Raw genomic sequence first — 72089 nt, forward strand, 5'->3', positions numbered from 1 at the left:
TTACTGTAATTGTATCATCGTTAATGTAAATTAATATGATGATATTGTGTAAAAGCAAAATATTAAAGAAATTAAAAAACAATGACAAAATATATAATAAATAATATTATTTTATTTAAAACTAATAAATAATGTAATATAAGAGACATATACATGAATAAAGCATGATAATACAAATTTTAAATAAAAACAAAATCTGAGTCGTTACTATATAAACTTAGACTCTTTACTTACAATTCAAAATGGTGTGTAATTTGGTAGTTATTAGCCTGGTATTTATGAAGATTCGGAGGTGGTCATCCTAGTGGTGGTGGTGCTACTAGCCGAGGTGGTGACGGTGGTGGCAAAGGTGATGACGGTGTTGATGACGGAGGTAACGCAATTGGTTGTGGTGGTGTTGGTAGCAAAGGTGATAATGGTGTTGTTGGAGGTGGTTTGGGAAGTAGAGGTGGCAGGCGTGGTGGTTGTGAAGCTAGTGGCAGTGGAGGATCAAACGTGGTGGTGCTCGTGGTGGCGGTGGAGGAACGAGGGTTGTCGTAGTGACGGTAGTGGTAGTGGTGGTGGCCATAGATATACATGCAACGAAGGTGGTATGGTGGTGGTAGTGCCGACGTTGGTAGTTGTAGTGGCAATGATGATAATGGTGGAGGCGAAGGTGGTCAATGGTCGTGTCTATGGTGGTGTTGACTTTGAAGGTGGCGATGGTGATGGCGACGATAATATTGGTGGTGGTGTGGGTAGTGGATTTTGTGTCGCAGGGGAGGGGGGATGCATCAGAGGTAATGATTATAATGGTTAGGGAGGAGGTAGTGGTGGTGATGACGAAGGTAATGCAGGTGATGTTGGTGTTGTTGGCAACCAAGTTGTTGATGGTTATGTCGGAGATGATGGTAATGGTGGAGGTGTCGGAGGTGGTGGTGCTAGTGGCAGTGGATGACCGAAGGTGGTGGTTGTGGTGGAGTTGGTAGTGCTAGTGGTAGTGGTGGCTGTGAAAGTAATGGTGGTGGTGGTGACGATAGAGGCATCAGAGCTCGTGTTGGTGGTGGTGGTGCTGGCAGTAGTGGTGATGAAAGTGGTGGTGGCGGTGGCGACGACGACGATAGTATTGGTGGTGGCAAATGTGGTGGTGCTTGTGGTGGTTATGCCAGTAGTGGTGGACGTCGAGGAGGTAGTGATGGCCATGGTGGTAAAGGAGGTGGTAGTGGTGACATTAGAGGTAGCGCATGTGATGGTGGTGTTGGTGCTGCTGGATGTGGATGACGCTGATGTCGGATAGTAAAATCCGATCTTCAAAAAGTTTAACTAAAAAGAAAAAAATTTGTGCAATTCTATCATAGACTGAAATTTAATCTCTAATACATTGTCCTCCAAAGTCAAAATTGGTAATAGTTTATCCGAAAATGAAAATAATTTGTTTCCTTCTGGATAGTATTTATGAATGGTTCATGAGTTCGATATATGATATTCAACAGTAAATATTAAATAATTAGTCCCGAATAGTAAAATTCAACATTCAATAAGTTTCCATCCATAGGCAAAAGTAATACAATTTTATCAAATACTAAAATTCAGTTTGTATAAAGTTCTCTATAAAAGCAAAACTAGCACAAGTCTATCGGTCTCTAATAAGTTTCTTTCAAAATTTAAAAATTGGTACTAGTCTATCCAAGACTAAAATTTAGTCCCTAATATATTTCCATCCAAATATAAACCGGAGTAAATATACCATACACTGCTCGAACAATCGCTAATAAATCACACATCATAATTAACACATATAGTCGCCAATAAATCACGCATCAGAATCAACCTTACTAGATACTATCCGAGACTAATTCATCAATCCCAAATATATGGTATCTAAGACTGTTTAATCTATTCTATCTATTATAATAAATGAATAAGTTTATTCTCTTATTGACAAATGTCGTTATATTAGAAATCATCATTAATATTATATGTCACCTATTATGTCACATATCAACCTATTAATTCTTCATTTTAAATTTTAAATTTTAAAATTTTCACTATAATTATATTAAATTAATAACTGATTCTTCATTTCAAATTAAAATTTAAATTTCACACTTTAATTACATTAAATTAATAACATTACAATAAAAAATAAAATAAAATTAATATATATTATAAGGTGATATAATTTCATTTATTTATTTAAATCAACGATTATAATTTTATATAATTAAAAAATATCTCTTAATTAATAATTTATTTGAAATAATTGATTAATAATTTTAAGTTTTTATTATGAAAATTTAATTAATTTTAAAAGGGGAAAATACAAATATAGCCATTTTTGTTAATTACTTATCAAAAAATAGCCAAAAAATACCACTTAGCCAAAAAATAGTCCACAAAACCGTAGTCAACTTATGGTTGACTACGGTCAACGTCGTTGACTACTGTTTTAGGCCGAAAAGTACCATTTCGTGGTAATGGCTACTGTTTCACGGGCCCGTTTACTTTTTGGTGGCTCATTAGCCCAAAGTATATAATGAACATTTTTTCAGTTTAGGTCTTTTTTCCTATTGTTTTCTTTGGTTTGACTGCTTTTTTCTCTCTATGGAACACCCGAAGAACAACTAGGTTTGTCTACTTTTCATCAAAATTTTACCGTGTTTGTGATTAGGAGTAGGTTTTGTATATGTGGTTAAATTTTTTTTGAAAAAAATCGAAAAAAAAATATAAAACCGTAGGTTTCATACGAAACCTACGGTGTACAAGTGTCCAATGCACAGATTGTGCAGTGTCGACTTGTACACCTACGGTTTCGTATGAACCGTACGATTTTTTTTTTAAAAATCGATTCAATAGGATCGGAACTTTATGTATTTTGTAGTCGTATAATTTTTTTTATAAAATAAAAAAAAAGGAAACCGTGGGTTATTTGGAAACCTACGGTGTACAAGCATTTACTGCACAGTTTGTGCAGTAAACACTTGTACACCGTAGGTTTCCCAAAAAATAAGGTGTTTTTTTTTTTTTTTTTTTTTTTTTTTTTTTTTTTTTTAAATAAAAAAAAATTATAACTAATAAACATTTGTATCCCCTTATATGTACCTTATGATTTTTTGTTGCAAAGAAAAAATCATAGGTTTCCTAAAACCTATGGTTTTATATATATATTTTTATCATTTTTCTTCAAAAAAAAAAGATTGTTTAAACGTATTTTTAAGGATTGTATCCCCTTGTATGTATGTTATGATTCAATGTTTTCATGATGTTTTCATGATGTTATTCTCTATGTCTCAATTATAGCATACAATAGCAATGTACTATCGATTTGAATAAGTTTTTATGTTTATAATGTGTAGATACTTTGAAGTATACTGTCTTGATAAAATAGCATTGTGTTTTGGTACTTTCGGGTTTGTTATAAAATATGTTATTGTCACACCATTTTCAAAGTACAATGCTAAATTTGGTATACTAGTAGTATAGAAAATACAAAAAAATGTAGTCAATTAATTTCCTTTGGTATTTTATACAAAGTAAATAGAATATATGAAATGATTAAGTGTTATATTGTGTGCGTTTCTCTAATTGTTTATCAGTTTTTTTTTCTTTTATAAAACTTTATTTAACCTTAATGTTTATTTAATTTTGTAGCTTCCAAACAAAACGATGATGCGTCACTTAACTGTCAAAGCTTCATGCCATAAATTGCATGAAGTTTTGAGTCACTTGAACGGACCCGTGCACGATCTTTTTTAAACAACCAGCTTCGGTTACTTGTTGGACCTACCAGCTCAGTCCGAAGATGGACTTCTTATTCATGGGCTGTTACTGCATATGTTGCTAACTACTGCTGAAACGGACGCAACTGAGCGTCTATATTTTACGTTTTCTAGACGTACATTGTCATTTGGGCCGGAAGAGTTTTGTCTTGTGACCGGACTTTACATGGGCCGGTGTCCTACATCAAGGATCGAATTTTCAACCATGTATAAACACGGATATGGTGAAAATACATTTCGGTCCAGAGTCTTCCCATATCGCACAGATACTTCTTTACTTGTAGAAGATTTAGAGCTCCTTATCTTGAATCAACAGTTCAATGACATATCGGCTCAGGATGGTGTCCGTGCCATTTTGCTATATATCCTCAATCATAGTTTTTTGGGAAATGAGCTTAATGATAAAGTCACCAAGGAATTTTTGTGGGTGGTGGAGAACCTGGATCAATGGAATAGGTATTTGTCAATTTAATATTTATAATAAAATACTAATTTTTATACGTTTAACTAATACTTTTTTGTTATAATATAGGTTCTCGTGGGGGGGTTATGTATGGACTAAAACATACCCTAGATTGTTGGGTATGTTTAAGAAATTTGAGGATCATATGTCCACCCATCCAACAAAAGCGATTGTGTACATCCTATCGGGTTTTGTTATTCCTTTGAAGGTATATTTAAGTAATTAAAAAAATATATTTAATAATTTATCGGTTTTTATTTTTTTGAAAATTTTAGTTAGTGCTAACACTTATAAATTAACGTATATTTATTACAAGATATGGATATGGGAGATGTTCCCAGTAATTCGGGGAAATGCTGCGATACGAAGCAATTATTTATATCCTCGTATATTGCGCTGGTTTCAAATTAGGAGGTTAACTTGGGCGAAAGTTTGCGATGTTTTTGATGTTGATCAGGACGAGGCACATCAACCCCAAAAAAAGATGATTGCCTCAGATGCCGAGTCCTCTACTCCACATTATTTGTCATATATTACTAGTCTGAATTGTGAATCGTCAGAAGTCCCTTCTTCTGTACGCTACAACTTTAGAAATGATGTAAGTAAATTTGTAAAAGCAGAATCTAGTATAATAAAAATTTTCAACTATTATTGATACATGAAATAATTTATGTAGGGCAACTTCTTCTGATCCATCCTGTGGAAACAACAAATCTTCCAAGTCTACCGAGGGAACTCATACGGTGGGAATTAACAAAAAAACCGTGCGAGAAATAATGGCAAGACTTCAATATTTGGAGGAAGAAATCTGAGGATTGAAAAATAAAGATGGAACTCGAGACGGTGATGATTTGGAAGAATTTTTTAACGGAGCTTTTGAGGTATTATTATGAATTTCAATATATATGATGTCTTAATTAATTTTTTAACGAAACTTTTTATTAATTATTTTTTCTTTAAATGTAGGGGAATGAGAATGTGGTTGGTAGTCCACAGAAATCAAATCGAGTAAACGATGATGAAGATGTTGATAATCCACCATTGTTTGATTCTAGAAAATAAATACAAATCGTGAAGGAGGTTATAATTTTTTATTTGTATATTAAACTTTTTATTTTATTAAAGTATATTAAAAAAAATTAATATTTTTTTTGTAGAAGAAGAAGAAAAAGAAGGTTGTTGCTAGCGAGATTGTGGATGTGGAAAATCATATACCCGGGCCTCCTGTTGTGAAAGAAAGTCGCCCGGTTAGGCAATTGAAACCTTCTCAATATCTAAGCTCCCCATATGTTTCGGTAAGTAGGTTAAAAATCATATTTACTATAATTTTATTACTATATGGATAGTTATTGACTACGTATATAATGTAGGTTCAAAATGCCCCCAGATGATATCGTACAGGTGGGGTAATACACAACGAACCACCACCCCCCCTCCCCCCCGGTATTTGTCAGCGATCCCCTGACACTTTTATTGGAGCCGTATGTGAATCCAGGTTGTAACGCCCCTGCTCTATACATGGGAAACTAACCGGCTGTTTTTTTAAAACATTGGTGATACAATGAAAAAATGGAAGCAAAGTTTTGGGATTTGCTTTTTTATGCAAGTGAATTGGGATTTTTAGATGAATCGGTATGAAGACATTCCTTTATATTTAAAATTTAAATAATTTAATAAGCTACTTATGTTTAAATTAAATTTAAATGCAGCATGTTGACATATGGGGAAAGCTTTTGAATGAGCGGAGACCGAACGATGGTCGATGGACAATCATGCCATCGTCATTTTTTGGTGCATTTGAGATGTTCCGGTGGGCAGGAAGTGCAATGAGAAATCCGTTTGACCCATTGGATGAATGTAAATATTGGCTAGAAGTTGATCGTGTAAGTAAAGAAATAAAATATATATTATCAGTCACTTTAATTGTCATATTACACTAATTAAACGTTGTAATTAATTGCAACGGTTGTCTGTTAAAACAGGTTTGTTTTCCAATATGAATCAACCCACATCATTGGGTACTTGGCGAGTTATGGATGGACACACTGTCGTTGAATTTGTACGACAGCTTCCGATTATTTGGCAGCGTAATGATTATTGATTTTGTGCGGTTTGAAGGGCTTATGGACCGCATTCTGCTGGAAATCGGCTATTGGAACCACATGGGTTTGCCTGTTCAGAAAGCATCCATCACTGTTACGGATGTTACGGACGTGCCCCAACAAGAAGGGTTGTTTGGAGAGTGCGGTGTATTTATGCTGATGTTCATGGAGCAGCTTGTTTCAGGTCGACCGATTGGTATACCGATGGCACCTTTGTTGCCGCTACTCAGTTTCGCTATAGGATGGCCATGATATATTATGGATCTTCTACACAGGCGATTTTTAGTTAGTCCGAGTTGTATGTTTTAAGTGACATTCAATGTGTATTGTTTCATGACGATTGGTTAAGAAAATGTCCCCTAATTATTAAACATAAACAAACTATCAAGAGAATAGTACATATTATATAGATTAATCATATCAAACAAGCAAATATAAAACTTAATACATAGCTAAACTCATAAATAATGCATAAACTTACTACTTGATTAATCAATAATTATTAAATTCAAACATCTGGAAAATTATTTGGAAATTTTGCTTTTTCTTGAATCACCCAGTCGTAATTTTTTGTATGTTTTTGAGAATCTTTTTCATTTTAACCTCTTCTTTGTTGGCGTAGTCTATTGCATCTCGTACCCAAACCCTTGCAGTTTTTATGTCGCGCTCATTGTCTTGAACAGACCTCATTTTAGACCAAATATCGGCTTGTAAGTTATCCAACTGTTTCCTATCTTCTTCAACGCCTTTAATCTCGTTCTTGATCTCTTCTCATTTTATTAACATTTGCAATCGCTTCTCTTGTGGCATCAACCACCATTTTTCTTGAGAGGTGGACATGATTGTATGTGTATGAGGGTTATAGATTAACCACCAATATATGATTTGTAAATCTCAGACGCATACATTTAAGTCTCTATATATAATTGACAATTTAACTACTTTTTTTATAGGTTTTGACTACTGTCAAATAGCTTTTGACTACTATATTAGGTGTTGTCATATTGTACCAAGACATTATTCTAATTTGACTACATTCTTATAGGATTTGACTACTGTCTACTAGCCATTGGCTACTACCTCATGTGTAGTCTTATCGTACAGTGAAGATTCGACACATGATTGTTATTTGACTACTTTTTTTATAGGTTTTGACTACTATCTATTAGTGTTTGACTACTATTTTATTCGATTGACTATTTTTTATAGGTTTTGACTACTGTCTATTAGTGTTTGACTACTATTTTATTCGATTGACTATTTTTTATAGGTTTTGACTACTATCTTATAGCCATTGACTATTATCTAATGTCATATTTAATGTAAATTTGTTATCAATTCAGAAATCAAAGAAACAATAAAAAAAATTGTAGTGTGAAAATGACAGAAAGATCAAAGGAGATGAAAAGGATCCTGACAAAATTTAATTGGCCATCTACGTCCAACAATAAGGCTCCTTTGGAGTCAAATTCCAATAACGTTTCAACCAACCCCCTCCCCACGTCGATCTTCATATATTAGGGGAGAAGATGGATGAGGAAGTGAAAAAAGTGTTGTTACAAAGAGAAGCTGAAGTGGATAAGGCTTTTGAAGATTATCGTTTCAAACGAAACCTTCAAGACAACTACTGGGATGATATTGACCGTAAAAGGAATTGGATTATAAGTACTAGGCACGAAATCCAATCTGTCGAGAGTTCGATCCGCTTTAGTTCGTGAGTACTATTTGGAGAAAAAAAGGAAGTCCTTGCTATGAAAAAAGAGTATCCTAACGAGTTTCCGATGTGGGAAGAAGATGAGTAGTATTTTAATAATTTGCTTGTTTGTTGAAGTAATTATAAGGTAGAGTATATGTCTATGTATGTCTTTTATTTGTAATTTTTAGGTAATATATCTGTATCTTTGCTTTTTAGTAGTGGTTGGTTAGGAAAAAAATAATCTGTAAGAGTATTTGGTTTACCTATGTTTAGTAATCTAATTATGTTAATGTCAAATAATTGTAGTTGAATGAGTAATGTATTGTAAACTAGATACGTATGATGTGTTTAATATCAATTAATTGTATTTTAATGAGTAATTTATTTCCAACAGTAACCTAGATACCTATGATGTGTATTAATGTCAAATAATTTATTTCACAGAATAGTCTGTACTATATGCACCCTATAAGATTCTTTAATTGTCTATATAACAATTCTGCCATATGACATTAGTTTGTATCATAAAGGATGGATCCTATTTTACCACTAACCAGACCAAAAAAAATGTAAAATTAAAAATGTTACAAGTGAAACGAGATGTGAAACACTTTCATAGAATTCATAGCGAGATCATGTTTGTTTTATCTGAAGAAATAAATATATGATATTCCAGAAATAAATATATGATATTCCAGAAATCATGTTTGTTTTATCTGTTACTCAACGCAATGTTTCTGTCCGGTAAACGAAATCAGAAAAAAGAATAAATTACAACTTGTACAAAACAATATTAAAAGGATAGCACAACAAGTTACCATAGATGGAAACTCAAACCATTACAAATAATAACATACATTACATTATGAAATGAGTCGAGGTTATTACCGGACAAAAAAAGATGTAAAATTAAAAATGTTACAAGTCAAACGACATGTCTGCTAATTTTGACAATATTATTTGTAAACAACATCTGTTCTACAGTTAAACGAAATCAGAAAAAAATATATTACAACTTGTACAAAACAATATGAAAAGGATAGCACAACAAGTTACCGTAGATGGAAACATAAACCATTACAAACAATAATATACATTACATTTTACATTTTACAACTTGTAGACAACAACACAAAAAAAGAAAATCCAACTACAAAGTAACGCTATCTTCTAGTATAGTATTTTATTTTGAAGCTTCTTGTTCGATCGAGCTAAGTTAGAAATTATCAACGAATTATTGTCTTTTGCATCATCCACCCAACAAATAAACCCAGACTGTGGTGGCTGATAAATAAATATAAAAAAAAATTATGTATATTGTGTAAATATTCACTAAAAAATTATAATATAAATACTTATAGGACAACCTAAATACCTCTTTAGGACAATCATAAAATAACCGTCCAGGGTTGTTGGTAGTTCTTGAGGTCCTTATGTAACGCCCGGGTTTCGGGGCTAAGCATTTTTAGACGATATAGTAGTCTAGACCAACTATTGTAACTCTTTTTGATGTAATAAAGATGAAATATTTGAATACTATGTGAATTATGTGTATTTGTGTGCTTATTATTTAATTATAAATGTATAATTAATAAAGAATAAAAATAAGCGTCAAAATTAAAGTGTGAGATAAGCCCAATATCTTTATATAAAGTTGTAGTGGTCGAAACAAGGATTCTGGGGATATAAAGAACGCTGAAATCCGAGTTATAAAGAAGAAGTTATGACCCGTCAAAGTTTCGTGATGGAACCGGCACGACACCGGGAAGCGTAAATAGTGAATTTACGATAGAACGACTTTTAGCCTTATCAATCTAAACAAAAGTTGTAGAAAACGTTAAACCGAGAGCGTCCATAAAACGAACGCCCAAATCTGACTTCGTATGAGGAAGTTATGATTTTTCGAACTTTCGGCTTAGCAGTGTACAGCCCGAAGTTCGAATATTAGATCGAGCGGTTTTTAGCCGACACAACCTAAACGAGAATCGAAGATCTCGTTAATAGTAGCATAATGATGTAAAGACAGAATTAGCGGACGTAGTCTAAACGAAAGTTGTAGAGCGGTTTTTAATGGACCAATCCTATCCCCGCCTGTTAAAAATATAACTTTTAAAATAAATTCAAAATTAGCCGACGTAGTCTAAACGAAAGTTGTAGACTAGGTTCCCGCCTACGCGTGGATATAAAGAACGTCAAAAACAGAGCTCGTATGCGAAAGATACGAATTTTAGAAGTTAAGGAGGCAATTTGCGAAGCTGATGCATGGATCGATGACGTGGCCTAAGTCCCAGCCGTCCGATGAGCTCGCTATAAATAGAGGGCCGAGGCTGCTTTCTTTCTCACACCAAAAATCACTTCTCTCTCTAATTTCTTTCTCTCTCTAAAGCCCCAAACCCCTCCTAAAGCCTAGGTAAACCCCCTAGCTCCCGAAGGAAGCCCCGAGGCTCCCAGAGTCCCGAGAAAAAGGGTCTTTCGGTTCGGAAACGCTGCTCCGAGCAAAGCCCGGTTTTCTTTAAAATCCGCTGTAAGTGAGCTACGCCTACACTATTTTTAATATAGCTTTTAAATAATTTTAGTAATGTTATTAGGTCCCTAAAATAATTATTTGGGCTATTATTATGAGTTATATTGAGTGTTATTTAACGCTTAAATAATAATAATAATAGCTAGACTATTAATTAGTCGCGGTTAACGTTAAAACTAAACCCTAGTGGTATTGATACTAGGTTTTGGTCAAGGAAAAATTGTTTTGAGATAACGAAGCGCTGTCCGAGTATCCAGTCACCACCTTCTCAGATGAGTGCATAGTCCCTTTCATCTTACACACAAATATGAAATATTTATTATAAACTACGTGTTATGTGTGCATATTATCTGAATACTTGCTGTCAATGTTGATGAAAGATTTTTATACATTTTTTAAATGTTTTAAACCGTATATGTATTTTATATCTACAAAATGTTGGGGTAAAACATGGGTAGATGTAATAAGACGATGTGTGATAAAATGATGAGAGGCCTCGATGTTGTTGGTGATCCAGTCATCTAGCGGAGTATAGATGACGACCACGGACTCTTCTAGACAGTCCAGTGGAACGCTAGCAGGCTCGCAACCTGTAGGTGTTTGTGAACGATGTGTTCACCGGTGTACTCCATCCCCCTCATGGTTGCCTTTAGGACATTTATTGCTGAGGAACCCCCTTAGTAATGGTGTCCATCCCGATGATGATCCTTAGTCTAGGTCCCTTATGATAGGTGTTTAGGGACGTAATGTGAGGATAACGGGAACGGGTAATCGGGTTATTGTTGGTTGATGAATTTAATAAATTTATTTATTGTGGGTTGAAAACCCTATGTGCTCACCAGGCTCCCAAGCCCGAGCCACTCAGTTTCATGTATTACAGGTAGTGGCGCTCGAGCATAGATGCGATGTTTTGGATGAGGGATTACGGATATAGGCCTGTAGATATGAAATAATGTAGTAAGGCTTATATTGTACTGTTTATGCATTTAATCCATATCGAACATGACATCCCGAGTCTTTTAATGAAATACATTTCTTTGGAAATGCTTTTGATAAATCTTTATCATATTTTGTTTTTGGGACAAATTCCGCAACACTTTTATTTAAAATGTTACTCTGATTTTCAAACAAGCATAAACAAAATCGGTCTTTTCGGGCCGTGAAAATGGGAATGTCACAGTTTGTATCAGAGCATTAGTTTAAGCGAACTAGGAATTTGTAGGATTTCTAGACTTAAACTTAGAATGCTAAGCGATGATTGTGAGGTGTGAGCACTAGCTTATTTTAGGAATTATGCCTAAAATGCTTTTATGTGCTAAATGCTTTGTGCCTGATATGCTGTTATTTGTTCGGATCTATGTCTGTTGACGACCGGATCTGGAAACCTTATGTGTTTAGGACTCTAAACGTACGACTACGATATTAGAACTAGCATGTAAACGTTTCGGAGTAATAAGGACGGTTTAAATGACTATCCTAAATAAAGATCTAAATTCACCTTATTCAGTGTATAGATCAAAATGGCAAGAATCCACAGTGGAGCCGGAAATGCAAATGGGAACAGAAACCAACCCCCAGTGATTGAGCAAATTCTGGTTGTGGTAGCCGCTGCTGAGCCAATACCGATGGCCGGAGTACAAGCGATGATCCAGGCGATGTTGGATCGTCAAATGGAGGAAACCTGACGTTTACTCCAACAGAATCAAGAGGAAGCTACAATACTGGCCGAACAACCCGATCTGAATGATGGGCCGTCTGAAGGAGGAAACTACAGTGGGACTGTTGGTCAAGTCAACCCACCGATAGTTAGACAAAACAACCAGGATGGAGGAAATGACGGATATGGATGCAAATACAAGGATTTCATGGCATCCAAACCACCGTGTCTATCTGGAAACCCGCCACCGGTGGAAGTCATGAACTGGATCTCCGAGATGGAGATAATGTTTGAGAGTTACGAGTGCAGCAACAGGCAGAAGACCGCTCTTGCGGTTCCTCTGTTAAAATCTGGAGTACTAAGCTGGTGGAAGCTACTAGCTGATTCAATGCCCAAGGGTGAAGCTAGTAAGATGTCTTCGGAGGATTTTCTGGTACAGCTTAAAATGCAATACTGCTCTGAGCAAGATCTACTGGAAATCAACAATGAGTTCCAGAATCTGAAGAAGGGAAGAATGAGTGTTACTGAATACGGTGCAAGCTTTACAGAGAAAATGAAGCTTGTTCCTCACCTCGTCCCAACTGAACTCTCCAAGGTTAACAAGTTTTCCCTCGGATTACCAGCGCACTTCGGTCCAATGGTCAAGCAAACAACCACTCTGAAAGCCGCCATCTAGGCTGCTAAGATTGTGGAGACCCAGATACGAGAGAAGGGTCTAGAGAGAGCAGAGGTGGGAGAGAACAAGAAATTTGATGGGTCGTCGAAATTCAGCAAGAAAAGCAAGTTCTCAAGGTCTGGTACGCAGAAGTCTGGAGGAGGTGAAGCCAAATGGTGCGACATGTGCAAGAAGAAGCACCAGGGGAAATGTGACGGAGGAGTCACCTGTTTCAAGTGTGGAAAGCCCGGACACTATGCCAACGAGTGCACGTTCACTAAGAAGGTCTGTTATGAGTGCAACGAGGAAGGGCACATTTCGAGGGACTGCCCTAAGAAGAAGGAGGCAGGAAGACCCAACATTCCACCAAAGCCGAAGGCGAGATCCTTCCAGATGACGCTCGAGGCTGCGAAAGAGGCAGCAGACGTCGCTTCAGGTACCTTACTTGTAAATGGTTTGCCTGCCAATATACTATTTGATTCCGAAGCCAACTACTCCTTTGTGTCGCATAAATTTGGTGGGAAATTAGCATTGCCTATAGAAAAACTTGATAATGCCCTAATTGTGGAAGTTGCCAGTGGCAAATTCGTACCTGTAAGTAATCGTATTAAGAACATCGTCATCGACCTAAATGGAAACGAATTCCACGAAGAGCTGTTGCCCATAGAGTTGAACGGTTTTGATATCGTTTTGGGAATGGATTGGCTTAGCGCCAACGACGCCGAGATACAATGCCGAAAGAAGATAGTAAGGGTAAACCCACCTGGAAAAGAGTCATTTATGGTGTACAGGGACAAACACATAGTAAATTCTGGAATCATCTCCCAGATGAAAGCCAGGAAATGTTTGTCTAAGGGATGTGCATCGTACTTGGCATTCGTGATCGTTGCAAAGAAGGAGAAAAAGGAGGTGCAGAATATACCGGTCGTGTATGATTATCCTGAAGTCTTTCCCGAAGATCTTCCTGGATTACCACCTGATAGACAAGTGGAGTTTTGGATAGACTTGTTACCAGGTACAACACCGATAGAAAAGGCACCGTATCGATTAGCGCCGACGGAGATGAAGGAGCTCATGACGCAACTTCAGGAGTTGTTGGACAACGGTTTCATTCGACCTAGTTCATCACCTGGGGGAGCTCCGGTGCTATTCGTAAAGAAGAAAGACGGAAGCATGAGAATGTGTATAGAGTACAGAGAGTTGAACAAGGCAACAGTAAAGAACAAGTATCCATTGCCGAGGATTGATGACCTATTCGATCAGCTGCAAGGTTCGAGCTATTTCTCAAAGATCGATCTTAGGTCAGGATATCATCAGCTGAAAGTGAGAGAGCAGGATATCGAGAAGACTGCATTCAAAACAAGATATGGAGACTACGAGTTCTTGGTTATGTCGTTTGGACTAACCAATGCTCTAGCAGCATTCATGGATTTGATGAATAGGGTTTGTAAACCATTCCTCGATAAATCCGTGATAGTGTTCAACGACGACATTCTGATCTACTCAAGAAGCCAGGAGGAGCAAGGCAAGCATCTACGAGAAGTGTTGGAAGTATTAAAGAAGGAGAAGCTTTACGCTAAGTTCTCCAAGTGTGATTTTTGGATCTGAGAAGTCCAATTCTTGGGTCATGTGGTTAACCAGGAGGGAATAATGGTTGACCCAACAAAAATCGAAGTTGTAATGAAGTGGGAACGTCCAAAGAGTCCCACAGAGATTCGAAGCTTCCTAGGATTAGCTGGATATTACCGACGATTTATCCAAGGCTTTTCTTCGATAGCTGCTCCATTAACAACTTTGACCCATAAAGGAGCTACTTATACATGGAGCGAGAAGCACGAAGAAGCATTCGAGAAGCTAAAGAAGAAATTATGTGAAGCACCGATCCTTTCTCTACCCGATGGAGTTGAAGATTTCGCGGTATATAGCGATGCGTCGGGAGTCGGGTTGGGTTGTGTTCTGACTCAAAGAGAAAAGGTGATAGCATACGCGTCTCAACAATTGAAGGAGCATGAAAAGAACTACCCCACTCACGATTTGGAGTTGGCAGTGGTAGTTTTTGCTCTAAAGATATGGAGGCATTACGCCTACGGAACGAAGTGCAAACTTTTCACTGATCATAAGAGTCTCCAGTATCTCTTTAATCAGAAGGAGTTGAACATGAGGCAACGACGCTGGCTAGAGTTACTCAAGGACTACGACTGTGAGATACTTTACCACCCCAGTAAAGCAAATGTTGTTGCTGATGCTCTAAGTCGAAAAGTAAATATTGAAAGAAAAAGGCCAAGATCGTTGAGAATAGAAGTTGTCTCAACCATTGTGGAAAGTATAAAGAAAGCTCAAGAAGAAGCTACAGAGAAGAATGACCGAAAAGAAGAACGTTTGGGAAAAACGTTGGTGTTCGGTACAAACCGTCAAAGACTGAAGGTATTCCAAGATCGGATTTGGGTACCTAAGACGGGAGGAATAAGAGATCTTCTGATGGAAGAAACTCACAAGACCATGTACTCGATTCATCCAGGTAGCACTAAAATGTATAGGGACCTAAAACCCTACTACTGGTGGCCGACGATGAAGCTCGATGTTGCAAAGTATGTGAACGAGGGTGTGACTTGTGCAAGAGTTAAGGCACAACATCAGAAACCCTATGGGAGTTTAGAACCTTTACCTGTACCCATGGGTAAATAGGAAGACATCACCATGGATTTTGTGACTAAACTGCCCAGGACGAAGAATGGTCACGACATGATTTGGGTAGTCGTGGATCGTTTCACTAAGAGTGCACACTTCATAGCAGCCAACGAGAGGTGGTCTATGGATAAGCTTGCAAATTCTTACGTGAAGGAAATTGTGAGACTTCACGGTGTTCCTCTAATGATTGTATCCGATCGTGATAGTCGTTTCACGTCGAGGTTTTGGAGGAGTCTACAAGAGGAACTGGGTACGAAGTTGTGTCTGAGTACAGCTTACCAACCGCAGACTGATGGTCAGAGCGAAAGGACGATTCAAACGCTTAAAGATATGCTGAGAGCATGTACCCTTGAGTTCCAAGGTAACTGGGATGAGCACTTACCTCTTGTAGAATTTTCCTACAACAACAGCTTCCTCTCGAGCATCAAAATGGCACCCTATCAAGCCTTATACGGACAAAAGTGTCGTATGCCGTCTTGTTGGCTTGAGGCCGGAGAAAAGCAATTTATGGGCCCTGAGATAGTCCATGAGACTGCTAAGAAGCTGAAGGTAATTAGGGAAAGAATGTTAGCAGCTCAGGATCATCAGAAGAGCTATGCTGACAAGAAAAGACGACCGATGACCTTCAAAGTTGGGGACTCGGTTTTGCTTAAAGTCTCACCGTGGAAGGGACTTATAAGATTCGGGAAACGAGGAAAGCTAAGTCCAAGGTTTATTGGACCGTTCAAAGTTCTTCAGAAGATTGGGAACCAAGCTTACAAGCTGGAATTGCCTGAAGAACTCGATGGTATTCATAACACCTTCCATGTGTGTTATTTAAGGAAGTTCACAGGAGAAGTTCCCGATATAATTCCAATCTCAGATTTAAGAATGGATGAAAACAAGAGGCTGATTGAAGAGCCCGAGACAATTGTTGACCGTAAGACTAAGAAGTTACGACGCAAGATGGTCGACTTAGTGCTACTCCGATGGAAACATTCGAATGGGCCGAATCTCACTTGGGAAACAGAGAGTGACATGATAAGTCGCTATCCACATCTGTTTGCTGATGCATGATTCCGGGACGGAATCATCCTAAGGGGGAGAGAATTGTAATGCCCGGGTTTCGGGGCTAAGCATTTTTAGACGATATATTAGTCTAGGCCAACTATGGTGACTCTTTTTGATGTAATAAAGATGAAATATTTGAATACTATGTGAATTATGTGTATTTGTGTGCTTATTATTTAATTATAAATGTATAATTAATAAAGAATAAAAATAAGCGTCAAAATTAAAGTGTGCGATAAGCCCAATATCTTTATATAAAGTTGTAGTGGTCGAAACAAGGATTCCGGGGATATAAAGAACGCCGAAATCCGAGTTATAACGAAGAAGTTATGACCCGTCGAAGTTTCGTGATGGAACCGGCACGACACCGGGAAGCGTAAATAGTGAATTTACGATAGAACGACTTTTAGCCTTAGCAATCTAAACAAAAGTTGTAGAAAACGTTAAACCGAGAGCGTCCATAAAAAGAACGCCCAAATCTGACTTCGTATGAGGAAATTATGATTTTTCGAAGTTTCGGCTTAGCAGTGTACAGCCCGAAGTTCGAATATTAGATCGAGCGGTTTTTAGCTGACATAACCTAAACAAGAATCTAAGATCTCGTTAATAGTAGTATAACGATGAAAAGACAGACGAAAACGGACGTCAGATGAATAAGTTATGAATTTTTAACGGACCAATCCTGTCCCGGCCTGTTAAAAATATAACTTTTAAAATAAATTCAAAATTAGCCGACGTAGTCTAAACGAAAGTTGTAGAACACGTTCCCGCCTACGTGTGGATATAAAGAACGTCAAAAACAGAGCTCGTATGCGAAAGATACGGATTTTAGAAGTTAAGGAGGCAATTTTCGATGCTGATGCATGGATCGATGACGTGGCCTAAGTCCCAGCCGTCCGACGAGCTCGCTTCGGATTGCGACACGCCACCCTCGCATTACGCCCCGCGTCCGAAATGAAGTACGCCCAGCGTACTTCGGCCTTGTGTGGTCCGAGGAGTGAACGCGTAGCACCACCGAAACTGCAATACGTGGAGACCTTATCCGAACTTACGCCCAACGTAAGGCTTCGGTACGCCCAGCGTAAGTCCGAAGTCTGGGCTATAAATAGAGGGCCGAGGCTGCTTTCTTTCTCACACCAAAAATCACTTCTCTCTCTAATTTCTTTCTCTCTCTAAAGCCCCAAACCCATCCTAAAGCCTAGGTAAACCCCCTAGCACCCGAAGGAAGCCCCGAGGCTCCCGGAGTCCCGAGAAAAAGGGTCTTTCGGTTCGGAAACGCTGCTCCGAGCAAAGCCCGATTTTCTTTAAAATCCGCTGTAAGTGAGCTACGCCTACACTATTTTTAATATAGCTTTTAAATAATTATAGTAATGTTATTAGGTCCCTAAAATAATTATTTGGGCTATTATTATAAGTTATATTGAGTGTTATTTAACGCTTACATAATAATAATAATAGCTAGACTATTAATTAGTCACGGTTAACGTTAAAACTAAACCCTAGTGGTATTGATACTAGGTTTTGGTCAAGGAAAAATTGTTTTGAGATAACGAAGCGCTGTCTGAGTATCCAGTCACCACCTTCTCAGGTGATTGCATAGTCCCTTTCATCTTACACATAGATATGAAGTATTTATTATAAACTACGTGTTATGTGTGCATATTATCTGAATACTTTCTGTCTATGCTGATGAAAGATTTTTATACATGTTTTAAATGTTTTAAACTGTATATGTATTTTATATCTACAAAATGTTGGGGTAAAACATGGGTAGATGTAATAAGACGATGTGTGATAAAATGATGAGAGGCCTCGATGTTGTTGGTGATCCAGTCATCTAGCGGAGTATAGATGATGACCACAGACTCTTCTAGACAGTCCAGTGGAACGCTAGCAGGCTCACAACCTGTAGGTGTTTGTGAACGATGTGTTCACCGGTGTACTCCATCCCCCTCATGGTTGCCTTTAGGACATTTATTGCTGAGGGACCCCCTTAGCAGTGGTGTCCATCCCGATGATGATCCTTAGTCTAGGTCCCTTATGATAGGTGTTTAGGGACGTAATGTGAGGATAACGGGAACGGGTAATGGGGTTATTGTTGGTTGATGAATTTAATAAATTTATTTATTGTGGGTTGAAAACCCTATGTGCTCACCAGGCTCCCAAGCCTGACCCACAAGTTTCATGTATTACAGGTAGTGGCGCTTGAGCATTGATGTGATGTTTTGGATGAGGGATTACGGATATATGCCTATAGATATGAAATAATGTAGTAAGGCTTATATTGTACTGTTTATGCTTTTGATCTGTATCGAACATGACACCCCAAGTCTTTTAATGAAATACATTTCTTTGGAAATGCTTTTGATAAATCTTTATCATATTTTGTTTTTGGGACAAATTCCGCAACACTTTTATTTAAAATGTTACTCTGATTTTCAAACAAGCATAAACAAAATCGGTCTTTTCTGGCCGTGAAAATGAGGATATCACACCTTATAATACCTTGAGCCCCACAATTGCAAATTGTCATTTCTTTGGTTTATGAGAAGTAAATTTTTATTGGTGTTGATAGGTAAATATATCATCAATTATATACTGCCATTAGACTACTATTTTATAAGTATTGACTATTAGTTTATGTGTTGTCTTATCGTACAGTGAATTTCGGATATATGATTGTAATTTGAGTACTGTGTAATAGGTATTGACTATTGTCTACTAGCATTTGACTACTAGTTTCCGTGTTGTCTTATCGTACAGTGAATTTCAGACACATGATTGTAATTTGACTACTATTTTATAAGTATTGACTACTATGTACTGGCATTTAACATTATTTAACTACTGTTTTACATACTTTGACTACTTTCTACCCTGCATAATGTATTCTTATTTCGAACTAACTACTCTAAAAATGAATAATTACCCCTGCATTCAATTTTAAATTAAATCCATTTATAGTGGACACCTTATTCATTGACATACCAATTGGCAAAATGAGTGGATTCAATGAGGTATACAAAAAAAGTTTTTCGAACCTACCAATATTCTTTCATAATCTGGAAAGAAAAAATCATAAATCTTTCACAATCATTAAGAAAGATTTGAGAGACCAGTTTCAATTTTGTTTTGTCGCATTGGGATGCGTGGTATGTCTTTCTATATACTAAGTAATTATTTATTTCAAGTTCATATTTGCCTAATGTTGGTATCGTTTCTTACAGACTACTACCTTTCTCACATCCATGATACCAACAATATTTGTTGGTCATGTACCCCTTCTTGGGGCCAACATAACGACAATGTATGTTGCTTTTGTTTTGGATGGTAATCATGAACCCATGATCATAGCATTCGCTTTGGGATGCATAGACTGTGGCGAGGCTTGGATTTGGTTCATGACAAGGTTACAAGCATGCTTAGATGACACTATTGAAGTTGGTTTCATAAGCCATATGTGTGATTCCATAGACTATGCCATTCAGTGGGTATACCCAGATTCATATCATGGGTATTGTTGTAAAAATATAGCCGATAAAGTTAGGGCTTCCACAGGAAGTACCGTTGTGGAACAATTGTTCTGGAAGACATGTAAAAGTTATAGTGTGTCTGAATTTTATGTTTGTTTGAACAAATTAACAAATGAGGTTAATGGGAATGATCTTTGCTGGCTTGAAAATATTGCAATTGCAAAATGGGCTCGAGCCTTTTTTTGTAAAGTCTGTTTCAATGTGAAATATATCAGCATTCCGATTGGATTGAATTGGCTAACAACAAACACGCATGAGTTACCAATAACGTCAATCATTGAAGTGGTCCATCAGTCGATACAAACAGTGTACGGCTATCGAGCTGCATTTGGATGTAATAGATATTTGTTATTTAACTTTTACCTTAATATACCCCCTATTTGATTGTAACTCAAATAATTTCACAGAGGGAATGCATGGTCATCTTACCCCTTATGCACAACACGTGCTTGAAAGAAGAATGAACCAGTCTAATGGTTATGAGGTTACACAAATTGGTAGTGACAAATTTGAAGTGAGTTTAAATTTAACCATAGGAACGGTACAAGTTGAACGTGGTATTTGTACTTGCGGCAAATGGCAAAAATGCGGCATACCGTGTGAACATGGTATAGCATCGCTAAAAAGGCTTACAATTGAAGAAATACAACAATTGGTAAATTATAAGTTGACTTCTACGGTGTATCGAAATGCATTCCAAGCTGAGGCGGTTAATCCTATTCCAATCCTTCTGCATTGGGAAATACCAGTTGAAAATATGGTCGTCTTACCACCATTTGCACGTTACTAATATGTTAAGTTATCTTTATTATTAATGTTATGTTTATTTGTAATTCTAATTTCCTTTCAGTTTTTATGTTATCTTTATTATTAATGTTATGTTTATTTGTAATTCAAATTTCCATTCAGTTTTATGTTATGTTTATTAGTAATGTTATGTTTACTGGTAATTCTAATTTCCTTTTAGTTTTATGTTATGTTAATTAGTAACGTTATGTTTATTTGTAATTCTAATTTCTTTTCAAATCCGGATATTTTCTGACGACCAACTATGTACAAAGAACGTAACCAACATATAAAACATGAAAATCAGACTTAAAAACATACTTTTATGGTAAGCTAAAAACGGAAACTTATGTTATTTAATGTCGTAAGCATGATTATAATTTGACTACTGTGTTACAGGCATTGACTACTGTCTACTAGCATTTGACTACTAGTTTATGTCTTGTCTTATCGTACAGTGAATTTCGGACAGATCATTGTAATTTGACTACCGTGTTACAGCCATTAACTACTGTCTACTAGCATTTGACTACCACTACTGTGTTATAGCCATTGACTACTGTTTACTAGCATTTGATTACTACTTTATTCCTTTTAATAGCTTTTGAAGTGATTTATGGAAAGACTTATCACTAAATTAGTGTTTAAGTCGTCAACTTTAAAGATGAGTTTCTCATACAATGACCATGAAGAAAGCTTTACCAACTTGCCTGTTTACCTCCACAACATTCAACGTACAAATCCCCATAGTTACACTTTCATCAAAACCGATGTTTTGAATCGGTTTGAATTATGTTTTGTCGCTATTCGATGTGTGGTAATGTACTTTCGATGTGTTTATTTTTTGTGCTAAAAAGATTTAAATTTGTTTGAAAACTAATAATTGTGTTGTACTAACTATGAAATAGATCAACACATTCTTAGGATGCATGCTTCCGGTCATCTTCATAGGCAGTTTTCGTATTCGAGGAGAGTATCTTAATTCAATGTTCGTAGCAGTTTCTATGGATGGAAACAACAACACTATGCCAATAGCATTTGGTATCGGGGTGGCAAATAATGTTAACTCCTGCACTTGGTTCCTTATGAGGTTGAAGGATGCTATCGGAGAGGGTAGGGAAGTTGCGTTCATAACCAATATGGACGATACCATTTCTTCTTTTGTGGGTCAGGTATTCCCTGAGGCTTATCATGGTTATTCGTCTAAGGGTGTTTTGATTTACTATCACTTAAGAATTGGTCAAAGCACAAATTTAGACTACTTGTTCTTCCGTGCATGCAAAGCATATACCACACAAGATTTTGAAAAATCATTTTCTAAGTTAAGTCATGCTGCACGTGAGGTTCTTGCCAACATCAGAAAAACGAAATGGGCACGGGCCTATTTCCCAAATATACGTTGGAATGTACTAAACATTAATATTCCAGAATTCCTATTGGTGTTATCGGTTAGTCAACGCAATGTACCGATAATAACGCTAATTGATGCAATTGTTCAATACATCCAACAGACGTTTGCAGAACGCAGTGTCGTGGGAGGTAATTTAGAAAGTTTTTATAAACCATTATAATATCCATATTGACTATCCTTTTACTTTTCAGGGATGTTGAACACCGTATTCACCCCTTACACAGAGATGGTCCTTCATAGGAGGATGCAAAAGTCTCTACGATAGAAAGCAACTAAAATTCCACCTGAGATCCCGTCTCCGTTCCCATCTGATATTTTCCAAGTATTTGATCTACAAAGAACGTGTGTTGTAGATCTTAATCGACACACATGTTCTTGTGGGAAATGGCGCAGTCTGGGTATAACATGTGGTCATGCTATTGCTGCAGCATGTTATACAAAAAACACGGAATTAACCGATATGGTTCAAATATATTATCTTGCGGATGTGTTTCGAACTACATACCAGACTAGAAATGTGAACGTTGTTCCCCCTGCATCATCAGAATGGGAAATACCAGAGCCGTTGATGGTCGTTTTAATCCTTATGTAATTCTATTTTACTATTATTTGCTAATAGTTTTCTTTTAAATCGATGTGGAGTAACCTGAGATTGTGGTTTTAATAAATGATGCAAGCGTATAATATTCGATGTGGAGTAACCTAAGATTGTGGTAATGAACATTTCCATTTCACAAAACCATACTGTTTATATTACATTAGGTGGTATAAATGAAAAAATATTTACTAAACATTATGTTGTAAAATTCAAAGAAATTGCATTTGCAACATTTACTCTTCTTTAACAATTAATAGCATCTACAATATATAGTTATTGTAAAATTAAAACAGTATATTTATGTAAGTTATACTACAATTTGACTACTCCTTCACATTATTTCACAACGGTTTCAAAAATTTTGACTACTACTTTCTAGAGTGAATAATGTTTGTCATTTCAAACAGTAAAATTGTCCTTTGAAACAGTACTTCTATGTTGGTCTCACCCTATTAATATGCAACTAACATACATCTTAAACGTGATACATTACAACATTCAAAAATTTAGAGTGAATTCATCTGAGTTCGGTGTTTGGCATTGTGAAGAAGAAGATTGCTATGTTTGTTCCGATAACAACCCAACTCCGGAAGGCCCAGATTTCCCACTCCCAGATAACATGCCTGACGACGTTTTCCAAGCTATGAAGGCCACTGAAGAAGCCAACGAAAGGGACTCTCAAATTAGTCGCACACTCAACCAATGTGCAAACGACGTAGCAGATCAAGTAATTGAAAAAGAAAAATGGATTGCTGAAACTACAAAAAAATAAAAAATAAAAGAGGCTAAGAAATGGATTCGAGAGGCAAATAGGGAGTTTAATATGCTTCAAGCTGAACGGGACCGTCTAACAGATGTTGTTAGAATTAGAGGGGATTTTATCGATCGTGAACAAAATTTGTATCCCAAACAGTTTCCTAATCTGTGGAAACCAATTTAATTATGTTGTGTTTATTATGTCGCAACTTATGTTATTTTATCGTAAGCTAAAAATAGCAACTTATGTTATTTTATGTCGTTTTTAACAGCACCAAACATACTTTGGAGGGTAAAACCAATGATGTAACGATATCGAATTTGAAATCCGGATAATTTTCGATGAAGAACTATGTAAAAACAACGAACCAACATAAAAAACTGAAAATCACACTAAAAAACATACGTTTATCATAAGCTAAAAATGACAACTTATGTTATTTTATGTCGTTTTCAACAGCACGAAGCATACTTTGGAGGGTAAAACCAATGATGTAACGATATCAGATTTGAAATCCGGATATTTTCCGACGAAGAACTATTTAAAAACAACGTAACCAACATATAAAACATGAAAATCACACTAAAAAACATACTTTTATCGTAAGCTAAAAATGTCAACTTATGTTATTTTATGTTGTTTTTAACAGCACAAAACATACTTTGGAGGATAAAACCAATGATGTAACGATATCTGATTTGAAATCCGGATATTTTCCGACGAAGAACTATGTAAAAAACAACGTAACCAACATATAAAACATGAAAATCAAACTAAAAAACATAATTTTATCGTAAGCTAAAAATGACAACTTATGTTATTTTATATCGTTTTTAACAGCACGAAGCATACTTTATAGGGTAAAACCAATGATGTAACGATATCGGATTTGAAATCCGGATATTTTCCGACGAAGAACTATGTAACAAAACGTAACCAACATAAAAAACATGAAACTCAAACTAAAAAACATAATTTTATCGTAAGCTAAAAATGACAACATATGTTATTTTATGTCGTTTTTAACAGCACAGACAAATGGAAAATATATTACAAAGACAATGACAAATACATTACAAACATAATATATTTCAAATATATTACAAAAACAATGTCAAATATATTACAAACATAATATATTAAAAATATATTACAAACAACACAGCAAATATATTACATAGTCAACGACAAATATATTACATGCATCAATATTTAAAGGGAATGAATTTTACATCGGCAATAAAACAACCATCAAAGGGTCTGGTATTTCCCATTCAGATGGTGGGGGAAGTGGGTGAACGGTTTGTGTCTGGTAGACGAGCTGAAATACATCAGCATGGTAATATACTTGAACCAAATTAACTATTTCATGCATGTTTGAATCACGTGCTGCTGCGATGGCATGACCACATGCTATACCGAGACTACTCCATTTTCCACATGAACAAGTACGACCGTTAAGGTCTACAACACAAGTTGTTTTAAAATCAAATACTTCATACATATATGTCGGCATGTGAGACGAGATCTGTTGGGGGATCTGTGTTGCTTGCCAACGAACAGACTTTTGCATCCTTCTTTGAACCACCATTTGAGCATACGGTGTTAGTACACCAGTCAAACTCCCTGAAAAATAAATATGGTTAGAAAAGGTTGTTGTACAACCTATTTAATTCTTTTATATTGCACCAGGAAATATACCTGCCATTATACTTCGTTCAACAAATGTATTTTGCATGTACCCACGAATTCCCTCGATAAGCGCTATTATCGGTACATTACGATGATTGAGTGATACTACTGAAAAATATTGAGGAACTTCCATGTTGAGTACATTCGAACGAATGTTAGGTAAATAGGCTGTTGCCCATTTCGGATGACCAATATTCGTAAGCACTTCACGAGCATCAATATGTAGCCTAGAAAAATTTTGTTCAAAAGTTGACATAGTGTAGGATTTTAATGTTATCCAGAACAAAGTTTCCATTGATCTTCCAGAGCCTACTATTGTGCGTAAATATTTGTGGATGCTCTTACAAGTGTAACCATGATAAGAATCAGTGAAAACATTATCTACGCAAGAGCCAACAACATCGTACATATTGGATATGAACGCTACTTCCTTACCCTCTCCGAGACATTCTTTTAACCTCATTAGGAACCACGTAGAAGTTACCACATTATTTTCAACCGCCGTACCAAATGCTATAGGGAAAGTCAGATTGTTCCCATCTTTCGCAACCACTACAAACATTGTTTTTAGGTAGTCCCCTCTAAGACGGACACTACCTATGTAGAGGACAGGCAAGAAACAATTTACAAATGTATGGACCTGTATTTTTTAAGAGTGCAAAGCAATTAGTTTAAATGTACAAATATTAACAAATGTAAAGCAACAAAAGAAATTTGGAAAACAAATATACCACCCATCCAATATCCAGAAAACAAGATTGGAAACGATCCATCAAATCCGTTTTGATGTGAGTGTGAGTATGCGGGTTGGTTCGCCTTAGGTTATAAAGGTAAATAGGCAAGTTGTTAAAACTTTCTTCATGGTCACTGTCAGAGAAACTCATTTCAAATCACTTGTAAGAGACAATTACCAATTACTTAGTGTGCCTAAGGTTGTGGAGGTAAGGGCCTTACCACATCCGGACACATATGTATGTAGGAGCTGTAATGGTAAGGTCCATAATGTATTGTCTTTTCGAACAATATATTTGTCGCTTCAAACAGCATCTCCGTGTAAGGTATCTGACAATTGGATACTCTTTGACATTATTCGACTACGGTTTCATAGACTTTGACTATTGCTTCGTAGCCTCCATAATGTATTGTCTTTTCGAACAGTATATTTGTCGTTTCAAACAGTATCTCCGTGTAAGGTATCTGACAATTGGACTACTCTTTCATGTTATTTGTCTACGGTTTCATAGACTTTGACTACTGCTTTGTAGCCTGCATAATGTCATGTCTTTTCGAACAATATATTTTTTGTTTCAAACAGTATCTCCGTATAAGGTATCTGACAATTGGATACTGTTTCACATTATTTGACTACGGTTTCATAGACTTTGACTACTGCTTCGTAGCCTGCATAATGTATTGTCTTTTCGAACAATATATTTGCCGTTTCAAACAGTATCTCCGTGTAAGGTATCTGACAATTGGACTACTTTCTTTCATTATTTGACTACGGTTTCATAGACTTTGACTACTGCTTTGTGGCCTGCATAATGTAGTTTCAAACAGTACTTATAGGAATCCACCTAATTGTATGTCAGTATTTTTTCTTATTTAAGTACTATAAAATTAAAACAAACTAACAAACAAATTTAAAAAATGGCCTCCAATCAAGCAACTTCTTCCAACGCAGCTGCTCCGTCCAATACTCCACATCCATGGACGATTTCTTCCATCAGAAGATCTCTGACTCCTCCTGTCTTAGGTATCTAAATCCGATCTTGGAACACCTTCAGTCCATGACTGTTTATACTGAACACCAACGTTTCGCCCAAACGTTCCTCCTTTCGGTCATTCTTTTCAGAAGCTTCTTCTTGAGCTTTCTTTATACTCTCCATAATTGTCGAGACAACTTCTATTCTCAACGCTCTTGGCCTTTTTCTTTCAAGATTGACTTTCCGACTGAGAGCATCAGCAATAACATTGGCTTTACCGGTGTGGTAAAGTATCTCGCAGTCGTAGTCCTTAAGTAATTCTATCCAACGTCTTTTCCTCATATTCAATTCTTTCTGATTAAAGAGATATTGGAGACTCTTATGATCAGTGAAAAGTTTGCACTTCGAGCCATAGAGGTAATGCCTCCATATTTTCAGAGAAAATACTACCGCTGCCAACTCCAAATCATGAGTGGGTTAGTTCTTTTCATGCTCTTTCAGCTGTCGAGACGCATATGCTATCACCTTCTCTCTTTGGGTCAAAACACAACCCAACCCAACACCAGACGTATCGCTATAGACAGCGAAGTCTTCAACTCCATCGGGTAGAGAAAGAATCGGTGCTTCACATAGTTTCTTCTTTAGCAACTCGAATGCCTCTTTGTGTTTATCACTCCAAGCATAAGTAGCTCCTTTGTGAGTCAAAGCTGTTAATGGAGTAGCGATCGAAGAAAAGCCATGGATAAACCTTCGGTAATATCCGGCTAATCCCAAAAAGCTTCGGACCTCCGTGGGACTTTTTGGTTGTTCCTACTTCATCACAGGTTCGATCTTTGCTGGATCAACCATTATTCCTTCTTGGTTGACCACGTGACCCAAGAATTTGACTTCTCAGATCCAAAAATCACATTTGGAGAACTTAGCATACAACTTCTCCTTCTTCAAGACTTCTAACACTTCGCGCAAGTGTCTGCCATGCTCCTCTTGGCTTTTCGAATAAACCAGAATGTCATCTATGAACACTATCACAGATTTATCAAGGAACGGATTACAAAATCTGTTCATTAAATCCATGAACGCTGCTGGAGCATTGGTTAGTCTAAACGACATAACCAAAAACTCGTAGTGTCCATATCGCTTTCTGAATGCAGTCTTCTCGATATCCTGCTCTCTCACCTTCAGCTGATGATATCCTGACCTTAGGTCGATCTTTGAAAAATAACTTGAACCTTGTAGTTGATCGAACAGGTCGTCAATCCTCGGCAACGGATATCTATTCTTTATCGTTGCCTTATTCAGCTCTCTGTAGTCAATGCACATTCTCTTACTCCCATCCTTTTTCTTTACAAATAGCACCGGGGCTCCCCAGGGTGAAGAACTAGGTCTAATGAAACCTTTGTCCAATAACTCCTGAAGTTGTGTCATAAGCTCTTTCATCTCGGTTGGTGCTAATCGGTACGGTGCTTTTGCTATCGGTGTGGTTCCTGGTAACAAGTTAATACAAAATTCTACTTGTCGATCAGGCGGTAGTCCAGGAAGATCTTTGGGAAAAACTTCTGGATACTCACACACGACATGAATGCTCTTCATCTCCTTTTTCTTCTTCTTTGCGTCAATCACGAATGCCAAATATGATGTACATCCTTTGGCCAAACACTTTCTGGCTTTCATTAGAGAAATGATTCCAGAATTTACCCTGCGTTTGTCCCCGTACACCATAAACGACTCTTTCCCTGGCGGGTTTACTTTTACTATCTTCTTTCGGCACAATATCTCAGCGTCATTGGCGCTAAGCCAATCCATTCCCAGCACGATGTCGAAACCATTTAGTTCGATAGGCAATAATTCCTCGTGGAACTTATTCCCATTCAGGTCGATTAAGATGTTTTTCATACGATGGCTAACAGGTACAAACTTGCCACTAGCAACTTCGACTAATAAAGCATTATCTAGTCTATCGACAGACAAAGCTAGTTTTCTACTAAATTTATGCGAAATAAAGGAGTAGTTGGCTCCAGAATCAAATAAAATTTGAGCAGGCAATTCGTTTACGAGAAAGGTACCTGAAGCGACATCGGCTTCTTCTTTAGCAGCTTCCAGTGTCATCTGAAAGGCTCTCACCTTCGGCTTTGGTGGAATGTTGGGTTTTGCTGCTTCCTTCTTTTTCGGACAATCCCTCGAGATGTGCTCCTCCTCACCACAACCATAGCAAACTTTCTTGGTAAGGGTGCATTCATTGGCATAGTGCCCTGACTTTCCATATTTGAAGCATGTGACTTCCCCATCACATTTCCCATTATGCTTCTTCTTGCATTTGTCGCACCACTTCGCTTCGCCTCCTCCTCCTCTCGAACTAGACTTCGAGAATTTCTTTTTCTTGTTGGACCCTGAAGGCCCATCAGAACTTCAGAGCACTCATGAGTGTTGAGGCGATGTCCAACATCTTAGACCTCTACAACCAACTCATGACAGTCTTACTTCATATCTACTTCCAACATATGACCGACTGTGGATAATTTGAATAATATGTAAACACAACATAAATACTCTGGAAGTCAAAACTTGCAGAAGAAATAATAGTAAACGATTGACAAAAGATAGCAACACTTTACTCATAAATAAACACAACTTTTATTCATCATTAAATCTCAATTACACTTTACAAATTTCAAAAATTATCTAACTTAGCTAATATCATCCTTCAGCCCTATGCTCCTTGCATGCTGGAGATGCTTAACCCTACCCAGTCCCTTCGTGAGGGGATCTGCTGGTTTCTCATCCGATGATACCCTCTTTTCCACGAGGAGTCCTTCTATACGATGTCTGATGAAATGGTATTTTCCGTCAATGTGTCTGGATCTCCCGTGATCCTTTGGTTTCTTTGCTAATGCAACTGCATTTTCACTATCACAGAAAATGTCTATGGGCTCCTTTATAGCTGGTACAACTCCAAGGTCTCCAATGAAGTTCTTTAGCCATATAGCCTCCTTTGCTGCCTCGCTTGCCGCTATATACTCTGATTCGCAAGTTGAATCAGCCACTGTCTCCTGCTTGCAACTTTTCCAAGAGATTGCTCCTCCGTTGAAGGTCAAGACCCAGCCCGACTGAGAGCGGAAATTATCCCTATCAGTCTGGAAACTAGCATCACTATACCCTACAAATCTCAAGTCATCACTTCCACCAAGGGTAAGGACCCATCCTTAGTCCTCCGCAGGTACTTGAGAATATTCTTTACCGCTGTCCAGTGAACCTTACCAGGGTTCCCCTGATACCTTCTAACCATGCTCAAAGCAAAGGCTACATCAGGACGAGTGCAGGTCATAGCATACATGATCGAGCCTACTACAGAAGCATAAGGTACTCGACTCATTTCTGCTATCTCAACCTCGGTACTCGGGCTCTGAGTCTTACTCAGTCTAGCGTTACTCTGGATGGGTAACTCTCCTTTCTTGGAATCTTGCATGTTGAACCTCTTCAGCACCTTCTCCAAGTATGTACTCTGACTAAGCCCAATTAGTCTTTTACTCCGATCTCTCAGAATCCTTATCCCTAGAATATAGGCAGCTTCTCCTAGGTCCTTCATAGCAAAACACTTCCCAAGCCAGGACTTCACTTCCTGCAAGGTTGGGATGTCATTTCCTATGAGTAGTATGTCATCCACATACAATACCAAAAAGCTAACTATACTCCCACTAGCCTTGACATATACACACGATTCATCTTCATTCCTCGAAAAGCCAAACTCTTTAACTTTCTCATCAAAGCAAAGATTCCATCTGCGAGGTGCTTGCTTTAATCCATATATGGATTTCTCAAGCTTACACACTCTATTAGGGTACTCTGTGCTGACAAAACCCTCCGGCTGATTCATGTAAACATCCTCAGCCAACTTTCCATTGAGGAAAGCGGTTTTGACATCCATTTGCCATATTTCATAGTCATGAAATGAAGCTATGGCTAACAATACTCTAATAGACTTAATCTTGGCTACTGGTGAAAGGTCTCATCATAATCAACTCCCGGAGTTTGAGAAAAGCCTTTTGCAACCAGTCGCGCCTTGTATGTGTGTACATTACCATCCATGTCGGTCTTCTTCTTGAAGATCCACTTGCACCCAACTGTCTTACGACCTGGTACATAGTCAACCAAGTTCCAAACTTGATTGTCATACATGGACTGTATCTCTCCGTCCATTGCCTCTTTCCATTTAGCAGACTCGGGGCCTGCCATGGCTTCCGCATAGCTGTTAGGTTCATCTAGACTCACCAGTGTCTCATCACTGATAAGTGGCTCACCTTCCGCGGTAATATGGAAACCATAATAGTGCTCATGTGCATTCCTAACCCTTGTGGAACGCCTTAGAGGTATGGATTCGTCAATTGGATCAACATGAGTTACCTCCTCAGGTTGACTGCTAGGGTTTGAGGTTCCTTCACCACTTGACTCTTGAATTTCTTCAAGGTCAATTTGCCTCCCACTGTTTCCTTGTCTTATGAACTCTCTCTCTCTCTCGAAAGACACCCCACCTTGCTACAAAGACCACATTCTCACAAGGTCTGTAGAAGAGGTAACCAAAGGATTTCTGTGGGTAGCCGATGAAAATACACCTCTCGCTTCGAGGTTCGAGCTTCTCGTGAGTCTCGCGTCTCACGAAAGCCTCGCAACCCCAAATCTTGATGTGAGCTAGACTAGGAACTTTTCCAGTCCACATCTCGTGAGGTGTTTTGGCAACCTTCTTTGTAGGGACCAGATTCAGAATATGGGCGACAGTCTCTAAGGCATACCCCCAGAATGAGATTAGTAGCGAAGCTCGACTCATCATGGAACGAACCATGTCCAACAAGGTTCGATTACGCCTCTCAGCTACACCATTCAACTGTGGTGTCCTGGAGGTGTCAATTGTGAGACAACCCCACATTCCCTAAGATAGTCGAGGAACTCCGTACTAAGATACTCACCACCGCGATCGGATCGAAGCATCTTAATGTTCCTGCCCAATTGATTCTCGACTTCCTATTTAAACTCTTTAAACCTTTCGAAAGTCTCTGACTTATGCTTGATTAAGTAGACATATCCATATCTACTATAATCATCTGTAAAACTCACATAATAACGATTAGCATCTCTTGTAGCAGTTTTGAATGGTCCACACACATCCTTGTGCACTAGATCCAACAAACCTTCACCCCTAGCACATGAACCTGTGAAGGGTGACTTTGTCATTTTTCCAAGTAAGCATGATTCACAACTATCATCTGACTTTAGGTCAAATGATTCCAAGACTCCATCCTTTTGGAGTTGGTCTATGCGTTTCTTGCTTACATGTCCAAGACGACAATGCCATAATGATGCTTTATCCAAGTTATTATGATTAGTAGAATCAATACACAACACATTATTCCCTAAATTATCTACAACAGACACAACTTCATACACACCATCACAAGGTAATGCTTTAAAATAAAACACATTATTAAAGAAAGCATTTATTCCACCAATTTCATTATCAAAAGAAAAGGTATACAAAGCATGAAAGGAAATAGCATTTCTTGCCATTTCAGGCGAATAACAACATTTATTCATATCTAAAGTAAACCCACTACTTAGCAACAAAGTATAAACTCCAATCTTGGTGACAGGTGAAACTTTCCTATTCCCCATGATCGAGTTTATCTTTGCATGCTCCACATTCTCACTACTTAGTCCCTGCAAAATCAGAACAAATATGAATACCTCAGTCGGTATCAAGGACCCAAGAGTTAGAATAGGGTGAGTTATTAGATAATATAGTGTAAATAGCTGCATGGTTGGGTTTCACTTTCCCATCCTTCAAATCTTGCTGGTACTTTGGGCAGTTCCGCTTCCAGTGCACCTTTTCGTGGCAATAGAAGCATTCAGCCTCTTTGGGATCAGAAGAAGGTGTAACGAAACTTTTCTTTGTTCCGCTTGAAGAGGAGCCATCAAGGGTCTTACCCTTGGTATCCTTCGAAGGGTTCTTCCTCTTCTTCCCTCTACCTTTCTTTATTGCCAGGACAGGTGCTGAGTTTGGAGTAGTAGTAGAAGTGGTCACAACCGACTCACCTTTGAGACCTGATTCTGCGGTCTTTAGGAGTCCTTGAAGTTTGCTGAGGGTGACTTCTTCCTTGTTCATGCGATATGTCATGCAGAATTGATCATAACACGATGGTAAGGAGGGCAAAATAATATCTATTGCTAACTCCTCTGGGAAGTTCACATTCAGGTTCATCAAACGGTCCACATACCTTTGCATTTTCTGAATGTGGCTTGTGATGGGTTCACCATCCTTCATTCGGGTTGTGATCATCGAGGAGATGATTTCATATCGCTCTTGACGAGCACTCTGATGGTAGCGGTCCATCAAATCCTGGTGCATCTAAAAAGGATAGTAGTCCTCATAGGACTTCTGGAGCTCAGCTATCATAGTGGCCATCATGATGCATGCCACTTTGGTAGCATCCCTTTCATGTGCCTCATATTCAGCAAACTCCTCAGGAGTAGCAGTTGGCTCGGGTACCTTAAGCTCCTTGTCGAGAACATATTCTTTGTTCTCATACCGAGTGACCATCCTGATGTTCCTGATCCAATCTGTAAAGTTGGATCCATCAAAGATGACTCTCCCACAAAGGTTCATGAGAGAGAAGGAGCCGGTAGGGTTTGAGCCAGGAGTAGCATTGTTGGTAGACATCTGAAAAGAACAAAAGACAAGTTTATTTTAGATATAAAGATAGTCCTTAATAAAACACCCAAATGTAATATTAAGGCTAGGATCCAATCACAATATATTATAACTTAGAAGAGGGATGCCGTAATCTAAGCTATAACATATTTGAAAGGTAGGTGAATGACGATTCACCAATTTCCACCATGAAAACGAAATATAAGTTATTAGGTTTTATTTGGTTTTTTAGAAACTCCTAGATTCTTTTGAGATTCATTGAACTTTTCAATGGCACGTTTCAATCTCGAGTGTGCCCTTCATGTTTTGTGACTGGGATACCGAGGATCACAAAACAAGGTGTGAAGTAACCATGCAAATTACTTGGTACCCTTAATGTTTTTCACTTAATCGATGTGCCGGTTAACCACACGCGCTCCACCGACCTATGAAAAACCTTAAGTCACCCTTTGCCTACCTTGTTATGTCCAAGTTAGTGTGCCGGTTAACCACACACGCTCCACCAACGACTTAATCAAAGTGCAAAGTGTAATTTCATGGATTAGCACCTTATTCACATTTTTCCTAAAGTAACTAAGATTGGGAATTTATAAAAAAATTAGTTACTTTATAATAATCATTATACTTTTTAATGAGAATTTTAAGCCACTGTCCTACCCGTTCGGCTAACGACCCACCACCAGTCAAGGAAGCGGTGGGTGAGAATGGACACCTATTAAGCTGTCATTTTATAGGCAACAACCTTATACCCCCTTATAGACCGGCTTCGTGAATGAGGCCTACTAACGGTAAAACGACTTGATCTTATACATATATATATATTAAACTTATAATATTATAAAGTATAAGGGTTGAATTTTACCTTTTAAAATTCTAGGGGTTGGAACTAAAGTTTATTAGATGACTTTACATGTTCCAAAACTTGAGGGCAAGTTTTGTAACTTTACAAAACCTTTCAATTCATAACTTATGAGTTATTAAAAATGAAGACTCTTCATTTTTTTAACTTATGTGTTCTTTTAATGGTTTTAAAACAAAGAGGCTTTTGGTTATCCATAACTTGAGGACAAATGAACACATATGATCTATCAAGAACTCATAAGAACATGAATAATCATATCAAAATTTCAAGAACATATGAACACATATAATCATGAAAATTTGATATTAGCCGTTGTAAATGGATTAGAACAACCATTACACCCTCTAAAATAAGTTTTATAACACCAAAACAGTTTAGGGTAATGTTTCTAGTCCATTTCCAGCAGCAAAAATCGAAAATCTGCACTCTGCATGGCCAACTCGTCGAGTGCACGAACTGACTCGCCGAGTTGGTTGCATTTTCACTTGGACTCATCGAGTCCCCCCATGGACTCGGCGAGTCCCCTGTACAGACAACAAGATATTCGACTTTTTTCACTATTTTGCATCAAGTATCAACAAACAAGCCTAGGCTCTGATACCACTGAAGGGTTTTGAGCATTTCTAACACCCCTAAGTGTACATGCAACCCTAGAAAACCTTGGATCTATGTTTGTCTAAAATACATGCAAAAATACTTTTTCCAAGGTTCATAAACCTATCTAGCATGCATGGGGAACTTTAATCATAAAACATAGCTAGAATTACATACCTTGTAGTTGTTATGATTCCTTGAAAACCTTGAGAGCCTAGCACCCCAAGTGTGATGCCTCAAATGTTTCACACAACACCAAATGCCTTGGAATAAACCTTGAGAATGTATAACACTTGTAAAAATCGGTTTTCCCTCTCTTATTCTTAGTGTAGCCGATTTTGGAGTGTATCATGTTCATTATATAGTGTGTCACATCTAGGGTTACACCATGTAAACCCTAATGTGACATGACTCTTCATTTCCATGACCCATGGGTTTGTAAGTCCCATGGAGCCTCCATTGAGCATCCAATGGGTTTAACCCATCTTGATAATCCATGGAGCCTTTTAGCCCACTATACAAGTTATGGATGATTTACATAATCAACCCATATATTTAATTAGTCTCTTTTTGATCACTTAATTAATCCTAGATTAATTCTTGATCAATACTAATTTAAATAATACTATTAATAGATTACAACTTATAATATATTAATAAACCACAAGTGTTATTTCTCTCATTTATTCTATCCAAATGCGTGATGCCATGCAACCCAAATGGACCATGCCGGGTCGGGTCAAGTACATACTAGAAATAGTTATGGACTTAGACACCTTATCCAAGAACTTGTGAATCTTATTTACTTGGAAAGATGATTAAGTCACCCTTCACTGGTACTTGTGAAAGGGCGGAGGGTTTGTTGGATCTCATACATACTGATGTGTGTGGGCCCTTCAGATCTGTCACAAGAGATGCTAGCCGCTTCTATGTGACTTTTACTGATGATTATAGTAGGTATGGTGATATCTACTTAATAAAGCATAAGTCAGAAACCTTTGAAAAATTCATAGAGTTTAAGGCAGAAGTGGAGAATCAATTGGGCAGGAAGATAAAGGTACTCCGATCCGATCGAGGAGGAGAATATCTTAGTATCGAGTTCCACGACTATCTTCAGGAATGCGGAATTGTTTCACAATTGACATCTCCTAGGACACCACAGCTGAATGGTGTGACTGTGAGGCGCAATCGAACCTTGTTGGACATGGTTCGTTCCATGATGAGTCGAGCTTCGTTACCAATCTCATTTTGGGGGTATGCCTTAAAGACTGTCCCCCATATTCTTAATCTGGTCCCTACCAAAAAGGTTGCCAAAACACCTCACGAGATGTGGAATGGGAAGGTTCCTACTTTACACCACATCTAAGTTTGGGTTTGTGAGGCTTTTGTGAGGCGCGAGACTCACGAAAAGCTCGAACCTCAGAGTGAGAGATGTATTTTCATCGGCTACCCACATAAATCCTTTGGATATCTCTTCTATCGACCTAGTGACAATGTTGTTTTCATCGCGAGAAGAGGGGTCTTTCGTGTGAGAGAGCTAATATGCCAAGGGGACAATGGGAGGCAAATTGACCTTGAAGAGCTTCAAGAGTCAAGCGGTGAAGGAACCTCCAACACTAACAATCAACCCGATGAGGAAACTCATGTTGAACCTATTGACGAATCTGTATCTCTGAGGTGTTCCACCAGAGTTAGGACTGCACCTGAGTTTAATTATGGTTTCCATATTACTACAGAAGGTGATACATTTACCAGTGATAGTACATTCGTAAATTTGGATGAGCCTAATAACTACGCGGAAGCCATGGTAGGCTCTGAGTCTGCTAAATAGAAAGAGGCTATGGATAGCAAAATTCAGTCCATGTATGACAATCAAGTTTGGAACTTGGTTGACAATGAACCGGGTCGAAAGACAGTCGAATGCAAATGGTTCTTCAAGAAGAAGACCGACATGGATGGAAAAGTACACACATATAAGGCGCGACTAGTTGCAAAGGGCTTTACTCAAAGTCAGGGAGTTGACTATGATGAGACTATCTCACCAGTAGCGAAGATTGAATCTATAAAGATATGTTGGCCATAGCTGCATTTCATGATTATTAAATATGGCAAATGGATTTCAAAACCGCTTTCCTTAATGGAAAGTTGGATTAAGATGTTTACATGAGTCAGCCAGAGGGTTTTGTCAATGCAAGATACCCTAATAGAGAGTGTAAGCTGGAGAGATCCATATATGGATTGAAACAAGCATCTCACAGTTGGAATCTTTGTTTCGATGAGAATGTCAAGGAGTTTGGATTTTCAAGAAGCGAGGATGAGTCCTGTGTGTATGTCAAGGCTAGTGGGAGTATAGTTAGTTTTCTCGTGTTCTATGTGGATGACATACTACTCATAGGAAATGACATCCTGACCTTGTAGGAGGTTAAGTCCTGGCTTGGGAAGTGTTTTGCTATGAAGGACCTTCGAGAAGCTACCTATATCCTAGGGATAAGGATTTTGAGAGACAGGAGTAAGAGACTAATAGGACTTAGTTAAAGTGCCTATTTGGACAAGGTGCTGAAGCGTTTCAGCATGAACAACTCCAAGAAAGGCGACTTGCCTATCCAGTGCAATACCAAACTGAGTAAGACTCAGAGTCCGAGTACAGAAGCTAAGATTGCAGAGATGAGCCGTATACCATATGCTTCTGCAGTTGGCTCAATCATGTATGCTATGACTTGTACTCGCCCTGATGTGGCTTTTTCTTTGTGCATGGTCAGTAGATATCAAGGGAACCCGGGTGAAGCTCACTGGACCGCAGTTAAGAACATTCTTAAGTACCTACAAAGGACTAAGGATTGGATCCTTACCCTTGGTTGGAGTGATGACTTAAGAATATTAGGGTATTGTGACGCCGGGTTTCAGACTGACAGAGACAATATGCGTTCTCAGTCGGGTTGGGTGTTTACCCTAAATGGAGGAGCAATAACATGGAAAAGTTCCAAACAGGAGACTGTGGCTGATTCAACGTGCAAATCAGAGTACATTGCAGCAAGTGAAGCATCGAAAGAGGCGATATGGTTGAAGAACTTCATTGGAGACCTTGGAGTTATGCCATCCAAAAAGGACCCCATAGAAGTTTTCTACGATAATTAAGGGGTGGTTGCTTTAACCTAGGAACCGAGAGATCATGGTAGATCAAGGCATATCGACAGAAAGTACCACTTCATAAGACATCCGGTAGAAGAAGGACACCTTGTGGTGAAGAGGATATTAATACAACACAACCCAGCAGATCCCTTTACAAAGGGACTGAATAGGGTTAAGCTCTTGCAGTATGCAAGAGGCATTGGGCTAAGAGACGATATTAGTTTTGGTAATTAGATAAACTAGAAACTTGTAATAGCTAAATTGTAATTGACATTTTGATGATTGAATAAAAGGAGTTTTATTTATAAGTAAAGTTACTGTCTTGTGTCAATTATTTACTATTGTTTCATTTTGCATGTTTTGACTTCCTGAATAATATAATTATTCGAACCATCCACAGTCGATCATACATTGGAAGTAGGTATGAGGCTAGACTGTCATGAATTGGTAGTAGATGTCTAAGGAGTTAGACATGGCAAGAGTTTGCTATGCCATTCATGAGTGCTTGTTAAATAAGAATTTGAGCATTGGATCAACCCGCACTCATCAGAATCACTTCACGCAATTTATCACGAGTGATTGTGAGATGATAATATCATATAATCTTCAAACCAAGATATATGAGTTGTTGACTAGAAATTGGTTTTGCATTGATGATGCGTAAACGCATCAGTAACTTGATGTCATAAAACGTATCGTTGTGCATGATTCAATGAGTAGTTAGTTCAAGCATATAGAGTCAAAGTCTATCTGTTACTTTTATCCTAAGAAGGATTAAAAGCGATATTTGGGCCCCTCGATGATTTGTTTTGGCCTATGTACCGGTCCCGGTCATAACAAAATTGATGTGTTCAATTATGTTCTATGTCAAACTAATCGGAAATCAGGAAACTAATTACAGGACAATAAGTATGACTATGTTCCATGTATTTGTCCGCTGATATCTTGTAGAACAGAGGAATATATGATCACTTAGCTAAGGACAGTCACTTACTGGATCAGAGTTCGATAGCGTCTTATGGAAGCTACGATTACTACTCGGATCTTGAGTTAAATTGGCAGTTATAGTATTAGACTTATCCAAGTGGGAGACTATTGGATTTGGTGTCTAAGCCCATAACTATATCTGGTATGTACTTGGCCCGTTTGTAGCATGGTCCTTTTGGGGTTGCCTTCACCAGTGCAATTTGATAGGATGGACTTTTTGAGAATAAGATTATTGGTGATTTATTAATATATTATAAGTATACTGTATTAATTGAGAAATCATATTATTTAATTAGTGTTGGTTAAGAATTAATTTGGAATTAATTTTGTGATCAAAAGTGACTAATTAAATCTAGGGGGTTGATTATATAAATCATCCATTCTTATAGTGTGGGCCAAAGATCCATTAGGGTGGGCTAAGTGGTTCATGGATAGTCCATGGAGCTTTAACCCATGGATCCTAAGAGATATGGAAGATCATGGTGCATTATGGTTTTATGGATGAAACCCTAGCCTTAAGAAACACTATAAAAGCCTCCCCTTGGTGTTAAAATCGGCTAGAGATGTACACAAGAGCATATAACCGATTTTGAAACTACAAGTGTTATTCTCTTAAGCCTCCTGTGCATATTGGTGTTTGTGACACATTAGAGGCACAACGTTTGAGTTTCTCAAGCTTCCAAGATCAAGAACTACTCAAAAGGTAAGATATCTAACTAGTTGTTACTTTGGATTATATGCTAGTTAAGTTATATGCTTTGGAAATTTAGAAAAATGCATGTACAATTAGAGAAAACATAGTTCCAAAGCATGTAGGGTAGCATGTGCACCATAGGAGTGTTATAGTGCTTATAACCCAACAATTTTAACTCCAGAACAAGCGAAACTTCCCATTCCGGTGCCATCTCACCAGTCTCCTCCGCAATATCCTCCTTTTCCGCAGCAATCTCCATCTCGTCAAGAAACCCCTCCGTAATTTCGAAACCTCGAGCCAACCATGTTAGATGATAACTCCAATGACTCTTCCGCAACTTAGCAACGCAAAGCAGACTGGGGAGCCGCGAAATTTGCCAAACAAATATGGAGAGATCATGGCTTCGAAACGACAATGGATGAAACCCTCATCAACTCTTGGGTCAATCCTACAAGAAGATTACTCGATAAAGACTACATGCCAGTCTTGACGTATGTCGAACCTCCTAAAGATGGTTACTGGGACATTCCCATCTCACCAAACGCTAAATTATTCATGGTCTTTGAACCCTTTGACCGTAGTCTCCCAGATGACAAGAGGCTTCCACTTGAGTTTGAAAGGTTGACCAAGTTTCATGTCAAGCACGGGTCAGTCTTTGAAAACATATGGTCCAAGACAAAACTTCCGGAGTCAAGAACTACAAAATAAGGAAATTCATGAAGTCCAAATTCACCCCGTACACTCTGACAAGAAGAGGCTGTGATTATGTCAGAACTCCGGCTGACTTTCCGTGTATGAATCCGGAAGAGGTGTTCATAATTGCAAGCTGTGTTTCAGCTCAAGTCGGAAAAACATCCCAAAATGAAGATTGCTTATGTAAAAACTTGTGAGTACCTGAGATGCGCAGTATGCGATTTTGCCAAAATAGATGCTGATATTCATCCGGCCCTCGTTCAAAAATTCAACCTTCATCCATTTGAACCTGCAGCTGTTTATACTGAAGGATATCAAGAGCGATCCTTGGGTGCAACCAACTTTCTAAAACTGGGAGTTGTGTTCAAAAGAGTTAACAGCAATGTGAAATACTTCATCCCCATCACAGCCATGCACCGCTTTACCCGCAAACAACTGGAAGTCACCCTGACTTCGGTGGAGAGGTCGAAGCACACTACTGATGAAGTGAAATTGAAGATCACAAGAAGGATCACTTGGCTGGTGAAGTGAGAAAATTTTGGTGGATGATGATCAAGTTTCTGAAGCTTAACAAGTGAAAAGGTTAAAGAGGTCACTTAGGAGGAAATTGTTGAATCAAGAAAGTGACCGTCTTGAACCTTAATCCGAAGTCCTCTTCTCTACCGCAATGCTGGTTCTGCTACCGCAACATGAAGCCATCCGTCACCACCTTGTCTGGAACAAAGACGTAGTTTTTTAACTTTTCCTTTTACAATGTATTGTCCAGTGTACCTTGCATGGACACTTCCTTTGAAATTTTAGTCTTTGTAATGTTCTCGGACCTCTATAAATAGAGTCTTCTGCCTCTAATGAAAAACACATCTCTTATCTTACACATCTCTTATCTCTTACATCTCATCTTACTACTCTCTCATTCTCAAGGATCTTATAGAACTTAAATTCTTACCTTAAGATCAAAATCTCTCCTTCGGAGCAAGCCATTCTTGACTTAATCACTTTAAGCTGGTCACACTTACTAACTTGGTTTGAAAGTAATCCTTGTTAAGAATCAGCTTAGTGTTTACTTGATATAATACTTGTTGTCATTTATATTTCCTTACATTTTCTTCATTATATTCCACATCTAATTATCTAACTTTCTAACTCTAACTTTTTATTATTGTTGAGCTTTAGGATCCTTTGAGTTAAACTTATTCCGCATTATAACTTGTTCTAATGTTTGTTCAAGTGTGTTTCTCAAAAGTTTTTCTCTCAACAACAACCATGAGGGGGATGGAGTACACCGGTGAACACATCGTTCATAAACACATACATGTTGCGAGCCTGCTAGAAAGGTCTGTGGTCGTCATCTATACTCCGCTAGATGACTGGAACATCAACAACTTCGAGGCCTCTCATCATTTTTATTTCATCACAGATCAACTATTTCATCTACCCATGTTTTACCCACCATATTTGTAGATAAAAATACATATACAATTTAAATCATTCTAAACATGTATAAAACATTCATTCAACATCCATCTCAAATAAAAAACAATATATATACACATAGCACGTATTTTATATAACATACTTCATATCTATGTGTAAAATCAAAGTGACTATACACTCACTTGATAAGATTGTGATTGGACAGCACTGTTGGGTTTTAAGCATTCTAACACTCCTATGGTGTACATGCAACCCTATAAACCTTGGATCTATGTTTTCTCTATTATACATGCAAATATTAACTATTCCAAGGTTTCATCCTAACTAGCATATTATGAAGCACCTATACTACAAAGTTCTAGTTAGATAACATACCTTTTGATGTAGCTTGATGTCTTCAAGCTTTAAGAGCTTAGCCCCAATAGTGTGGAAGCCTCAAATGGAATCACAAATCACCAAAACACCTTGGAAGAACTTGAGAGAATATGTATGCACACTAAAATCGGCCCACCCTTATTTTCACACACTTGTGCCAATTTTGTGAGCCAAGGACCCCTTTATATATTATGGAGGATTAGGGTTACATCCATGTAACCCCTAATACCCATGACCTTTCATTTACATAGGATCCATGGGTTAAAAGCTCCATGGACCATCCATGAAATCTTAGCCCAACCTAAATGAACTTGGCCCATTCCATATATATAAGAGTCCATATTTAATTAGTTCTTTTTGATCACTTAATTAATTCTAAATTAATTCTTGATCAATATTAATTAAATAATATGATTCCATATTAATATATTAGAACTTAAAATATATGAATATAAATCATAAATACACTATTCTCAAAAAGACTATCCATATAAATTGTGCCGGTGAAGTGCAACCCAAATGGACCATGCCGGGTCGGGTCAAGTACATACCAAATATAGTTATGGACTAAGACATTAATCCAACAGTCTCCCACTTGGATAAGTCTAAAACTATTATTGAGTATGACTTCAAAACCTAACTGGCAATCGTAGCTCTTAAAGTCGCTGTCGAACTCTGACCTTGTCAATGACTTGTCCATTAGATAAGGGATCATATATTCCTCCGTTCTAGATATCATATGGATTGAGACATGGATTATAATCATTCTCTCTGTCCATTTGTTGTTTCCCGATTTTCGATTTATGATGACTGACTGGTTGAATAAATCAAATCAGTCCTGGCTTGGCCAAGCACTCACATGTGTCATCGCTAAATCATCGAGGGGCCCACAGATATCGCTTTTATCCCGAAGGTAAAAGGAATGGATAAACTTCGACTCATATGGCTTGTTCTACTACTTGTTGAATCATACACAAAGGCACGTTTTATAACATCGAGTTACCAAATGCGTTTTCGTGCAATCAATGTATAACCAACTCATAGTAACAACTCATATCTCTAGGTTTGAAGAATATAAGATATTATCGTTTCATGATCACTCGTGATAAAATCCATGAAGTGATTCAAATGAGCGCGGGTTGAATCCAATACTCAGAACTTATGAGCACTCATGAGTGTTGTAGCACCACTTTGTCCACCAACTTGGACCTCTACAAACCAACCCATGACAGTCTTGATTCATATCTACTTCCAACATATGATCGACTGTGGATGGTTTGAATAACTTAATCATTCAGGAAGAGCGACTTAGTTATTCTGGAAGTCAAAACATGCAAAGTGAAACACAAGAATAAATGAATCAAATATGTTATCAAACCCTATGAATATAAATAAACACTTTTATTTATCACCATACTGATTACTCATTATTCATTGTTTCGGTTTTATCAACTTTATACTTGAATTAAAAACACTAGTTGTCCCATGCTCCAAGCATGTCCACTATGTTTTTCTTAAACAATAGCTTTGCCATACACCAAGTATGCACTCTATGTTTGTCTATGATCCTTACTTTGTGAAATAAACCAATTGAACATAATTTCAATGATTCTAATTTCACACTCCCGAATCCTTATCGAAAAATGTGAGAATTTCAAATTCCTATCACTTATCGAAATCTGTTTAGATTTTAAACTTATATGCACTGACCCTCCTGTAATGAATATGTACAAAGTCACAAAGACTTGTCAACATTCATTATAAGGTATTCCAATGGAGATCAACTCCATGGAAACTAAGTCTCATATTCAAAGTACATTGCTTTGGACATGCTTCTTGCATTAAGTTTTCTAATCTTACACAGATAACTTCCACCTATAGAGACAACTCCATATTCTCATTTTGACTATCACTTCTGAATAAGAGATGCCTCTTTTCAGAATATGTCAATATGGTCCTTCCAAAATTAGCACTATACTTCCAACTGTCCCTGAGCAACCAATCTTTGATAAACCTCAGATTGTCCTCGACAATTGCTTAATCATTTTAGTCATATCCAATTCTAGACCTTTTCCCTTCTTAATGCCCCTGGGCATTTGGAAAAATTTAGAAATGACAATTATAGCACATGCAATCGATCCTGTACCCAAAGCAAATGGTACACGATTCATGATGTCTCACATAAAGACATGATTCTAGACCAGTCTTTTGCTACAATATTTTTATTTGCCATGTTTTCAATATTTTTATTCTTGATTAGTTCTTGAAATTCTTTTTAGGATCTTTAAGACTCCCACTATCCTCTTGACATATAAGACTATCTTGCCAAATATTCAAGAGATAGTGCAGATTCTTTATCAAGACAAACACTTCACACAATTGGCCTTAGTTGGTCTTTGTTTTATCCAAAACATCACAACTTACCAATTTCAAATGTACAAGAGTAGGACACTTTTACTCTTACATTTGACAAGTGTTTTAAACCTTTCTTTACGATATGTCACTCAAGTTACAATCTTGGAGTATGACTCTAAGAATTGTTTTGGAACGAAGTATGACTCATCTTCCTGATCTAACCATTTCAACAATTCATGACTCCTCTTCTTAGTCATAAGAATGCACTAAGATGACCTTTAGAGGACTAATTGTGATATGATTTCTAAATCATTAAGATGATCACAAACATGATACTAAAGTACTCTCCCATCTTTTCAGATTTGAGAAACTTTTATCTTTCTGCCTAATTTTATTCTTCCCACTCGTTCTGCCATACATTGAGACTTTTCCAATGTTTCAAAATTATACTTAAACTTGTAAGTATAACCATATTTACTAAAATTTAGTAAATCAAATAGTCTTAACGAGCTTTGTGGTGGACATGACCAGTGCACAAGAATGTGTACTCGATCCCTTTAGTCCTTCACTTGACTCACACATCCATGTGAACAAGTAATTAGTCTTGATATTCCAATGATTGAAAGTTCTCATTCATCATACTATTCAACTTGCATGATTCCAAGTTTCGGTCCAATTGAAACTTGGGCAATGAGGAACTTTCCTGATTTGGTAAATTTAGACACTACCACAAATGAAAGAATCAAATCCATTTTCCAATATTGCTGTCAGAGGAATCATATACGCAACAATTTTCCACAAATGCCATTGTAAGGATACCTTAAATAAATAAAATTAAACAATTTTCTTTTATTTTAAAACTTTGCGGAAAAACATATCCTTACAATCCACATGGAAAATTGTTGTTATCTATTCCTTAGCAATATATCATAACTTCTTAAGCAACTGTTCACAATTCTGATGCGATCGAAATCCACCTTCACGATCAGAATCAGCATATACTTCCTTTAAGATTTCTCTCTATTCTTTGATTCTTAAAACATCAACATGTGACCCAGTCACATCATGTAATGAGGATCTCAGAATAGAACTTAACAGAGTTAGATAATGGGCTCTACCTGATGTAGAGTCAAACTTATTGACTTTAACATCCTTAGCTAATTTGGCAGCTTTGCAATCAACGCCCCTTCCTTTGGCAAAATAAACATATGGACCCTTTGGTAATGGGACTATCTCAGACTTAGCCTTTCTCTTTACCATTTGGTCAACTGGGTTGACTATGGCCAATCCCTTTCCATTGGGAAGAGAATGCTTTTTTCTGGATTTCCAGTGTCACCATTGTCACTGTCCATAAAGTTTTTGGGAAGTTGATGTTTTAATCAAATTTGCTTTACTATCGTTCCAAATCATTGCTGATTCAGCATCACCAAGCAAATAGATATGATCATTAAGGTTCATGTCATAGTCTGTTTCATAGTAGTCCCAAAGGAACTCACTATGTGACTTAGAAAGTGATTGAACATCCAACTTTCTCAAGACTTTGAAACCCAACTCTCCCGGCTTGTCAATATATGACTTCATCTCTAAGATGTGATCACACATAGACCTTGCTTGCCATTAGGGCTTGAGTGACCTTGAACTTGTGGGTTAGGGAGAATAATTGGAGGAGGTGGAGGAAGTAAAGTTCCAAGAGATTTGGGAAGATCATAGATGTCTGAACTCGATATCTTTTGGGAGATATTCAAGATAGTTGATTTAAAGTCCTTAATATAACACCCAATATGAAATATTAAGGCTAGAATCCAACAACCTATCTATAACTGGAAGAGGGATGCCGTAATCCGAGTTATAAAATAGTTGAAGGTAGGTAAATGACGATTTACCAATTTTCACCATGAAAAACGAAATAATTTAATTAGGTTTTTTACTTGGATTTGAAACTCCTAGATCTTTTGAGATTCATTGAACTTTTCATAGGCATGTTTCAATCTCGAGTGTGCCCTTCAGATTTTGTGACTGGGATGCCGAGGATCACAAAACAAGGTGTGAAGTAACCATGCAAATATACTTGGTACCCTTAATATTTACCCCTCAATCGATGTGCCGGTTAACCACACGAGCTCCACCGATACTATGATAAACATTAAGTTACCCTTTGCCTACTTTGTTAAATCCAGGTTAGTGTGCCGGTTAACCACACACGCTCCACTAACTGTTTAAACAAAGTGCAAAGTGTAATTTCATGGATTAGCACCTTATTCACATTTTCCTAAGTAACTAAGATTGAGAATTAGTAAAAGGTTTAGTTACTTAGTATTTATCATTAATACTTTTAATGAAGGGAGAATTATAGTCCTTGTCATACCTGTTCGACTAACGACCCTCCATCGGTCAAGGAAGCGGTGAGTGAGAGGGGACACCCGTTAAACTGCCATTTTATAGGCAGTAACCTTATACCCCCCTTATAGACCGACTTCGTGAATGAGGCCTACTAATGGTAAAACGACTTGCTCTTATACATCTAATATATTAAACTTTTAATATTATAATAGTATAAGGGTGTATTTTAGACATTTAAAATACTTGGTGGTTTAATCTATTAATTAAACTAGACTTTTAATTTAATTAAACTCAAACCATATATTTATGGATTAATAATACTCTTTTAATTAAACGCTTTAATTAACTATTAATAAAGTCCATAAGAGTTAATTTGAACTATTCAACAAAACATCATAATTCCAATTATTAAGCTCAAAATTAAAACCATTTAATTAATTGTTTAAGTTATGAACCTAAGAGTTTTAGAATTCAATTCTTTTTTTCATAAAAAACTTTTCTCAAATTCCAAAACTTGAGGGCAAGTTTTGTAATTCTTGAAAACCTTTGGATTCCATAACTTATGGAATTAATAGTGTTTTATGATGAAACTTTCCATGTTCCATAACTTAAGAACAAGTAATGGAATTCTTTAAAACATTAACACCAAATTTTGTAACTCCATAAAAACTTTGAATCAATTTTTTTTTTAAAAAAAAACTTTCATATCCATAACTTATGGAAGTTTCAAAAACCCTTAAAATCACAACTTTAAAAAAAACTTTTGAGCTCCAAAATTTTATGACAAAATTTGTAACTCCTTAAAACATTTAGATCAAATTTTAAAACTAATAAAATAATCATATCATTTTATCTTTTACTAAATTTGACCTAATTCAACTCATATAACAAATGATTCAAATTTTACAAATAATTCGTTTTTCACAAAACAAGTAATTATCTTAAAATTTGACAAACGTCAAGTTTTTTTTTTACTTTTTTTTTCCAACTTGAAAATAAAACGTTTGCATCAATATAACAGAAAACAACCCATGGCTCTGATATTACTGTTGGGTTTTGAGCATTCTAACACTCCTATGGTGTACATGCAACCCTATAAACCTTGGATCTATGTTTCTCTATTATACATGCAAATATTAACTATTCCAAGGTTTCATCCTAACTAGCATATTATGAAGCACCTATACTGCAAAGTTCTAGTTAGATGACATACCTTTTGAAGCTTGATGTCTTCAAGCTTGAAGAGCTTAACCCCAATAGTGTGGAAGCCTCAAATGGAATCACAAATCACCAAAACACCTTGGAAGAACTTGAGAGAATATGTATGCACACTAAAATCGGCCCACTCTTATTTTCACACACTTGTGCCAATTTTGTGAGCCAATGACCCCTTTATATATTATGGAGGATTAGGGTTACATCCATGTAACCCCTAATACCCATGACCTTTCATTTACATAGGATCCATGGGTTAAAAGCTCCATGGACCATCAATGAAAGCTTAGCCCAACCTAAGTGAACTTGGCCCATTCCATATATATAAGAGTCCATATTTAATTAGTTCTTTTTGATCACTTAATTAATTCTAAATTAATTCTTGATCAATATTAATTAAATAATATGATTCCATATTAATATATTAGAACTTATAATATATTAATATAAATCATAAATATACTATTCTCAAAAGACTATCCATATAAATTGTGCCGGTGAAGTGCAACCCAAATGGACCATGCCGGGTCGGGTCAAATACATACCAAATATAGTTATGGACTTAGACATTAATCCAACAAGCACTTCGTTCCTTAAAACAATCTTTTTCGATGAAACCGAGAGGTTTGCTAAAAAACCGGGCTCTGTGCGGCCAGAGTTTCGACTCGAAAAATTCTTTTACTCGGAGACTTCGGGCTCTTCGGGGCTTTCTTCTACTGCTAGGTAGGTTCCGTAGGCTTCGGGGGGGGGGGGGGGGGGTTAGAGTGGCTTGCGAGTGTGTACAGAGTGCATGATGGAGTAAATTTTGCAAACATAACCGGGCAGCCTCCCATGCTATTTATAGGGTGATTTTTGGTCTCTCACGTCGTGATCCAAGCATTCTCACGTCGTGAGCTTGATCCTGTTCACCCCGTAGACCCACCATGTGTTCCTAGCTTCGAAATGTGGCGTTTAGACTCCTCACGTCATGAGAAATCCTTGCTCACGTCGTGAGATTTTGACATATCACTCTGTAGACTTGCCATGCGTCTTATAGATTCTAAATGTGGCGTTTTGACTCCTCACGCCCTGAGAATTAGTGTTCACGTTGTGAGGCCAGTCAGATTAGGGTTTCTGACACGTGTCATTCTCTCAGACAACTGTATCTTCGGATGACCATAACTTTTTCATACGAGCTCCGTTTTTGACGTTCTTTATATCCACGCAAAGGCGGAGATGTACTCTACAACTTTAATTTAGAATACTAAGGCTAAAAATTACTCATCATAAACTCAGTTTTTTACGATTCCCGGTGTCGTGCCGGTTTTGTCTCGAAACTTCGACATGTCATAACTTCTTCGTTATAACTCAGATTTCGGCGTTCTTTATATCTCTAGAATCCTTGTTACGACCACTACAACTTTCTTCATAGATATCGAGTTTATCTAATATTTTTTTTTGACGCTAATTTTTAATACTTAATTTATTATATCATCATAAGTAAATATAAGGCACATAAATTCACATAATTCATTCTTATTACTTCAAAACACATTACAATAGTTGACGTAGAATATTACGTTGTATTTAATGCTTAGTCCAGAAACACGGGCGTTACAATTCTCTCCCCCTTAGGATGACTCCGTCCCCGTAATCATACATCAACAAACAAATGTGGATAGCGAATCATCATGTCACTCTCTGTTTCCCAGGTGAGATTTGGCCCATTCGTATGTTTCCATCGCACAAGCACTAAATCGACCATCTTGCATCTCAACTTCTTAGTCTTATGGTCAATGATTGCCCCTGGTTCTTCAATTAGCCACTTGCTTTCATCAATCCTTAACTCATAAATTGGAATTATGTCGGGAACTTCTCCCGTGAACTTCCTCAAATAACACACGTGGAAAGTGTTATGAATACCATCTAGTTCTTCTGCTAGTTCTAGCTTGTAAGCTTGGTTCTTAATCCTTTGAAGAACTTTTAACGGTCTAATAAACCTTGGACTCAACTTTTCCCTTTTACCAAATCTTATAAGTCCCTTCCATGGTGAGACTTTAAGTAAAACCGAATCTCTAACTTCGAATGTTATCGGTTGTCTTTTCTTATCAGCATAGCATTTTTGACGATCCTGAGCTGCTAACATCCTTTCCCTAATCACTTTCAACTTTTCAGTAGTCTGATGAACTATCTCGGGTCCCATAAACTGCTTTTCCCCAGCTTCAAGCCAACATGACAGCGTTCGACACATTTGTCCATACAAAGCTTGATAAGGCGCCATCTTGATGCCTGAGTGGAAACTATTATTGTAGGAAAATTCTACCAGAGGTAAATGTTCATCCCAGTTACCTTGGAATTCCAGGGTACATGCTCTTAGCATATCCACCAATGTTTGAATCGCTCATTCGCTCTGACCATCGGTTTGCAGATGGTAGGCTATACTTAGACACAACTTTGTACCCAAATCCTCTTGTAGACTTCTCCAAACCCTCAACGTGAAACAACTATCACAATCTGATACAATTGTTACAGGAACACCGTGAAGTCTTACTATCTCCTTCACATAAGCATTTGCAAGTTTATCCATAGACCATTTCTCATTTGCTGCTATGAAGTGTGCACTTTTAGTAAAACGATCAACGACCGACCAAATCATGTCGTGACCGCTCTTCGTTTTGGGTAGTTTACTCACAAAATCCATGGCGATATGTTCCCATTTACCCATGGGTATAGGTAAAGGTTCTAAACTCCCATACGGTTTCTGATGTTGTGCCTTAACCCTCGCACATGTCACACATTCGGCCACATACTTTGCAACATCGAGCATCATCGTCGGCTACCGGTAGTAGGGTTTTAGATCCCTATACATTTATGTGCTGCCGGGATGAATCGAGTACATGGTCTTGTGAGCTTCTTCCATAAGAAGATCTCTTATTCCTCCCGTCTTAGGTACCCAAATCCTATCTTGGAATACCTTCAGTGCTTGACCGTTTGTAATGAACACGAACGTTTTGCCCAAACGTTCTTCCTTTCGGTAATTTTTCTCTGAAGCTTCTTCTTGGGCTTTCTTGATGTTTTCCACAATCATTGAGACAACTTCAATTCTTAACGCTCTTGGCCTTTTCCTTTCGAGGCTCATTTTCCGACTTAGAGCATCAGCCATAACATTTTCTTTACCAGGGTGGTAAAATATTTCACAGTCGTAATACTTAAGTAACTCTAGCCAGCGTCGTTGTCTCATGTTCAATTCGTTCTGATTCAAGAGATACTGAAGACTCTTATGATCAGTGAAAAGTTTGCACTTTGTGCCGTAAACATAATGTCTCCATATCTTTAGGGAAAATACTATCGCTGTCAACTCCAGATCATGAGTGGGGTAGTTCTTTTCATGTTCTTTCAGTTTTCAGGATGCATAGGCTATCACTTTATCTCCCTGGGTCAGAACACAACCTAACCCAACTCCTGATGCATCGCTATAGACTGCAAAGTCTTCAACTCCATCCGGTAAAGAAAGAATCGGTCCTTCACACAACTTCTTCTTTAACTTCTCGAATGCTTCCTCATGCTTCTCATTCCAAGTATAAGTAGCTCCTTGATGGGTGAAAGTTGTCAATGGAGAAGCTATCGAAGAAAAGCCTTTCATAAATCTTCGCTAACATCCGGATAATCCCAGAAATCTTCAGATCTTAGTGGGACTTTTTGGTAGTTCCCACTTTATTATAGCTTCAATCTTAGCTGGGTCAACCATTATCCCTTCTTGGTTAACCACATGACCCAAAAATTGGACTTCTTGAATCCAAAAATCACATTTGCAGAACTTTTCATACAACTTTTCCTTTTTAGAACTTCTAACACTTCTCACAGATGTTTGTCATGCTCCTGCTTTCTTTTTGAATAAATCAAAATGTCATCTATGAACACAATCACAAATTTATAGAGGAATAGTTTACAAACCCTATTCATAAAATCCATGAATGATGATGGATCATTGGTTAGTCCAAACGACATAACCAAGAACTCATAGTGTCCATATCTTGTTCTGAATACAGTCTTCTCAATATCCTGCTCTCTCACATTTAGCTGATGATATCCTGATCTATGATCGATCTTTGAGAAATAGCTCGAACGTTGCAGCTGATTGAATAGGTCATCAATCCTTGGCAATGGGTACTTGTTCTTTATTGTTGCCTTATTCAGCTCTCTGTAGTCTATGTACATTCTCATGCTTCCATCTTTCTACTTTACGAATAACACCGGAGCTCCCCAGGGTGATGAACTAGGTCTAATGAAATCGTTGTCCAACAACTCCTAAAGTTGTGTCATGAGCTCCTTCATCTTCGTCGGTGCTTATCGATATGGTGTTTTTGTTATCGGTGTTGTTCCTGGTAACAAGTCTATTCGAAACTCTACTTGTCTATCAGGGGGCAATCCAGGAAGATTTTTGGGAAAGACTTCCAGATAGTCACACGTCACTGGTATACTTCGAATATCCTTTTTCTCGTTCTTAGCATCGATCACGAATGCCAAGTATGAGGTGCATCCTTTAGATAAACATTTTCTGGCTTTCATTAGGTAAATGATTACAGAATTTACTCTGCGCTTGTCTCCGTACACCATAAATGACACTTTTCCAAGCGGGTTTACCCTCACTATCTTTTTCTTGCACAGTATCTCGGAATCAGTGACACTAAGCTAATCCATCCCCAGTACGACGTCGAAACCATTCAACTCAATGTGTAACAGCCCCTCGTGGAATTCGTTTCTGTTCAAGTCGATGACAATATTCTTAATGCAATTGCAAACAGGTATGAATTTGCTGATGGGTTTTGAGCATTCTAACACTCCTATGGTGTAAATGCAACCCTAGAAACCTTGGATCTATGTTTGACTAAGATACATGCAAATAATTATTTTTCCAAGGTTCTTATCCTAACTAGCATGGCATGGGGTACTTGAATCAAATAAAACTAGTAGAATTACTTACCTTGTAGTAGTAGTTGATTGCTTGGAGTTTGAGAGCCTAGCACCAATAATGTGGATGCCTCAAATGGAAGTCACAAATCACCACAAACTTGGAAACTTGAGAGAATAGTCACAAACTTCTTGAAATCAGCCCTCTTAGTTTACACACATCAACTAGTGTTATTTCAAGAACCAAAGCCTCCTTTATATAGTGTGGTGGATTAGGGTTACATCCATGTAAACCCTAATACCCATGTCTTTTCATTTCCATGAGATCCATGGGTTAAAGCTCCATGGAGTATCCATTGACTTTCCATGCAAGCCTAGCCCATTCCAAATAAGCATTAGCCCACATTATATAAATACAAGAGCCCATATTTATTTAGTCATACTTTTGATCTCTAAATTAATTCTAAATTAATTATAGATCATCACTAATTAAATAATATGATTTTATATTAATATATTAGAACTTATAATATATTAATAAATCATAACTTATACTATTTTCAGAAGATTATCCGTAAATTGTTCGGGTGAAGTGCAACCCAAATGGACCATGCCGGGTCGGGTCAAGTACATACCAAAGATAGTTATCGACTTAGACACTATCTCCAACAGTCTCCCACTTGGATAAGTCTAATAACTATAGTTGCAAGTATGACTTCAGGAACCGATCAGCGATCGTAGCTCTTAAAACTCTGTTGAACTATGAAGCGCCATTTTAGATAAGTGATCATATAATCCTCTGTTCTAGATATCAGCCGGACAAATACATGGAACATGGTCTTGCTTATTGTCCAGCATTTGTTTCCCGATTTCCGATTTGTTTGACATAGAACTTAACTGAACACATCAATTTAGTTCTGACCGGGCCCGGTACATTGGTCAAAACAAAATCATCGAGGGGCCCAAATATCGCTTCTAATTCTAGAAGGAACAGATAAACTTCGACTCATATATTTGCTCTACTACTTGTTGAATTACACACAAAAGCACGGTTTATAACATCGAGTTACCAATGTGTTTTCGTGCAATCAATGCATAACCAACTCATAGGCAACAAATCATATCTCTGGGTTTGAAGACTTATATGATATTACCGTATCACAATCACTCGAGATAAATTCCATGAAGTGATACAAGTGAGCGTGGGTTGAATCCAATACTCAGAACTTATGAGCACTCATGAGTGTCGTAGCCCCGCTTTGTCTAACATCTTAGACCTCTACAAGCCAACCCATGACAGTCTTGATTCATATCTACTTCCAACATATGACCGACTGTGGAGAGTTTGAATAATATGATATAAACCATAACATAATTATTCTGGAAGTCAAAACATGCAAAAAGAAATAATAGTAAACGATTGACAAGAGATAGCAACACTTTACTCATAAATAACATCTTTTATTTATCATCAAATGTCAATTACATTTTACAAATTTCAAGATTATCTAACTACTAAAACTAATATCATCCTTCAGCCCTATGCTCCGAGCATGCTGGAGATGCTTAGCCCGAGTCAGTCCCTTCGTGAGGGGATCTGCTGGGTTCTCATCCGATGATACCCTCTTTGCCACGAGGATTCCTTCTTCTATTCGATGTCTGATGAAGTGATATTTTCTGTCAATGTGTCTAGATCTCCCATGATCTCTTGGTTCCTTGGCTAAGGCAACCGCACTATTGCAGTCACAGAAAATCTCCATTGGCTCCTTTATAGCTGGTACAACTCCAAGGTCTCCGATGAAGTTCTTTAGCCATATAGCCTCCTTTGCTGCCTCGCTTGTTGCTATATACTCTGATTCACAAGTGGAATCAACCACTGTCTCCTGAAGGAACTTTTCCAAGTAATTGCCCCTCCGTTTAGAGTAAAGACCCAGCCCGACTGAGAGCGGAAATTATCCCTATCATTCTGAAACCTAGCATCACTGTACCCTACAACTCTCAAGTCCTCACTGCCACCGAGGGTAAGGACCCAGTCCTTAGTCCTCCGTAGGTACTTCAGGATATTCTTTACCGCAGTCCAGTGTGCCTTGCCAGGGTTCCCCTGATACCTGCTAACGATGCTCAAAGCAAGGGCTACATCAGGTCGAGTACACGTCATAGCATACATGATCGATCCTACAGCTGAAGCATAAGGTATTCGACTCATTTCTGCTATCTCAGCCTCAGTACTAGGGCTTTGTGTCTTACTCAATCTGGCGTTACTCTGGATGGGTAACTCTCCTTTCTTGGAGTTATGCATGTTGAACCTTTTCAACACTTTGTCCACATAGGTGCTTTGACTAAGTCCAATTAGTCTTTTACTCCTGTTTCTCAAAATCCTTATCCCTAGGATATAGGCAGCTTCTCCAAGGTCCTTCATAGCGAAACACTTCCCAAGCCAGGACTTTACTTCCTACAGGGATGGGATGTCATTTCCTATTAGTAGTATGTCATCCACATACAGTACCAAAAAGCTGACTATACTCCCACTAGCCTTGATATAGACACAAGATTCATCTTCACTCCTTGAAAAGCCAAATTCGTTGGCTTTCTCATCAAAGCAAAGATTCCATCTGCGAGGTGCCTGTTTTAATCCATAAATGGATTTCTCGAGCTTACACATTCTACTGGGGTACTCTGTACTGACAAAACCCTCTGGCTGAACCATGTAAACATCTTCAGCCAAGTTTCCATTAAGGAAAGCGGTTTTGACATCCATTTGCCATATTTCATAATCATGAAATGCAGCAATGGCTAACAGAACCCTAATAGACTTAATCTTGGCCACTGGTGAAAAGGTCTCATCATAATCAACTCCCAGAGTTTGAGAATAACCCTTTGCAACCAGTCGTGCCTTATAAGTGTGTACATTACCATCCATGTCGGTCTTCTTCTTGAAGATCCATTTGTACCCAACTATCTTATGATCAGGTACATTGTCAAGCAAGTTCCAAACTTGATTGTCATACATGGACTGTATCTCGCTATCCATAGCCTCTTTCCATTTAGCAGCCTCAAGGCCTGCCACGGCTTCCGTGTAGCTGTTAGGCTCATCCAGATTTACCAGTGTGTTATCACTGATAAGTGTCTCACCTTCTGCAGTAATATGAAAACCATAATAATGCTCAGGTGCATTCCTAACTCTGGTGGAACGCCTCAGAGGTATAGATTCTTCAGTCGGCTCAACAGGAGTTTCCTCCTCAGGTTGAGGGCTAGGGTTTGAGGTTCCTTCACCACTTGACTCTTGAATTTCCTCAAGGTCAATTTGCCTCCCACTGTCTCCTTGGCTCATGAATTCTCTCTCTCGAAAGAATCCTCTTCTTGCTACAAAGACCACATTATCACTTGGTCTGTAGAAGATGTAACCAAAGGATTTCTGTGGGTAGCCGATGAAAATACACCTTTCGCTTCGAGGTTCGAGCTTATCGTGAGTCTCGCGTCTCATGAAAGCCTCGCAACCCCAAATCTTGATGTGGTCTAGATTGGGAACTTTTCCAGTCCACAACTCGTGAGGTGTTTTGGCAACCTTCTTTGTAGGGACTAGATTAAGGATATGGGTGGCAGTCTCTAAGGCATACCCCTAAAATGAGATTGGTAGCGAAGCTCGACTCATCATGGAACGAACCATGTCCAACAAGGTCCGATTGCGCCTCTCAGCTACACCATTCAACTGTGGTGTCCTAGGAGGTATCAATTGTGAGACAATCCCACATTCCTTAAGATGGTCAAGGAACTCAGTACTAAGATACTCACCACCACGATCGGATCGAAGCATCTTATTGTTCCTGCCCAACTGATTCTCTACTTCTTGCTTAAACTCTTTGAATTTCTCAAAGGTTTCTGACTTATGCTTGATTAGGTAGACATATCCATATCTACTAAAATCATCAGTAAAAGTCACATAGAACCGATTAGCATCTCTTGTGGCGGTTCTGAAGGGTCCACACACATCCGTGTGTATGAGGTCCAACAAACCTTCACCCCTAGCACAAGTGCCAGTAAAAGGTGACTTTGTCATTTTACCAAGCAAAAAAAGGTTCACAACTATCATCTGACTTTAGGTCAAATGACTCCAAGACTCCATCCTTTTGGAGTTGGCCTATGCGTTTCTTGCTCACATGTCCAAGACCTCAATGCCATAAGGATGCTTTATCTAAGCTAGTGGAAGAGTTAATACACAATACATTATTTCCTAGAGTATCTACAACATATACAGTTTCATACACGCCATCACAAGGTAATGCTTTAAAATAAAGAACATTATTAAAGAAAGCATCAATACTACCATTATTATTATCAAAATAAAAGGTAAAACCTTGTTTATACAATGCCTGAAAGGAAATAACATTTATTGCCATTTTTTGCGAATAATAACATTTATTCAAATCTAATGTAAACCCACTATTTAGCACTAAGGAATAAACTCCTATCTTGGTGACAGGTGAAGCTTTCCTGTTTCCCATGATCAAGTTTATCTTTCCTTGCTCCACATTCTCACTTCTTTTTAGTCCCTGCAAATCACAACATATGTGAATACCACAACCTGTATCAAGGACCCAAGACTTAGAATGAGGTGAGTTATTAGACAATATAGTGTATATACCTGCATGGTTGGGTTTTACTTTCCCATCCTTCAAATCTTGCTGGTACTTTGGGGAGTTTCGCTTCCAGTGCGACTTTTCATGGCAATAGAAGCATTCAGCCTCATTAGGGTTAGCAGAAGGAGTGATAAAACCTTTCTTGGTTTTGCTTGAAGAGGAGCCTTCAAGGGTCTTAGCCTTGGTACCCTTAGAAGGGTTCTTTCTCTTCTTCCCTTTTCCATGCCCGATTGCCAAGAAATTGGCCGCAGTTGGAGTAGGAGTAGGAGTAGTAACAACCGACTTATCCTTTAGACCACTTTCGGCGGTCTTCAAGAGTCCTTGAAGTTTGCTGAGGGTGACTTCTTCCTTGTTCATGTGATATGTCATGCGGAATTGATCATAACACGATGGCAAGGAGTGCAAAATGATGTCTATTGCTAACTCCTCAGGGAAGTTCACATTCAGCTTCATTAAACGGTCCACATACCTTTGCATTTTCTGCATGTGGCCCGTGATGGGTTCACCATCCTTCATTCGGGTTGTTATCATGGAGGAGATTATTTCATATCGCTCTTGACGAGCACTTTGATGGTAGCGGTCCATCAAGTCCTAGTGCATCTCAAAAGGATAATAGTCCTCATAGGACTTTTGGAGCTCGGCTGTCATGGTGGCCATCATGATGCATGCCACTATTGTAGCATCTCTTTCATGTACCTCATATTCAGCAAGCTCTTCAGGAGTAGCAGTTGGCTCGGGTACCTTCAGCTCCTTGTCGAGAACATATTCTTTGTTCTCATACCGAGTGACCATCCTGATGTTTCTGATCCAATCTGTAAAGTTGGACCCATCAAAGATGACTCTCCCACAAAGATTCATGAGAGAGAAGGAGCTAGTAGGGTTTGAGGCAGAAACATTGTTATTGGAAGACATCTGAAAAGAAGAGGGAATATATTAGATTAGATATAGAGATAGTCCTTAACAAAACACCCAAATGTAATATTAAGGCTAGGACCCAACACAATATTTTATAACTTAGAAGAGGTATGCCGTAATCTAAGCTATAAGATATTTGAAGGTAGGTGAATGACGATTCACCAATTTCCACCATGAAAAACGAAATATTTAATTAGGTTTTAATTGGTTTAGAAACTCCTAGATTCTTTGAGATTCATTGAACTTTCTTCAATGGCATGTTTCAATCTCGAGTGTGCCCTTCAAGTTTTGTGACTGCGATGCCGAGGATCACAAAACAAGGTGTGAAGTAACCATGCAAATTACTTGGTACCCTTAATGTATTACCCCTCAATCGATGTGCCGGTTAACCACACACGCTCCATCGATACTATGATAAACATTAAGTCACCCTTTACCTACCTTGTTAAGTTCAAGTTAGTGTGCCGGTTAACCACACACGCTCCAGTAACGACTTAAACAAAGTGTAAAGTGTAATTTCATGGATTAGCACCTTATTCACATTTTCCTAAAATAACTAAGATTGGGAATTCAACAAAGTTTAGTTACTTTAGTATTATCATTATACTTTTAATGAGAATTTATAAGTCCTTGTCCTACCCGTTCGGCTAACGACCCTCCACCGATCAAGGAAGCGGTGGGTGAGAGTGGACACCCATTAAGTTGCCATTTTATAGGCAACAACCTTATACCCCCCTTATAGACCGACTTCGTGAATGAGGCGTACTAGCGGTAAGACGACTTGATCTTATACATATATAAATATTATTAAACTTATAATATTATAAAGTATAAGGGTTGAATTTTAACTTTTAAAATTCTAGGGGTTGGAACTAAAGTTTTTAATATGACTTTACATGTTCCAAAACTTGAGGGCAAGTTTTGTAAACTTTCAAAACTTTTCATTTCTCATAACTTATGAGTTAATGGTAATTAAAAATGAAGACTCTTCATTTTTGTAACCTATGTGTTCTTTTAATGGTTATTTATAAATGTGACTTTTGGTTATCCATAACTTAAAAACTAGTTATGGACTACATTAAAACACATAAAGATCAAGAATTAATCTAATCAATTATTAGCACATAATTTCTATGATCTTCTAAACTCATATGTTTATGAATGTTCATATCAAAAATTTCAAGAATCGTAAGTACATATACAAAACTTGAAATTTTGATACGAGCTTTTGAACAAAACTACGATTTTCAAGTTTTTTTTTTTTTTTTTTTTTTTTTTTTGGCATTAAGTATCAAATAAACAAACCATGCTCTGATACCACTGATGGGTTTTGAGCATTCTAACACTCCTATGGTGTACATGCAACCCTAGAAACCTTTGATCTATGTTTGACTAAGATACATGCAAATAATTATTTTTCCAAGGTTTTTATCCTAACTAGCATGGCATGGGGTACTTGAATCAAATAAAACTAGTAGAATTACTTACCTTGTAGTAGTAGTTGATTGCTTGGAGTTTGAGAGCCTAGCACCAATAATGTGGATGCCTCAAATGGATGTCACAAATCACCACAAACTTGGAAACTTGAGAGAATAGTCACAAACTTCTTGAAATCGGCCCTCTTAGTTTACACACATCAACTAGTGTTATTTCAAGAACCAAAGCCTCCTTTATATAGTGTGGTGGATTAGGGTTACATCCATGTAAACCCTAATACCCATGTCTTTTTATTTCCATGAGATCCATGGGTTAAAGCTCCATGGAGTATCCATGGACTTTCCATGCAAGCCTAGCCCATTCCAAATAAGCATTAGCCCACACTATATAAATACAAGAGCCCATATTTAATTAGTCATACTTTTGATCTCTAAATTAATTCTAAATTAATTATAGATCAACACTAATTAAATAGTATGATTTTATATTAATATATTAGAACTTATAATATATTAATAAATCATAACTTATACTATTCTCAAAAGATTATCCGTAAATTGTTCGGGTGAAGTGCAACCCAAATGGACCATGCCGGGTCGGGTCAAGTACATACCAAATATAGTTATGGACTTAGACACTATCTCCAACATTTGCCACTAGCAACTTCTACAATTAGGGCATCATCAAGTTTTTCTATAGGCAATGCTAGTCTTTCACCAAATTTATGTGATATAAAGGAGTAATTTGCTCCGGAATCAAACAATAAATTGGTACGCAATCCATTTACAAGAAAGGTACCTGAAGCGACATCCGTTGCATCCTTTTCGGCTTCCAGTGTCATTTGGAAAGATCTCTCCTTCGACTTTGGTGGGAGATTGGGCCTTGCTGCTTCTTTCTTCTTCGGGCAGTCCCTCAAAATGTGCCCCTCTTCATTGCGCCCATAACAGATTTTCTTATTGAAGGTGCATTCATTGGCATAGTGCCTAGGCTTTCCACATTTAAAACAAGTGACCTCCTCGCCACATTTCCCAGCATGTTTCTTCTTACACTTGTCACACCATTTTGCTTCGCCTCCTCTTCCTCTCAAACAAGACTTCGAGAATTTACTTTTCTTGTTGGATCTCGAAGATCCATCGAACTTCCTTTTCTCACCAACATCTGCCCTCTCCTCACACCTTTCCTTTAACTAGGTCTCCACAATTTTAGCTTATCGGACTGTTGTCTTCAGAGTAGTTTCCATCTTAACCGTTGGGCCAAAGTCGGCTGGCAGTCCGTTTGCGAACCTCTCAATTTTTGAGAGTTCAGTTGGCACTAAGTACGGAAATAACTTCATCTTTTTGGTAAACGCAGTAGCTTAGTCATCAATGCTCATTTTCCCTTTCTTTAAGTTCTGAAATTCATTGTTTAGATCTATCAGATCTATCTCTGAGCAGTACTGCATCTTCAACTGCTCCAAGAACATTTCCCAAGACATTTTCAAGGCCTCTCCATGTGGCATTGTGTCTGCCAATAGCTTCCACCAGCTTAAATCTCTGGTCTTCAGTTGTCTGACCGCAAAAATATTTTTCTGCTTGTAGCTACAGTTGCAGCTTTCAAATACCATCTCCATTTTGGAGATCCAGTTCATAATCTCTACAGGTTTTGGGCTTCCGGAAAGACTTGGTGGTTTGGCTCCCAAGAAATTCTTATACATACGCCCATCTCTGTTGATTTCCCTCTCCGGTTTATTCCTTGCTGCCACTGTGGCTTCCACTTTGTAACACTAATCAAAATTAGGTCAATAACAATCACATGTGATTATACCAATCATGTAATATGATTTTGTTAAACTAGTAATGTAGTAAAGTTACTATGTATTTCATGATAATTCCAATACAAATATGAACTTTCATATATACTTTATAGTATAAATCAAAGTATACGTCCATACGATTCCAAAAATATAGAGAACATCTAAATCTGACTTTGCGTGAAGAAGTTATGATAAACCGAACACTATAAATTTTTATAATAGGATGAATTTAAAATAGGCTTAGAGTTATCCATTTGGAGTATAAAAGAGAATTGTAGTACTCGTAAAGAACTACGCATGGATATAAAGAACGTCAAAAACGGAGTTCCTATGTGAAAGTTACGACCTTCCGAAGATACAACTATCAGAAACCTTAATCTGACTGAACTCACGAGGTGAGCATAGAAACTCACGACATGAGGAGTTATTTTGCCACATTTCAGATCTAGAAGGTGCGTGACGAGGCTACGAAGTGATAAGATCCAAACTCACGACGTGAACAAGGAGTTTTTCATGACGTGAGGAGTCATATGGCCACCTTCGGAAGCTAGAAGACGGATGGCAAGTCTACGAAGAGATAAGTTCCAAACTCACGACGTGAACAAGGAGTTTCTCACGTCGTGAGGGGCCAAAAATCCTACTATAAATAGCAGTTCCGACTTCAACTATTCTTACACCTTTACTTCTTTCCTTTCTCTCATTTGCTGAAGCCCTGTTGCATCCCGAGCCCCGATGACCTCGTACGCTGACCGTTTTTGCTTAGATTACATAAAATCACGCTACTAGGGTGAGTTTCACGGTCCCACTTTCTAATATTTTGGGGGAAAACGCATGTTAAATATTATATACACGTTATTATTATGTCTATATAATAGTATATTAGTATCAACGTAGATAGTTATAATAACCGGGATATAGTTATTTCGTATCTGAAAATATACAACTATCATTAAGTTGTTAGCATGTTATTGTTATAGTAGTTTACTAATGTAGATATTGAGTTATACTTAGGATTCTATATATATTTTGTGTGCGATATAGTTCCAGAGTTATACTCGGAAGTTCTATATGTAATTGATAAGTATGTTGTTATTGTTGGTTTTATGTCAAGATAAAACCAGGTATGTTATATGTTATTATTGTTGGTTTTATGTCAAGATAAAACCTGGTTTTACCTCAAGTTATAGCTGTTATACTGTAACGTCGTGATTTTCACCATAATTTTCTTTAAAACATTTATTTAACAGAATATGTTAGCGGAAGACTTAGTTTTTTTTATTTCAAAACATTTTCAAAACCACACGTTACCATTTTCATAAACAAACATTCAACCATTTAATTATTGCAAAAAGGAGTTCAAAGGAAAATAAAAACCAAACGTGTTCAGGTGGCATCTTTATCAAAACTAACTACCCAAAAGGAACCCAACCTCACCAAGATATGCTCCTAAGCTACCTGTACCAATCAAAAAGCATTCAACAAAGAAACAAGTGTCAGCAACCGCTTCGTGAGCCGACAAGTTGTACACAACCAAAAAGAAAACACACAATTCCTGTAAGGGTCATTCATGCAAATCATGATAAGTGCATAGTCAAGAAAAACAAATAACATGATATCATAATTTATTTCAGTCATATAGTTTTCAACTTAACTCAACCGATTATCACATATAATTTAATTCACCGTTTATTATATGTAATTTTTAATTCAACCAATTAACTACTTTGGGGTTCCTTAGGGAGAGTCTACCCAACAACTTAACGTCGTTCACTACTCGTGTGCTCAGCCAGTTTAGTGCTCTAAGTGGCTCATGACTTCCACCTGAATACACCAACCCCAAGACTTCCACTTTCGCTACTCCGACTTGCAAAGTACAAGTACTTCACGGTGTCGTTCAGGATCGGTACAAACGGTGTCAATTCTACCGTTACACCTCCCGATTCCCACGTGATGTTTGATCCGGCCACACCATAAAGCCAACACCACTCCAGTTCCCGTACACCGAGGTGCACACGAACCACGTGTCACACGACTATCTAGAAAAATTCGTGTAACTAATCACCGTTATGGGTTAAGCTCTTTCAACCTATTCGACTTGCATGGTTCTACCCATCTCACCGTTATATCCCGCAAAAGCATGCATACACCATAATAATCACGTTACTCATACAAATTAAACGAGTAATTATCATGTAATGAAGTTCATTAAGATGTCACCATACAATATCATATAACTACCAATTCATGAAACATCATATCCGTATGCAATTTACAACGTTCACATAACATGAATATCACCATAGCAACTGATACCAAGGAATAAGCACACATCAGATCCAAACAACATATTTTCAACAATTATCATAACCATCTATAAACCTACCATGATTCCTAATTTGCATCAACAATCCACCTATGAGATGTGATTTTCGGTTATGCACTAAAGTCAACAAAAATTGTCGACTCACCTTATGTTTGAAGCGAGTTCTCCTTTTTACTTCAATCCTTGACCCTTATTGAAGTTGTCAATTTTTCACCTAATAATCACACATACCAAAAAATCATCAAAATGGTGTCCAAGTTTCATTAACACCTTTAAATTTCTTAATGGGTAACATATTTTTTAAGTTTCACAGCTTGACCATTGTTCAGGGTTTTGGTCATAAAATAGAATCTGTAACTCCGATGGAGCTGAATCCGAACTTTCTGAAAACTAGACTCGATTTCCTACATTTTATCCAGAAAGGGGCATCGGCCAATTCTGCCCAGATTAGCAGCTACAGCCCTCACAAGGTGGGGAGAAGTTGCTGTGCAGATTTCCAATAATTGCCAAAATCACCGTATGATTCATAATCTTGGACAAAGGATTAAAGCCACACGATATAACACGCCAAAAGATGGAATGAAGGAATTAAGACATAGATTAATTGGTTTATGAAAAGACCAAGAATTGACTAAAAGATGACTGAAAGTAAGATGCCCTAATGCACCAACACCGAAAATCTTCATGCACCAATAAAGACTTCTTTTAGTTCAAATCAAGATACATGTAGGGACGAACTTTGAATGAAATTTAGACACACATTATATGGTTTTCAAGGTTGTTGTTTCAGCCTCCAAGTCATGGTTTGGAAGACCAAAAATACAAACAATACCACCAAGAATTTTAAGGACTTCCAAGCTAGAGTTTTGATAAAATATTTGCTAGTCCAAACAACAACATAGTCACCCACATATCAAGGCCTCAAGGGGCTGTTTTGAGGGTCTTTAGGAGTGTTCAAAACATGATTTTTATATATGAAATCACCCACAAGGAATTGAGATAAAAGGGACTAGAGATATAACAACACGAAAACAAAATATCTTTGTTTTTTTTAACGTCAACATTCCAATTATCATTTGAGTACCAACACCAACTTGTGAGAGAGTGTTTCATGTGATTTTCACAGCCACAGTTGATCTAGGAACACACTCTAAGTGGCTAGAAACTAACCCAACATAAGTTCTAGAGATTAGAATAGAAAGACAAGATTAATTGCATCAATTGGAAGGCAATTTAAACTCACAATACAATCAAATTTGTATGAATTTGAGTTCGATCACATGAGAAAGTGGCAGTTAAGAATGATACCAGTGGAGTATGTTTGTTTCCTAGCCTCAATTGAAGTCACCACCACGAATCTTTCCTCCTGTCGATCGACCACTACAAAAATCGGAGGTCCCTTCTTCTTTTTCTCTGCGTCGATGCTCCCACCCCAAGGAACCTTCGACCTCTGCCTTGATCGATTCCACGCCCGTAGCCTCAATTTCTTCTTTCTTCTTCCAGTCGACGCACACCACAGATAGAAGGAGTCGATCGCTTCTTTCTTTTTTTCCTTCTCTGTCGACGTCCAGCAAGTAACGAAGGCATGGGTTTGGGTTCGCTTCTTAACTCGCACGAGAGGGGAAACCGATTTAGGAAACAGAATCGGTTCGATCACTTGGGGGGTTATACCCGAATTTTGCCATCTAGCCCCTAAATTCTCCATATTGTACCCCTTATACCCTAACCCTAATAAGTTAACATTTGATAAAAAAAATAGTAATCATGAGCCACACATACGTAGGATGAAGAAACAGAACAATTTGAAAAGCCTCATGAACCGCACCGCACGATTTGGATGAAGAAACAATGTAACACACAAATAGGTAGTAAAATACGATATGATTAAATTGCTATTTAGAAGTTAAAGCCATATTTACAATTTTGGTCCCAATACTTTGATTATAAAAACACTTTAAACCCAATACTCGAAAGCATTAATTTTAACACTCTTTAGAATTATTATTTTATCAATCCTAATTATTCCTATGATTTCATTAAGTAATTTTATAAACATTCTAATTGTTAATTAACTCTTTAGAATTATTATTTTTCCTAATAGTTCCATAAATCAATTAAATTGCACACCTTTTAATTTTGATTAATTCTTTTAGATATTAAATAATACTACTTTTAGTTAATTTATTCCATTTTAACCTCGTAAAGATAAATTATTTTGCATAAATAGTTCTTCGAGTAACGGAAAAAGTAATGTCGTTTACGACAGGTTTTTCGGGTCGTTACATATACTGCCTAAATGTTATGAAGTTAGGAGTAATGTTTAAAAGCATAGTCTAATAACTTAGGGTTGTAGACACGAAAATGCTTTTGTTCTTAGAGCTATAGGAAGCCGTCAAAGTCTACATGAGCTACCTCATTCATCAACTAAGATTGGGGATCTTAGTGGAAGTCCTCTGACCTGTAACTGTTAATCCCGTGTGAGCGAGGAAGTCGTGTATGAATAAGATACGGGTTGACGACCCCACTTGTGGTTGTTAATTACAACCCAAGACAAGCGAGTGATCATCCGTTCCTTTTATTTGTTATTCCGGCGTCGATGAAGCGCGCGGTGTTGTTTCTCATGGTAAATCATGAGTGTATTGTTTCTCATGGTAAATCATGAGTGTGTTTTGTCAGAGGTTTTGTTGTCATGCAGTGGTTACGGACTCATGATAGCAAATTGTTAGAAACATTATACTTTGTCGTATACAAGTATTAATATTAAGTATAAGTTTCCCCCTAATTATACCCTAGGTACTAGTTGTATATTAAGTAGATAATTATACCTGACAGACATACTCGTATAGAATTGAAATAGATTTATACGTAGCGGTTTTACTCATATTGAATTGAAATAAGATTTATATGTAGTAACTTTCGTTCGTATGGAATTACAAACACTTATATTCATAGTATATGAGACTTATAGGTAAACTACTTATTTGGTAAGTAAACTTTTATACCTAGGATATATATATACTAAACTTTGGAGAGTCAAAATGATACTTTCAAAACTATACTTTTGAACTTGGAAAATGTGTTATTTTTATATGGAGTCAAAACCTGTGAACTCACCAACTTTTTGTTGACGTATTTTTAGATGCATGTGTTTTCAGGAAGTTGATAACTATGATACAAGAAATGACGTTACACCGCCCGGTGTTTCCGATGACGGCCGGGGTGTGACAGATTGGTATCAGAGCTATTAACTATAGTGAATTAGTACTTTCTTAGGAAAGCACGACTATAGTTTAGGGCTTACTCTGTTAGATTTAGGTATATCCCTTAGCCTACAATATAAAGTATTATTAATTATTCTACTAAAGGACTACTTATGGGAGCGGTGACAGGATAGACATGTCGCTTGGGTTGCTGGATTTCAGAACGGCTATATGCTAAAATGATCTTGCCCTTTCGACTGTCCTGACTGGCCGATCCCTTATCAGCTAGACCTGAAGTAACAAACAATAATTAAAAGTTCATGAATACAACAAATAACAAATATAGAGTCATATATGAAGACTCAGACCCACGATGATAATACACCTAAATACCCGAAATGTTTTTGATATCAAGGATTTAGATCAGATATTCCAACTAAAGTTAATATGTTCATAGATCTTATCACAACTAGGTATAGGTGTACAACTATATTTTATTATGATCAGATCATATTAACTATTTAAATTGGGAGTAATATTTGATAGACTAAATACTTGGTGATCTAAAATGTATAGGAATTAAACAAAATGCCTAGAAGAAGTAGCGCTCGTCTAAACCTTAACCAACGACCAGAACCACAACAACAACAAACGCAACCACCACCACCAAAAACAAACCCTCCAACAAGTCACAAGAATCGATGTAGCTCTTGCTAATGTCACAAGAGGAGGAGTTATAAATGAAGGCAATGTAGGGACCGCCAGAATGTGTACCTATATGGATTTTATGAATTGCAAACCTAAGAGCTTCCATGAAACGGAAGGGGTTGTTAGCTTGACCCGGTGGATTGAAAAGACAGAGTCCGTATTTCAAATAAGCTTTTTGTAACACCGTAATTTTTCAAACAGATTTTTCATTTTAAAATCGCATACTTTTCATAACATATTGTATAGAAATCTCGTTATTCAAATTACAAGCACAACTCCATTAATAATCCAGGATCCTCAAAATATAACTCTTTCTCTGGTGTGTACAATCAAGCCGGTGCCGTCCCGCGATCCTGAGAAAACCTGAAACACATAACACATAATACGGTAAGCACAAAGCTTAGTGAGTCCCCAAAATACCACATATAACACATATTAGCCACTCGAGGCTAGAACTCTGTGGGCCCACTGGCCCTAACTCTGTGGACCCTCTGGTCCTAACTATGTGGACCTTCCGGTCCTAACTCTGTAAAATCTGGAATAGACACAGCATAAATCACATAGAAATAATGCAGTGCAACACATCACATACATAGCATACAAGATACTCTGTGACATAACTCTACTTACCACTCAAGGTAAAGTATAGTGATAAGACTCACCTCGCATGATGTCGGATACCCTCTCGTGCTCGATAACCCGACCTAGCCTCCTCCTATCAAAATGATAACATCTCTAATAAAAATCCTCTCATGTTCTCATCCCTAATAATGGGTAGAAGACCATTCTACCCCTCTCTGACCTCTCTTGAATCAACCTGACCAAAACCCCAAGGTCAACTGAAGTCAACTCTAGTCAACGGTCAAACTTTGACCAGACTCGTCGAGTGCACATGGGTGACTCGACGAGTCCAAGCGTGTCCCCTGAATCCTCCTATGGCCTCTCTCAGCTCGTTGAGTTAACCCTTCACTCGATGCGTTACCACGGATCACGAATCGCGGGGTAACCCGACTCGACTCGTCGAGTCCCCTTATGGACTCGGCGAGTTTCCTCCATGGCAACACTCAAAAGACCTTCTGAGGTCAGATCTGTTTCTCTAACCTATAGATTTGACCTCCCAATGCTCAATAATCACGTAAATGTCCAATCTTTATACTCATGCAACACACATAAGGCTTCTTTTGGTGAAATAACTTCTAAAATGGCAACCTAGGCTCATATCTCCAAAGGAACAGCATAAAGCCGAATGATTGGGACTGTATGGACCTCTTAAGGTCCAGATCTAAGACTTTCTCCACATTGGGACCTGATATGCATCATATACTATCCAAGAAAGGGTAAAGAAAACCCTAGATTCAAGGATTTTACACAAAAACAGAAGGAAGGGGCGAAATACTACCTCAAAATGGAGATCCTTGCTTAGATGTCTCAGAATAACAACCTCCTTTTGTCCTTCTAGCTGAATCCCTTCACTTCATTTGAAAAACCACACCAAAATTACTTGATTTCATCACAAGAAATCTTCCTTGGCTCCAATGGCGATTTAGGGTTTCTCACAGGAAATATGAGGCGCACCCAGGGTCATAAGTTCCTTTAAATAGGCTCCAACCCCGGAACTTAGGGTTTTCTTTGCCCAGTACCTACTCGGCGAGTCCTCCCTTGGACTCATCGAGTCCGATCATTAAATCCACGTGGCAATCTCGACTCGACTCGGCGAGTTGGTCCCTCAACTCGTCGAGTCCCTCCTCCAATCTCAAGATTAACATACACAATAATGTCCCTGTAAATCCGATTGTTACAGTTCTCCCCCACTTGAATTAGATTTCGCCCTCGAAATCGCTCCTCAACAACATATAGATCTAATCCAATAACCAAACAGCACCATCGAAAGGGTCTCATACCACACAACTATCTTCCTCTCTGGACACCTGAATGCAAACAGGAACTCCTCCCTGGAAAAGGATAGACCCATCTTCCACTATGCTACCCCTTCTGACTGTCAAGAATCTGGAACTCTAGTAGCCTAACACACAGCCAGACCGCCCTCTCCAGATGTCACCCCGTTATTCGCTCCTGGTATAACAAACCCTGATAGCTCACTGCCCCCCTGATTCTGTAGTGGGAACCGATAAAACAAGTCCATGCCCAAAACTGGCTACCGATCACTCGTCCCAGACATGATAAACAATCCAGATCATATACCAATGAGTGGAAGGATCACATCACACCAGGGACTCATCCACTGTGCTGCAATCACAACCCTTCTGAACAACGAACCCTCAACACCCTGTCCTCAGACACGAACAATAACCATGCTTGTTCAGAAGCGTCCCCCCGACATGTGACAAACATAAACCTCAACTCCCTTCTCAATATCCCTTTCAAGACTGAGCAACAGGTCATCTCCCGACCCAACAATTAAACCTCAAAGGGTTACCCATTGCATATCTCAACATGTCTCACTGACTTCCTTCCCACACTAGCTATCTCGGCCCAGTGTGACACACAAGTCACGAAGTTTGCTTTTCCCCAAGCGAATATGGAATTCGTTTAACCCTCGACCTCTGTCGTCTACTACTCATTAGTTCCATGCGTTTCGCGGTTTTCTCATACCTACGAATTGACCCACTCAAGTCTAAGACACCAGATGGAACCAATACCCCCTTCCAAAGGAAATTCATTTCTGAATCCGGAATCACATTTTTCCTACTCAATACACCACTAGGATCGAGCTTAACTCAAGAGTCTGGTCCGACACAGAGTTGGAACCACTCATCCCAACGAACCACTGAACTCATGACTCATGACCCGCAATCCATGCGTTCCTCACTTATCCACTTCCCTTTGCTTGGGACAACCACTACTCATTTCAGTATATAATGAATCCCGACAAATATGGAGACCCTAGTCTCACCCCTGGTTCGACCCCAGGCTTCCACACACTCACATATTAGGGCTACCCAAGCCTAAAACTCTTATGCGTCAAGCTCTGATCAGAGAGCACTTCATCACAACATTCTCTCACTGGCTAGTGGGTACTACGGCTCCCCGTAGTATCACAACGACCTCTCTCTGAATAGTGAGTACTACGGCTCCCCGTAGCATCACCACACCCCTCACTGAATAGTGAGTACTACGGCTCCCCGTAGCATCACCACAGCCTCTCACTGAGTAGTAAGTACTACAGCTCCCCGTAGCATCACCACAGCCTCTCACTGAATAGTGAGTACTACGGCTCCCCGTAGCATCACCACACCTCTCTACACTGACTCATTGAAACTGCAGCTCCCTGCAGTCTTACCGCACTTACTCTTACCACTTCACAATCTCATCCTCAGGTTCACACCATACTGCGATCATTAACTCATGCTCCGCGGCCCAGCATAGATAGGTACATACACACCCATCTGGGCTAAGCATCACTACTTCGGACGACCACCGTCGTGACAAAACCTCTTTTTCTCGCTGCAATTCACATTCTCAAATAAATCCATTTGATGTCAATTAGCTGAAGGGCCCCCACCGGAACCACGGACACTTGATACACCACTCGTCATCTCAAACTCATACTCAAAATAATCTGAGATTTTAGGACATTAAACTCGGATACCCCGGAATACCATCACAACGCCTCGCAGTGTCTTAACTCTACCACTGATCTCATACTCATGGCATTATCCTCAGATACCGTATTGCTTCCTCGGAACCTCGCAACCGGTCTTTCTCTCGTGCCACT

General features: G+C 38.0%; 3 protein-coding genes across 3 annotated transcripts; 2 read left to right on the forward strand and 1 right to left on the reverse strand.

The window, feature by feature from the left end:
• Nucleotides 1-20538: 20538 nt before the first annotated feature.
• Nucleotides 20539-20916, forward strand: LOC145122076 (uncharacterized). The gene has a single exon (XM_079057744.1). The coding sequence runs from the start codon at nucleotides 20539-20541 to the stop codon at nucleotides 20914-20916; it is 378 nt and encodes a 125-aa protein (XP_078913870.1).
• A 660-nt stretch (nucleotides 20917-21576) lies between these two features.
• On the forward strand, nucleotides 21577-23693 carry LOC145122077 (uncharacterized). The gene is made up of 4 exons (XM_079057745.1): nucleotides 21577-21729; nucleotides 21821-22451; nucleotides 22515-22575; nucleotides 23432-23693. The coding sequence occupies exons 1-4, from the start codon at nucleotides 21577-21579 to the stop codon at nucleotides 23691-23693; spliced, it is 1107 nt and encodes a 368-aa protein (XP_078913871.1).
• Nucleotides 23694-23768: 75 nt separating this feature from the next.
• LOC145122078 (uncharacterized) lies at nucleotides 23769-26254 on the reverse strand. The gene is made up of 8 exons (XM_079057746.1): nucleotides 26102-26254; nucleotides 25380-26010; nucleotides 24928-25304; nucleotides 24531-24596; nucleotides 24340-24405; nucleotides 24150-24215; nucleotides 23962-24027; nucleotides 23769-23843 (listed from the first exon to the last, which is right to left on the reverse strand). Exons 1-8 carry the CDS (start codon nucleotides 26252-26254, stop codon nucleotides 23769-23771), a joined length of 1500 nt encoding a protein of 499 aa, XP_078913872.1.
• Nucleotides 26255-72089: the final 45835 nt, after the last annotated feature.

Source organism: Lactuca virosa, chromosome 6 (genome assembly GCF_052849685.1).
Source record: "Lactuca virosa cultivar CGN04683 chromosome 6, Lactuca_virosa_CGN04683_v6, whole genome shotgun sequence".
Classification (NCBI taxonomy): Eukaryota; Viridiplantae; Streptophyta; class Magnoliopsida; order Asterales; family Asteraceae; genus Lactuca; species Lactuca virosa.

Coding starts and splice junctions, on each gene's coding strand:
- LOC145122078 (XM_079057746.1), bottom strand. CDS start 26,254: ATGAGTTTCTCTGACAGTGACCATGAAGAAAGTTTTAACAACTTGCCT. Junction 24,406..24,530: donor CATTGGTTTTACCCTATAAA/GTATGCTTCGTG, acceptor TTTTTTACATAG/TTCTTCGTCGGAAAATATCC. Junction 24,216..24,339: donor CATTGGTTTTATCCTCCAAA/GTATGTTTTGTG, acceptor GTTTTTAAATAG/TTCTTCGTCGGAAAATATCC.
- LOC145122076 (XM_079057744.1), top strand. CDS start 20,539: ATGCATGGTCATCTTACCCCTTATGCACAACACGTGCTTGAAAGAAGA.
- LOC145122077 (XM_079057745.1), top strand. CDS start 21,577: ATGAGTTTCTCATACAATGACCATGAAGAAAGCTTTACCAACTTGCCT. Junction 21,730..21,820: donor TTGTCGCTATTCGATGTGTG/GTAATGTACTTT, acceptor ACTATGAAATAG/ATCAACACATTCTTAGGATG. Junction 22,452..22,514: donor AGAACGCAGTGTCGTGGGAG/GTAATTTAGAAA, acceptor TTTACTTTTCAG/GGATGTTGAACACCGTATTC.